General features: G+C 43.7%; 7 protein-coding genes across 10 annotated transcripts in view; 5 read left to right on the top strand and 2 right to left on the bottom strand.

Annotated features, from left to right (window-relative positions):
• Nucleotides 1-1583, bottom strand: part of ZNF557 (zinc finger protein 557) — an 18729-nt gene extending 17146 nt beyond the window's left edge. Inside the window, exons 1-2 of one of the 4 annotated variants that reach the window (XM_063719887.1) lie at nucleotides 1238-1583; nucleotides 378-469 (exon numbers count right to left, since the gene is read on the bottom strand). The gene's annotated coding sequence lies outside the window, so the exon portion shown is untranslated. Of the gene's footprint in view, nucleotides 1-377; nucleotides 470-1225 lie in introns of all 4 variants that reach the window. The other 3 variants (XM_009252681.4, XM_024238338.3, XM_002828540.5) reach the window with 3 other exon arrangements.
• A 9176-nt stretch (nucleotides 1584-10759) lies between these two features.
• LOC100449712 (putative methyl-CpG-binding domain protein 3-like 3) lies at nucleotides 10760-13186 on the bottom strand. The gene is made up of 2 exons (XM_002828538.3): nucleotides 13071-13186; nucleotides 10760-11458 (listed from the first exon to the last, which is right to left on the bottom strand). The coding sequence occupies exons 1-2, from the start codon at nucleotides 13113-13115 to the stop codon at nucleotides 10877-10879; spliced, it is 627 nt and encodes a 208-aa protein (XP_002828584.2). The 5' UTR covers nucleotides 13116-13186; the 3' UTR covers nucleotides 10760-10876.
• An 8928-nt stretch (nucleotides 13187-22114) lies between these two features.
• LOC100438035 (putative methyl-CpG-binding domain protein 3-like 5) lies at nucleotides 22115-24617 on the top strand. The gene is made up of 2 exons (XM_002834400.5): nucleotides 22115-22159; nucleotides 23771-24617. Exons 1-2 carry the CDS (start codon nucleotides 22115-22117, stop codon nucleotides 24350-24352), a joined length of 627 nt encoding a protein of 208 aa, XP_002834446.4. The 3' UTR covers nucleotides 24353-24617.
• Nucleotides 24618-29763: 5146 nt separating this feature from the next.
• On the top strand, nucleotides 29764-32048 carry LOC129051857 (putative methyl-CpG-binding domain protein 3-like 5). Its single transcript, XM_054539478.2, has 2 exons — nucleotides 29764-29855; nucleotides 31467-32048. The coding sequence occupies exons 1-2, from the start codon at nucleotides 29811-29813 to the stop codon at nucleotides 32046-32048; spliced, it is 627 nt and encodes a 208-aa protein (XP_054395453.2). The 5' UTR covers nucleotides 29764-29810.
• Nucleotides 32049-36793: 4745 nt separating this feature from the next.
• LOC129051859 (putative methyl-CpG-binding domain protein 3-like 5) lies at nucleotides 36794-39031 on the top strand. Its single transcript, XM_054539480.2, has 2 exons — nucleotides 36794-36838; nucleotides 38450-39031. Exons 1-2 carry the CDS (start codon nucleotides 36794-36796, stop codon nucleotides 39029-39031), a joined length of 627 nt encoding a protein of 208 aa, XP_054395455.2.
• A 5454-nt stretch (nucleotides 39032-44485) lies between these two features.
• On the top strand, nucleotides 44486-47098 carry LOC134760743 (putative methyl-CpG-binding domain protein 3-like 5). Its single transcript, XM_063720383.1, has 2 exons — nucleotides 44486-44564; nucleotides 46175-47098. Exons 1-2 carry the CDS (start codon nucleotides 44520-44522, stop codon nucleotides 46754-46756), a joined length of 627 nt encoding a protein of 208 aa, XP_063576453.1. The 5' UTR covers nucleotides 44486-44519; the 3' UTR covers nucleotides 46757-47098.
• Nucleotides 47099-52248: 5150 nt separating this feature from the next.
• On the top strand, nucleotides 52249-54491 carry LOC134760624 (putative methyl-CpG-binding domain protein 3-like 5). Its single transcript, XM_063719284.1, has 2 exons — nucleotides 52249-52293; nucleotides 53910-54491. The coding sequence occupies exons 1-2, from the start codon at nucleotides 52249-52251 to the stop codon at nucleotides 54489-54491; spliced, it is 627 nt and encodes a 208-aa protein (XP_063575354.1).
• Nucleotides 54492-70326: the final 15835 nt, after the last annotated feature.

Here is a 70326-nt window from a genome sequence, read left to right as displayed (position 1 = left end):
TTAGGAGGCCGAGGTGGGCGGATCACCTGAAGTCAGGAGTTTGAGACCAGCCTGGCCAACATGGCAACACCCCGTCTTTACTAAAAATACAAAAATTAGCTGGGCGTGGTGGTGCACCCTTGTAATTCCAGCTACTTCGGAGGCTGAGGCAGGAGAATTGCTTGAACCTGGGAGGCAGATGTTGCAATGAGCTGATATCGCACCACTGCACTCCAGCCTGGGCAACAGAGTGAGACTCTTGCTCAAAAAAAAAAAAAAAAAAAAAACCCTCACTCTTAGTAAGTCCTTGTGTTTACAACCTGAACACAGGAAAAATCCATTCGCAGGTTTTCTACACAGTGAAGTCTTGCAACTTGCAAGTTCTACACGGTACCTACCTGATCATACAGAAGTCCACGGATCAGTGAGGATAGGTGAACCTTGAGGCTGGTTTCAACACAAATCTGAGCTTGAATTATACTTTTTTTGTCTAAATAAAAAGAGCACAAAAATCGCTTATGAGGCCTTTTGTAGGGAGTAATATGTACGTACAGTAAAATGTATTTATTGAGACTAATACAGTTGTTGCATAGAAAGACCACCCCATTCACTTAAAAAAAAATTGATTTAAAGAATAATAAGAACCCAGGCTACTGGCTGTGCCTGAATTCACCAAATTCCTATCTAGCCATCTGGTCCCTAAAATGGGACAAAAAGCTTAAAGCTGTTTTCATCTGACTTGCTTAACTCATTTGGCTGGAGATTTTATGGTGACTCCAGATGCTTTAAATTCGTCACTTTAGGTCTTATACGTGGACTCGGCTGAATTCAGGACTGCAGAGATTTTAATGCCCTCCAGCAGGGTTTCCCAACCTGGGTACTAATGACATTTGGGGCTGGATGAGTTTTTGCTGGCGGCGGCTGCTTTACGCGCTGCAGGATGCTGAGCTGCTAGCATCCCTGGCTTCCACCCTCTAGATTTCAGTAGTAGCACAGTCCCTCCTACCCTCCATTTTGTGACATCCCAAACCGTCTCCAACTATAGCCAAAAGTCCCCTGGGGCGCAGAATCGCCCCGGGTGAGGGCGACAGGGTGAGAACGACAGGGGCGCGGGGCCCCGACACCGGAGGGAACAGCAGCTTCGGGCTGAACTGAGCGCACAGCCCGGGGCCTCAGGGGCGGAAACCCCGCTCCCGGGAGGGACGCAGGGCCCGCGGCTGGGGCCCCTCTCTGGACTCGGACTCACGGAATAAAGCACCTCTCGCGGAGACCGAAAGACTCTCCCAGTCGCTGCAAGCGCGGCTCTTCTCACAAGACACAAGCGCGCTTCCGCTTCCGGTCTCCGGCTAGCCACACTGCACTTCCGCTTCCGGCTCCAGCTGGTCCCAGCCTAAAATGCGGCGTGTCAGGACCCCCGGGTTCAGGCTGCAGGTGCACCTGCCGCGCACCCAAGCCTCCGGCCGAGGTGTTCTAGTTTGCTTAGTTATTAACAGAACGAAGTTGGGCCCTGGCCAGGGACAGCCGCCGAGGCAGGGTCGTCCTGGCGCGGGTTTGTGGCAGGGTTGGAGGCGGAACTAGCTCTTAAGCGGGGCTGTGGGCGGTACCAGGCCTGGAAGGGGGCCTGAGTGTGGGCGGGGACCAGTTCCGGGGGCGGGGACCAACTCTGGAGCGGGGCTGTGGGCGGTACCAGGCCTGGAGGCCGGGCTGAGTGTGGGTGGAGATCAGCTCCGGGGGTGGGGAGTAGTTCTGGGGCGGGACCGTGGGCGGTACCAGGCATGGGGGCGGGGCTGTCAGCACAGAGACTAAGTTCCAGGGCGGGGTTGTGGGCGGGCATTAGGTTTGATGGGCGGGTCTTGCTGCAGGTTAATACCAGGTTTGGTGGGCGAGTATGTGGAGAAGATAAGGCAGTGGTGGTGCATGGAATGGGGTTGAGCTAGTAGGCTGAGAGGACAAGACTTGGTGGAAGTCAGTTTTTGGGTGTAGGGCTTTTTGTGGATTTTAAAACTGTTCAGGTAGCAGGATGCAAAATGAACTCTAAAGTTTTCTTCAGTCCTTTCTCCACATTCACCGCCTGTTAAAATGATATAGCCACACATACAGGGTTTGTGTGTGTGTGTGTGTGGCTTTTCGTTTGTTTGTTTTGAGTCAGGGTCTCACTCTGTGGCCCAGGCTGGAGTGCAGTGGTGCAATCATAGCTCACTGCAGCCTCGACCTCCTGAGCTCAAGCCATCCTTCCGCCCGGGCCTCCCACACTACCAAGCCTGGCTATTTTTGTATTTTTTTGTAGAGAGGAGGTCTGTGTTGCCCAGGATGGTCTAGAACTCATGGCCTCAAGTCATACCCCACCTCGGCCTCCCAAAGTGCTGAGATTACAGGTGGGAGCCAAACCACACCCAGCCTTTTTGTGTGATTTTGAGCTTCCTAATTTATTTCAAAAATGGGATCATGTATGCATATTTCTCCCATCCAGAGGGGGGCAAGGGGAGGGAGGACTAGGGAGGGATGTCTCCAAGTGAAAGCCAAAGTTGATTAATTGTCTCGTGCACATCTGGATCTACTGAAAAGAGAACTACATTTCTGGTGGAGAAAATAAGTGTTGGATTCATAGGAAGAAATAAAAAAGGAAATTTTAAAATTTAAGAGATCAAAAGAAAAAATGAGAAAAAAATTATTAATGACATACTACTTGTTACATCTCTGGCTAAGGTTTAGATGCTACAAATGGTAAACATTAATGTCATAAAATGATAAACATTGAATTTTGATTTATCCAGATTCCTTAAATGATTATGTTTGGTGAGGAAAATTAGTTTTACAGTATGTAAGAGTTATGTGCTAATTGTTTCGGAGAAGAAAGTAATTCAATATAGTTTAAAGCTGGTAAATGAAAAAGCAGTATAAATTCCTAACTTACAAATATGTAATTACTATCAGAAAAAAAAAAAGTTGCTTCTAGGAGCCAGGCTACAGGGTGAGGAAGGGAGATTTTTGTTGTGAAAATTAAGGTATTTGAGATCTATGTGTGAACACATACAGCCTGAATTTGTATGCAAAAGGAATCACTAAACTCTAGGGAAAAAAATGTGAATATGATTCACTTTACAACAATGGAATATATTTGAAGACTCTGGAATTCAAGAATTAAAAGGAAAAAACCCCACAAACCCTATGGCCATCCTAGTGGACAAATGAATGGGACATTACTTTCCAACCTGCATGGCAATAAACAGTTTTACATACATTATCCCTAAATATTTTCACAGAGACCTATAAGGAAGGTGTTACTATCACTATTTATAGATGAGGAAATGTATGGTAATCTGTGTGCTAAATTTTTCATATTTCGTTGTGGGTGACAAGCCACCCAGGTGCCGAGACAAGAGACTGAGGGCACGAGCTGTTCCAGTATAATAAAATATATAAAATAAGAATAGTTATACTAGACATACATCATAGATATGATTATATATGAATATCATTAATCATTAGTTTGTAGCAATTACTCTTTATTCCAATATTATAATAATCCTCACTCTACAATCATAACCTAGGAAAAACCAGGCCATACAGAGATAGGAGCTGAGGGGACATAGTAAGAAGTGACCAGAAGACAAGAGTGCGAGCCTTCTGTTATGCCCGGACAGAGCCACTAGAGGGCTCCTTGGTCTAGCGGTAACGCCAGCGTCTGGGAAGATGCCTGTTACCAAGCGGACCGTGGTCTAGCAGTAGTGTCAGTGTCAAGGAAAAACACCCGCTACTTAGCAGACCAGGAAAGGGAATCTCCCTTTCCCCGGGGGAGTCTCCCTTTCCCCGGGGGAGTTTAGAGAAGACGCGACTCCTCCACCTCTTGTGGAGGGCCTGACATCAGTCAGGCCAGCCCGCAGTTATCTGGAGGCCTAACCACCGTCTCCCTGTGATGCCGTGCTTCAGTGGTCACACTCCTGGTCCGCTTTCATGTTCCATCCTGTACAGCTGGCTCTGCCTTCTAGATAGCAGTAGCAAAATTAGTGAAAGTACTAAAAGTCTCTGATATGCAGAAATAATGGCATAAACTGTCTCTCTCTCTGTCTCCCTCTCTCTCTCTCTGCCTTGGCTGCCAGGCAGGGAAGGGCCCCCTGTCCACTGGACACGTGACCCACATGACCTTACCTATCGTTGGAGATGGCTCACACTCCTTACCCTGCTCCTTGTCTTGTATCCAATAAATATCAGCGCAGCCTGGCATTCGGGGCCTCTACCGGTCTCCACATCTTGGTGGTAGTGGTCCCCCAGGCCCAGCTGTCTTTTCTTTTATCTCTCTGTCTTTATTTCTACAATCTCTTGTCTCCCCACACAGGGAGGAAAAACCCACCGACCCTGTGCGGCTGGCCCCTACATTTCATAGTTCTTAATGTTGTTTGATTTAAAAGTTTTTAATTGGATTTTTTAAATTAATAAAATAATATGTGCTCATTCTCACAAATATGGAGTATGTAAAACACAATTCAAAACTCCCTTTCCCGGCCGGGTGCGGTGGCTCATGCCTGTAATCCCAGCACTTTGGGAGGCAGAGGTGGGTGGATCACTTGAGGTCAGGAGCTCAAAACCAGCCTGGCCAACATGGTGAAACCCCATCTCTACTAAAATTACAAAACAAATTAGCCGGGTGTGGTACCTGTAATCCCAGCTACTTGGGAGGCTCAGGCAGGAGAATTGCTTGAACCTGGGAGGCAGAGGTTGCAGTGAGCCGAGATCACGCCATTGCACTCCAGACTGGGCAATAAGAGTGAAACTCCATCTCAAAAAAAAAAAAAAAATTAAAGTAAAAAATAAAATAAAATAAAACTCCCTTTCCCTCCTCTAATTTGACTTTGAGGTGACCATTACTATAGTCCTTGCTCTATGAAAAATTAAACTTAAGACATGTAATAATATAATTTACTACATAAATACTAGAAAAAACATTTTATCACAATATATATTCCTATATTGAGAGTTTTAAAATAGTTTTAAAAAATACTATAATACTATATACTAATTATTCTGGAGATTACCTTAAAAAATTAACAGACCATGGACTTTTTTCCAGGTAGATATAAGTGTTTAGCCAAGTCTTAAATAAGTGGTATGATATTCCAATTAATTGCTGTACCAAAATGTATTTAATCACTTATCTACTAACACATAGCCATATTATGTAGTCTTTTTCTTTTTTTTTATTTTTTTAAAAAGAGGCAGGGTTTTACCATGTTGCTCAGGTTGGTCTTGAACTTCTGACCTCAGGTGATCCTCCTGCCTCGGCCTCCCAAAGTGCTGGGATTACAGGCGTGAGCCAGTGGACCCAGCCAAATAAATCAGATTTAATATCTAGACAGAGATGGATGCGTACCTATAAAAATTAATGTTAGAAAGTTTAATTTACCATCTAATTTCTAATTTTACTAACAGTAATAATATATATGTTTTTGAGACAGGATCTCTCACTCTGTTGCTCAGGCTGGGGTGCAGTGGCTCCATCATGGCTCACTGTAGCCTCGAATTTCTGGGCTCAAGTGATCCTCCTGCCTCAGCCTCCTGAAGAGCTAGGACTACAGGTGCACACCACCACACCTGGCTAATTTAAAACATTTTTGTAGACATGGGGTCTTGCTGTGTTGCCCAGCTGATCTGGAACTCCTAGCCTCAAGTGAACTGCTCGCCTCGACCTCCTGAGTAGGTGAGATGACAGGTGTATGCCACCATGCCTAGCTAATTTTTCATTTTTTTCTTTTTCTTTTCTTTTTTATAGAGACAGGCTCTTGCTATTTTGCCTAGGCTGATTTTGAACTCCTGGCCTCAAGCAATCTTCCCGCCTTGGCCTCCCAAAGTGCTGGGATTACAGGCTTGAGCCACCACTGCTCCTGACCTGGTCCTTGTACTTTGAAAAGGGCATGACATGAATGAATATATTTAATACCTCGATTGTGGCGACACCACAGGTGTGTGCATGTGTCCAAACCCATCAAAATGTATACATTTATTATTTATGTTTCTTTTTGAGACCAAGTCTCCTCTGTCACCCAGACTGGAGTGCAGTGGCAGAATTTGATGGGCAGGCTCCTCAATTCTTACACCTTGGGATCCAGCAAGTAGGAAAAAAAAAAAAAAAAAAAAGGTCAATCCAGAATTTACTAAAGTAAAAGTCTTCTGTGTATCGGAAAGGGTTCACTGTCTTGAGGAAGTGTTAGAAACCAGAGATTTCTCTCTTTTGGTGTGAAAGGCAGAAGTAAATTCTTTAGTAAATTTTCTCTTTGTAGCTCTAGCATCTGACAGTCATTGGTCTCTGGTTTTTTTGTTTTGGTTTGGTTTTTTGTTTGTTTGTAATGGCGCCGTCTCAGCTCACCACAACCTCCACCTTCCGGGTTCAAGCAATTCTCCTGCTTCAGCCTCCCAAGTAGCTGGGATTACAGGCCTGCACCACCACGCCCGCTAATTTTGTATTTTTAGTAGAGACGGGGTTTCTCTATGTTGGTTGGGCTGGTCTCAAACTCCCGACCTCAGGTGATCCACCCGCCTTGGCCTCCCAAAGTGCTGGGATTATAGGTGTGAGCCTGGTCTCTGGATGCCCCTGAGAAGTCATATTCTAGGATGGGGTACTTCTCTGTGTTGTGGAATTCCTGGCCTCCTGTAATCCTGACATTTCCTGTAAGGCACACAGCTGTGCACTGTCAGCAGTCAGTATTCTCAGCAGCTGGGGGATGGACGCATTGGCCATGGACAGGACTCTGGGTTGAGACTCACAGCATCCACTGCACCTTCTGTTTTATTCCCATCCTTGCTATTGTTAATAATGTTGACTGGGCACACACATGTAATCTCAGCAGTTTGGCAGGCCAAGGCGGGAGGATCACTTGGGGCCAAGAGTTCGAGGCCAGGCTGGGCAACATAGTGAGACCCCCGTCTCTATCAAAAAAACCCAAAATACAAAAATTAGCCAGGTGTGGTGGCATGCGCCTGTAGTCACAGTTCCTTGGGAGGCTGAGGCAGGAAGATCACCTAAGCTCAGGAGGTTAACACTACAGTGAGCCATGATCATACCACATGCCACTGCACTCCAACCTGGGCAACATTGTGAGACCCCTTCTCAACAACAATAAAATTAGCCAGGTGTGGTGGCATGCATCTGCAGTCCCAGTTCCTTGTGAGGCTGAGGCGGGAGGATCACCTGAGCCAGGAGGTCGAGACAGCAGTGAGCCATGATTGTACCACTGTACTCCAACCTGGTTGACAGAGTGAGACCTTCTTTCCAAAATAATAATAATAAGAAGAAGAATCATCATCATCATCATCGTCATCACCATCATGATCATTTCGTGATACAGGGAATTCCCTAGGATCTGTTTGTAACTCTGTTGTAACTCTAATGGATATGTAAGCTCAGTGTCCACCTTTCCATTTGATGAGATGTAAGAGAGTGGCACTAGGGGAGACCCAAATATTTCTCTCTAGAATTCACAAACTCCTTACCTGTGGGCTTCTGTAGCACCCCAGGAGAGCTCCAATCTTGGTTGAAGATACTGACGTGGTACCTGGCATGACGGCAACAGTTTTGTTCTGTGTCTGGCGATTGTAGTCAGGGATAGTCTGTCTCCCTGCAGAGAGCCACAAAAGGGAGCTCTCCAAGATCCTTAGGACACTGGGAAAGGCATCCCACAGATGGAAACCCAGAGACAGGTTGGGGAGCACATGGGGATTCTTGTTTATCTCTCTATGTAATAATATATATATAATACATAGTGTAATTATATAATATAAATTATGTACACATTATATATTATATAAATTACATATATTTAATATATAATTACATTATATAGAATTGTATATTATATATAAACTATATATACTTGTATAATATATAATTTATATGTATTACAATATATAAATATAATATATAATTTATATATATTATAATGTGTAAATATAATATGTAATATATATTATAATGTGTAAATATAATATGTAATTTATATATTATGATGTGTAAATATAATATGTAATTTATATATTATGATGTGTAAATATAATATATAATTTATATATTATGATGTGTAAATATAATATATAATTATAGTATAATCATAAAATATGTGATTATATTATAGTATAATCATAAAATATGTGATTATATTATAGTATAATCATGTAGAATATGATCATATTATAGTATAATATAATCGTGTAGAATATGATCATATTATAGTATAATATAATCGTGTAGAATATGATCATATTATAGTATAATATAATCGTGTAGAATATGATCATATTATAGTATAATATAATCATGTAGAATATGATCGTATTATAGTATAATATAATCATGTAGAATATGATTATGTTATAGTATAATCATATTCTACATGATTATACTATAATATAATCATATTACACATGATTATACTGTAATATCATCATGTATAATATGATTATACTATATCATGTATAATATGATTATACTATAATATCATGTATAATATGATTATACTATAATATAATCATGTATAATATGATTATACTATAATATGTATAATATGTATAATATGATTATATTATAGTATAATCATGTATAATATGATTATATTATAGTATAATCATGTATAATATGATTACACTATAATATAATCATGTATAATATGATTATACTATAATATAATCATGTATAATATGTATAATATAATCATGTATAATATGATTATATTATATTATATATTTATATATTATATAATTATATTATATAGTATAATATAATTTATATATGTTATATAATTATATTATATAGTATAATATAATTTATATATATTATATAATTATATATAATTGTAATTTATAGATTATATTATATATAAATATAATATGTAATATACTATAAATTATATATTTATATAAAATTTATATATAATTATATAGAGAGAGACATAGATATGGTTTTTTTTTGAGATGGAGTCTCACGCTGTGGCCCAGGCTGGAATGCAGTGGCACGATCTCGGCTCACTGCAGTCCTCACCTGCTGGGTCAAGCGATTCTTCTGTCTCAGTCTCCCGAGTAGCTGGGACTACAGACCGGTGACACCACGCCTGGCTAATTTTGGTATTATTAGTAGAGACGTGGTCTCACCATTTTGGCCAGGCTGGTCTCGAACTCCTGATCTCATGATCCACCCACCTTGGTCTCCCAAACGGCTGGGATTATAGGCGTGAGTCACCACGCCCATCTCTATTTATAATTATATTATAGCTATTTTATAATATATAATTATGTATAATATATAATTGTATAATATATAATGTATTTAGAATTATATATAAATTATATATATATTTTTAGAGACAGAGTCTTGCTGTGTCGCCCAGGCTGGTGTGCAGTAGCATCTGCTGACAGGCACTTCCTGCCACCCTAACTCTGCTAGAGTGAAAACAACCAGTAGTTTCCACCTAATCCTAGATGCATAAAATAATTACCATGAAGTATTCCATTCCATGTTTTGATCAATGATAAAGAGAAAGAGGTAAGGAAACTCAAAATGAAACAGCGGGCAGGGACATAGTATGTGTATATATTTATGTGGTACATGAGATATTTTGATACAGGCACAAAATGTCTGATAACCACATCAGAGTAAATGGGGTAAAAATGTTTAATTAAAAAAAAAATCTCTTGGGATATGTACCAACTTCGCCTTGAGAATGTATATTATAGGGAGAAAATGTAACGTCTAAACACTGAATAATCCTTCAGGCTAGGTTAATTGAATTTACCCCTGGGTTGAAAACTTAGCTACTGGGTACGATGTTCAGTATTTGGGTAACCCATAAACTACAGACCCAACCCCCACCATTAAGCGATATATCCATGTAACAAACATGTACATTTACCCCTAAATCGAACATTTCAAAAAATGAAAACTCAATTTAAAAATGAAAATGTAATAAATGTTTAACAAATTGTAATGTATTCATTTCATTTAAAATTACATAATTTAATTTCATTTTTTAAAGATTTCATTTGAAATTAAATTAGAATTTTTTTTTTGAGACAAAGTTTCACCAAGGCTGGAGTACAGTGGCACCATTTTGGCTCACTGCAACCTCTGCCTCCTTGGTTCAAGTGATTCTCTTGCCTCAGCCTCTCCAGTAGCTGGGATTACAGGCACCCGCCACCACGCCTGGCTAGTTATTTTTAGTAGAGATGGGGTTTCGCCATATTGGCCAGGCTGGTCCTGAACTCCTGACCTCAGATGAGGAGGGAAGGCCCTCCTCCGCCTTCTAAAGCACTGGGACTACAGGCATAAGCCACAGCGCCAGGCCGAAGATTAAATTAGAATTTAATATAAAAACTAATTAACAGCCGGGCAAGGTGGCTCACGCCTGTAATTCCAGTACTTTGGAAGGCCGAGGTGGGCAGATTGCTGAGGTCAGCAGTTCAAGACCAGCCTGGCCAGCTTGGTGAAACCCCATCTCTACTAAAAATACAAAAAATATCCGGGCATGGTGGTGGGCGCCTGTAATCCCAGCTACTCGGGAAGCTGAGGCAGGAGAATCACTTGAACACAGGAGGTGGAGGTTGCAGTTAGCTGAGATCGCGCCATTGCACTTCAGCCTGGGCAACAGAGCAAGACTCCGTCTCAAAACAAACAAACAAACAAAATAACTAATTAAAATCATGGTAAACAGAAACTGAGATGTACAATGACATGTAAAGGTCTCCTTCCTCATCCCATAAAACCCAATTTCTCACCACAAAACCATCCACTCCTTACACTTGTTGCCTTTCAAATACTTTTATTAAAGAACTGGTGGGGAAGGAAAAAGTGTGACAATTCAGAGTAGGAATGAGGATGGGCATTAAAAGAAAGGGACCGAAAGCCCAGGACTGCGCTTCATCTACCTGTCAGCATTTCTGCCTGCCTGGCCAGCCTGTCTGCCTGCAAGGCCTTGGCCAGTCTCTCCCTGGCTTTCTTCACCCTCCTGGCCTGTCTCCGGATATCTGCAGGAGTCACCAATTGGCCAGAGAGGGGCGGTGAGAGCTGACAACCCACTCCTGGGGTTGGCCCCCCTGCCACAGCTGGAAACTGCCCAGCAGTGGGCTCAAGCGGGCTGCGCACACGCTCAGCACCAGCTCTGTCCAGAGATGCACCGGCCATCCCCAGTGCAAGGATACTTAAGACGCTCTCCAAATGCAGTGGACTTGAACCTTCTCCTTGGCTGCTGCAGGGCTGCAGGGCCTGCAGTCTCCGGTAGGCGCAGAGTTGCTGCGGCTTCTCCAGGTGCTCCTCCCCTTTTCTGCGTCTGACCTGGTTGTCAGGATGAGACCTGATCTTTGTCACCGGCCTCTGGAAGATGCAGCTGGTGAGTCTCATGGGGAGAGCAGACCTCGCAGCTCGTCTCCGATGGGCCTTGGCCATGTGGATTTCTCGTTTCTTCTGTAAAGCCCAGGGCATCATGCTTCTTTTGAGCTTCCCCTTTCAAAAGAAAAGAAAATGTGAGATTTCAACCAAATGGAGGCAGGAGAAGATCAGCTCTGGGGGGCTTCTCTCAGCTCAGTGGAATCTTCCCACCAGCCTCTCTTTCTGGGGAAATGTGTCTCAAATGGCAGTGTACATCATCAGGGTTTGTTAAACTCAGATCTCTGGACCTGAACCCAAGTCAGTCTGGGGTGGACTCTGGACTCTGCATTTCTCCGTGTGATGCTGATGCTGCTGGCAGAGACTCCAGGCATTGACACTGGGTCCTGGGACCTCATCAGGCCGATGCGAGTCAAGGACTAAATGCTCAAAGTCATGAGCCAGGGCCAGTTCCAGACCTTGTCCCTCCTCATCCTCCTCAGAGGACACCCCTCTCTTCTCTTCCCTGCCACTGTCAGCTACACACATGCTGGTGCCTCCTAACCCATCCCCAACAAGACACCGGGATCCCAGACTTCCCTGTTAACCAAGACCTCACATTTCTCTGTATTTCTTTCTGCTGTGCTTCAGGACACAACATCATTTTCATAGCTCCTTGACTCTGGTCTCCAAAGAAATGGTGCACTCACCAACCCTCACATACTCACTGCCACACCCAGATCCCACCTTCACCTGAACGCCTCCTGCTCATGGAGAAAAACCTCAGAAACGCCGTGTCGCTTTCTGTTTCTAATAAGCTCAATTAACTAGAGTTATACCATGAGAGAATCTTTGGATGACATACTGAGAAAGATGATAAAGTGCTCCCTAAGATTTGACATCCTTTCTTGCTCTAACTCAATTGGAAGACTCTAGTCTCATAAAGCTGTTTCAGATACAAACTTTATCAGGGCACTTTCTATTTTAAAACCTTCATTTCTGTCCTTCTCATTTCATTTCTGTTGTCCTGCATTAAGATTAAAACTACCCCTTACACTACCCAAGGTGTTCCCCTTTGGAGGGAAAAGTATTTAGTCTCCTTAGTTACAGGGCACTTATGATGTGCCAAGCTGTGCAGTAGAACCCCTGATCCAGAAGTAAACTTCAGAAATCACCGCTCTGTTGATTTTCATCTTGGTGAGAAGGAAGACATAATAAACACACTAAAAACAAATTTCTGGTGGAATATCAGATATAAGTAAGTTCCATGATAGAGAAGAAGGGAGAGACAGAGAGGGATGGAAGGAGGAGAAACAGAGAAACAGAAAAGAAATTCACTACAGTGAATCGTGACGGTGAGTTTAGGGAATAAGTAACTAATCATGAAATTTAACCAGAGAACCAATTTTTTTTGTTTTTTGTTTTTTTATAAAAACGGACCAAGCAATTTCTGGTTCAGGAGCTTTCCAGAGAGGGAGACAATTTGAAGACTGCAAGGCCAAATAATACTTCTTCCCTTTCCTAGTGATGTTGGATTTTTTTAAAAAAATCAAAACTATTATCCCCATATAGTTTCATGGGCAAAAATGAGAATACTTTGAACATTATTCAACAAATATTAACACCTAAGGTGTAACTTTCCACAACATCCAGTTTTAAGAACAACCCACTGCTAACTGTAAAGATGTTTTACAGAAAGAAAAAGGACACATATGGACATTCTTGTGATCAATAAAACTCCCGTACTCACCAGAACAGGTGGGCTTGGAAAAGAGGTGAACGCAGGCTCTCCCATAGCTGTAGAGTTTCTCTTGCGGACCCCACTCTTGAGATGCGGACAGCCCTTGGCTTGCTGGAAAATGCAGTGACTTCTGCATCTGGTTCCCCTTTTTATAGAGAAAGGGAGTGATAATGCAATCAGTGGATAATCCACCAGGAACACCCTGTCTCCGCCCATTGGATTTGAGGCATTTCTAAATCTTTATACAGAAACCAATGTGGTGTTACCCACACAGAGTGTTAGTAGATACAGAATTTAATACATGTGTGTGTGTGGCGGGGTGGTATTTACAGTTAATGTCAGCATTTTAGATATGTTTCCTTTTTCTCCCAGTCTTCCAAACATCTTTGAATACTTTGTATAGAAATAGAAATGGAATTGTCTACGTACATAAATGTTCACATAATATTTGATTTAATAACAAAAACTAAAGACCATTTAAATGCTCTTCAAGAAAAGAAAGCCCAAAACTTTTATTCACAATCCTATGGAATATATCACACAGTTGTTGCAGAGAAATTAGTACTTTGGCTGGGAGAGGTGGCTCACGCCTATAATCCCAGCACTTTGGAAGACCGAGGCAGGTAGATCACCTGAGGTCAAGAGTTTGAGACCAGCATGGACAACATGGTGAAACCCCATTTCTACTAAAAATAGAAAACTTACCCTGGTGTGGTGGCATGCGCCTGTAATCCCAGCTACTCGGGAGGCTGAGGCAGGAGAATCGCTTGAACCTGGGAGGGAGAGGTTGCAGTGAGCCGAGATCGCACCACTGCAGCTCAGCATAGGCGACAGAGTGAGACTCCATCTCAAAAAAAAAAAAAAAACAGTTCTATTTTGTGCATTTACATTTAATATAATTACCAGTAAATTTGAAATTGTTTCAATCATCTCATTTTTCCTAGGTTTTGACTTAACCGATTCACGTTCCTTTTGCCTTTACTTGACTGACTTTGAATTAAATATGTTTATTATTTTATTGCTCTCTCCATGAACTTGCTAGTTACAGCCATACAAATCTGTGTAGTTATTGCTAATAATTAAATCATATACTCTGATACAATTAATTACTTTAACCCCTCCCACAAAATGCTAATACTTTAGAACACTTTTAATTCTCTTTTTAGCTTTTTCTGACTTTTGTATTACCATTCTCATGCATATTAATTCTCTATATTTTACTCTCCAGGAGACATTTCTAGTATTGCTTCATAAAGCAGTATGCACTAATATTTACCTACAGATTATCTTGTCCATTCATCTTTGTTCCTTTCTGCATTTCTAGCATTCAATCTGGGATTATTTCCCTGTGGACTTGAGAATTCATTCTAGTATTTTTTTCTAATTCAATGCTGCTAACAACTAATTGTTTTCCTTTACACTTTTATTTAGGCATCTTTATTTGGGGGCAATGTTGCTGTCAGGTATGGGTGTCTGGTTTGACAAATTTCTTTCAGCATATTAGAAATGGTGCCCCACTGATGTCTATCTCATTTTACGTGTGTTGAGATGTCAGCTGTCAGGCTTTTCTTTGCTTCTTTGGTTTCCACATTCTCTAAACTCTTTCTCATTGTGTTTGGTTTGTAGGCCACAGTGTAGCTCATTATTGCTTCCTGTGTATTTCCTTTGCCTAGAGGGTGTGGAGTCAATTGCATCTGTGGGTTGATGTCTTTCATCGGTTTGGAAGGTGCATATGTATCCTTCACTTCTGATATCCATTCTTCTCCAAGTTCTCTCTACTCTTCTTTTAATCACATCCCACTTGTCTCTGAATTTTCCAATGTTGTTCATGCTTGGGTGGGAATATTTGCTCTTGAACCTTGTTCCACTTTGCTAATCTACCTTTTTTCTAGGTTCAATCTAATTTTAATTTTCCTTCCTTCCTTCCTTCCTTCCTTTCTTTCTTTCCTTCTTTCTTTCTTTCTTTCGAGATGGGGTCTCACTCTGTTACCCAGGCTGGAGAGCAGTGGCATGATCTCGGCTCACTGCAACCTCTGCCTCCCGGATTCAATGATTCTCCTGCTTCAGCCTCCCAAGTAGCTGGGACTATAGGCACATGCCACCACACCCAGCTTATTTTTGTATTTTTTGTTGAGACGGGGTTTCACCATGTTGGCCAGGGTGGTCTCGAACTACTGACCTCAAGTTATTCACCTGCCTTGGCCTCTCAAAGTGCTAGGATTACAGGTGTGAGCCACCGTGCCTGGCCTAATTTCTTATACTCTTAGGTTCAGTTCTAAGTATAAAACACAGTAAATAGCTTTAATTAAAAACTAGGTAGAAGAACAGCTTCGCAGTCAATGAGGAGACAATCTTTCTTCTTGATACAATGAAAGTCTAAATAGAAAGGAGAAAATTCAAATTTGAACCATATTAAGATACATCAAGAGCAACTATTCATTCGAATACATCAGTAAGAGAGAAAGCATGGAAAACCTGAGTGGGGGAAGAGGTTTTGATTCTGTACCCCCAGGAAAGTACGTCAAGCCAGAGTATATAAAAAAAATAAATTTTAATATTTAAGAAAAAAAGAATAATGTCAAACAGAGAAAAATAATGAAAACACACTTGAAACTGGTGAAAAACTTGAATGGATCCTACACAAAAGAATATAAACAAGTGACCGTAAAAAATTATTATTATTATTATTATTATTATTATTATTATTATTATTATTTTGAGGTGGAGTCTCGTTCTGTCACCCAGGCTGGAGTGCAGCGGCATGATCTTGGCTCACCGCAACCTCTGCCTTCCGGGTTCAAGCGATTCTCCTGCCTCAGCCTCCTGAGTAGGTGGGATTACAGGCTCCCACCACCATGTCCAGCTAATTTTTGTATTTTGAGTAGAAACAGGGTTTTACCTTGCCCAGGCTGGTCTTGAACTCCTGACCTCAAATGATCCACCCGCCTTGGCCTCCCAAATTGCTGAGAGCACAGGCATGAGCTACTGCACCCGGCCTAAATGACCAGCAAAATTTGAGCAAATGTTTAACCCTTTTAGCTTCAGGGAAATGCTAAAAAAATAAAAATTACAATGAGATACTATTATACAGACATCAGCTTAGCTAAAGGGAAAAACACAGAAACACCAAGTGCTGACTAGACTATGGAGGGACCAGTCTTTCCTGTAAGGATAGTGGGAGTTTGAATTGGAATAACCGCTTTGGAAAACTATATGCAAACATCTATTAAAGCTGTATAGGGCCAGGCATGGTGGCTTACGCCTGTAATCCCAGCATTTTGGGAAGCAGAGGTGGGAGGATCGCTTGAGCTCAGTAGTCTAGAATCAACTTGGATAACATAGGAAGACCTTATCTCTACAAAAAATAAAAAATAAGCATTGTCAGGCATGGTGATGCGTGCCTGTAGTCCCATCTACTTAGGAGGCTGAAGTGGGAGGATCACTTGAGCCCAGGAGATCAAGGCTGTAGTGAGTTGTGATTGAGCCACTGCACTCCAGCCTGGGTGACAGAACAAGACCCTGTCTCAAAAACAAACGCTGTAGGCTGGGCACAGTGGCTCATGCCTGTAATCCCAGCACTTTAGGAGGCTGAAGTGTGTGGATTACTTGAGGTCAGGAGCTTGAGACCAGCCTGGCCAACATGGTGAAACCTCCTCTCTATTGAAAATACAAAAATATTAGCCGGGCATGGTGGCATACGCCTGTAGTCTCAGCTACTCGGGAGGCTGATGCAGGAGAATTGCTTGAACCCAGGAGGTGGAGGTTGCGGTGAGACAAGATTGAGCCACTGAACTCCAGCCTGGGTGACAGAAAGAGACTGTCTCAAAAGAACAAACAGGTGGTGGCTCATGCTTGTAATCCCAGCAATTTGGGAGGCCGAGGCAGGCAGATCACCTGAGATCAGGAATTCAAGAGCAGCCAGGCAAACATGGTGAAACACCATCTCCACAAAAATACAAAAATTAGCTAGGCCTGATGGTGGGTGCCTGTAATCCCAGCTAGTTGGGAGGCTGAGGCAGGAGAATCGCTTGAACCTGGGAGGCAAGTGTTGCAGTGAGCCGAGATCGTTCCACTACACTCCAGCCTGGACAACAGAACAATATTCCATCTCAAACAAACCCCAAAAGCTGTATATACGTCTACCCTCTTCCCTTGCACACAGCATTTATCTCAACATTGTGCATGCGTGCCCACCAATTTCATGTTCTGAGGGGCACAGAACCTGCAGTCATAATAGCTCTTGTCAGAAACCAGCCAATGAACAGCAGGAGAATGAATAAATACTGGGGCATCTGCACCCATCGGATCTTCTCACAGCAATCAGAACTCACAAATGACAACTGGCACAACCTTAAGCCTTGATCTCTGAAAGCTGAGGTTAATCCAAACCCAAGACAGTGCATACCATGTGGTTCCCTAGACGTGAAACAAAAACCAGCCAAACTAATCCTAGGTGCTGTTACAACAGAGGGTGCCTTTGTGGGAGGCAGGACGGGGTGGCAGGAAAAGGCACCTGGGGATGAATCCGCTATTCTACTCAATGATTTCAGTGCTGGGCACGAGTGCGCTCAGTTTGTGAAAGTTCATGAAGATGTACGTGTCTGATTTTTTGCACTTTGCTCTATGTAAGTTCTATGCCATTAACAATTGAGGAAAAGAGACTGAGATATTAACTCCCGCTTATGGCCAATCTATAGCAAACTTCCACCCCATAAAAGCAACCTCAGGAATACCACCTTGTATACTGGGAATTTGCCAAAAGAGTAGATTTCAGCTACTCTTTCTACACACACATACACAAAGGTAATTACATCAGGAGACAGATATGTTCCTTTGCTTCATTGTAGTAATCATTTTGCTACATATATGTGCATCAAAACATCATGTGTGCCTTAAATATATACAATTAAAAACAACACAGGCCAGGTGTGGTGGCTCACGCCTGTAATCCCAGCACTTTGGGAGGCCAAGGTGGGTGGATCACGAGGTCAGGAGATCGAGACCATCCTGGCTAACACGGTGAAACCCTGTCTCTACTAAAAATACAAAAAATAGCCAGATGTGGTGGTGGGCACCTGTAGTCCCAGCTACTTAGGAGGCTGAGGCAGGAGAATGGCGTGAACTTGGGAGGTGGAGCTTGCAGTGAGCCGAGATAGCGCCACTGCACTCCAACCTGAGCAACAGAGCGAGACTCCATCTCAAAAAAAAAAAACCAAAAAAACCCACACACCTGGGTGCAGTGGCTTGCGCCTCTAATCGCAGCACTTTGAGAGGCCGAGGCAGGTGAATCAGTTGAGGCCAGGAGTTCAAGACCAACCTGGCCAACATGATGAAACCCTGTCTCTACTAAAAATACAAAAATTAGCCAGGCATGGTGAGGGCACCTGTAATCCCAGCTACTTGGGAGGCTGAGGTACATGACTCCCTTGAATCCGGGAGGTGGAGGTTGCAGTGATCTGAGATTACGCCACTGCACTCCACCCAGGGTGAGAGTGAGAATTTGTCTCAAAACAAACAAACAAACACCCAACACCTAATAGATAAACAGATTTAAAAAATACAATTTCAGCAGCCTTGGTCTCTGCAGTGACTACTCAGTTTTTTCTTATGATTTTTCACAATCTTTTCCTTGTGTAAATCCTCCTGGTTTGATCTTTGGGGATGCAGAGAGATACTGGCTATTTTGCCAATATTGGACCTGGGACTAGGAAGTTGAAGACACAATTAGGGCCAGGTGCGGTGGCTCATGCCTGTAATCCCAGCACTTTGGGAGGCCAAAGCAGGAGGATCACGAGGTCGGGAGATGAGACCATCCTGGCTAACACTGTGAAACCCCGTCTCTACTAAAAAATACAAAAAAAATTAGCTGGGCGTGGTGGTGGGGGTCTGTAGTTCCAGCTACTCGGGAGGCTGAGGGAGGAGAATGGCGTGAACCCAGGAGACAGAGCTTGCAGTAAGCTGAGATCGCGCCACTGCACTCCAGCCTGGGCGACAGAGTGAGACTCCGTTTCAAATTAAAAAAAAAAAAAAAAAGACACAATTAGCTTACATATTTAATCATGTAGGGCAATTTCAAGGTACTGATGCCTCCCTCAGCACCTCAGCATGCTCCATTATACAGACACAAATGATCCTGCCTGGGATCCAGACACCAGTCCTTTTAAATTTTACTGTGAAATTCAAATGAGCTGCAAAACCTGAGACCCCCTGAAATGACAAAAATGTCCTCTTCTTGACTTAGAATTGAAGGACTTAGAGTTCTTTTTTTTTTTTTTTTTTTTTTTTTTGAGATAGAATCTCGCTCTGTCACCCAGGCTGGAGTGCAGTGCCGTGATCTCAGCTCACTGCAAATTCCGCCTCCCTGATTCAAGCAATTCTCCTGCCTCAGCCTCTCGAGTCACTGTTATTACATGTGCCCACCACCAAGCCTAGCTAACTTTTTTTTTTTTTTCTCGAAACAGTCTTGCTCTGTCGTGCAGGCTGGAGTGCACTGGTGCGATCTTGGCTCACTGCAACCTCTGCCTCCCGGATTCAAGCAATTATCCTGCCTCAGCCTCCTGAGTAGCTGGGATTACAGGTGCCCGCCACCATGCCCAGCTAATTTTTGTATTTTTAGTAGAGATGAGGTTTCACCATTTTGGCCAGGCTGGTCTTAAACTCCTTACCTCAAGTGATCCAATCACCTCGGCCTCCCAAAGTGCTAGGATTACAGGCGTGAGCCACCACACCCAGCCTAATTTTTGTATTTTTAGTAGAGATGGGGTTTCGCCAAGTTGGCCAGGCTGGTCACAAACTCCTGACCTCAAATGATCTGTCTGCCTCGGCCTCCCAAAGTGCTGGGATAACAGGTGTAAACCACCCTGCCCTGGCAAGATTTGGAGTTCTTAAAAATAATAATAACAATAAATTCTGTTTGGGAGGCTGAGGTGGGCAGATCACTTGAGGTCAGGACAAGACCAGCCTGGCCAACATGATGAAACACTGACTCTACCAAGAATACAAAAATTAGTTGGACGTGGCTGGGCGCGGTGGCTCATGCCTGTAATCCCAGCACTTTGGGAGGCTGAGGTGAGTGGATCACCTGAGGTCGGGAGTGTGAGACCAGCCTGGCCAACATGGTGATACCTCGTCTCTACTAAAAAAAATACAAAAAATAGGTGGCGGGCACCTGTAATCCCAGCTACTTGGAACTTGGGAGGCTGAGGCAGGAGAATTGCTTGAATCTGGGAGGCGGAGCTTGCAGTGACCTGAGAGCATGTCACTGCACTCCAGCCTAGGCAACAGAGGGAGACGCTCTCTAAATAAATTAATAAATAAATGATTTCTGATTTCCTGGCCCCTCCCACAGGCATCCTGAGACACTGGTCTGGAAGGCGCCCAGGTGTGAAAACACTCCCAGGTGTGTTTTCTGAAAACCAAGGTTCAAAACCACAGACTCCAAACCAACCAGGGAAGTGGTGTGTCATCCTTGGCTGTCCTTTGGCCTTTGGGGGATTGTAAAATTCCTATAGCCCAGGCTGCATCCAACATCAGTGGAATAAAAATGTATAGGGGTGGGTGCTACCATTAGTTTTTCAAACTCTCCAGGAGATTCCAATGTACGTTCAGGTTGGGATACAAATAAAGTACATTTCTTCCCATTTAAACTCTCACTGGCTACACGTGAATGGTACGATTGCTCCATAGCCTTGTCTGCATTTGGCATTGCTATTTTTTCATTTTAGCCAAACAGAAGTGTATACGAGTATCTCATAGTGATTTTTCACCGGCATTTATCTGAAGCTAAACAGAATTTGGACAGGTGTTCAGGATTGTATTGTCCATTTATTTATTCTCTCTTCAGCAGTGCCTACTGAAGTTTTTCACCCATTTTGCACGTAAATTTTTCGTATTTTTTTTCATTCGATGGACATCTTTCTATTCTGTATTCTGGCTTGATGTACTTTACTGGATGCACATCATGCAAATATCTTTTCCAATATGATTTTCTAACACCCATTTCTCGCTGCATTTTCATTAATAGGAGATCTTTCTTTTTTTTTTTTTTTAGATGGAGTCTCACTCTGTCGCCCAGGCTAGAGTGCAGTATAGTGTATCTGTATGTTGGAGTTTGCAGGGGAGGCATCGGTACATTGAAATTGCCACAATGTGATTAAATACGTAAGCTAATTGTGTCTCAAACTTCCTAGCCCCAGGTCCAAATTGGCAAAATAGCCAGCATCTGTCTGCCTCTTCAAAGATCAAACCAGGAAGATTTATACAATGAAAAGATCGTGAAAAATAATAAGAAAAAACTCAGTAGTCACTGCATAGACCCAGGCTGCTGAGATTGTATTTCTTTTTTATTAGGTCTGTTTATTTATTAGGTGTTTTTCTTTTTGCTTCTTCTCTTTTTTTTTTCTTTTTTTTTTTTGAGACGGAGTCTCACTCTGTCACCCAGGCTGGAGTGTAGTGGTTCAATCTCAGCTCACTGCAACCTTTGCCTCCCGGGTTCACACCATTCTCCTGCCTCAGCCTCCCGAGTAGCTGGGATTACAGGCGTGCACCATCATGCCCAGATAATTTTGTATTTTTAGTAGAGACGGGGTTTCTCCATGTTGAGGCTGCTCTCGAACTCCTGACCTCAGGTGATCCGCCCGCCTCGGCCTCTCAAAGGGCTGGGATTACAGGAGTGAGCCACCGCACCCGGCCGACAATTCCATTCTTCTTTCCGTAGAATGCTTTCAAAGATGTTTGAAAGAATGGGAGGAAAAGGAAACATATCTAAAATGCTGATATTAACTGTAAATACCACCCCGCCACACACATGGATTAAATTCTTTTTCTACTAACACTCAGTGTTGGTAACACCATGTTGGTTTCTGTATAAAGATTTAGAAATGCTTCAAATCCAATGGGCGGAGACAGGGTGTCCCTGTGGATTATCCACTGATTGCATTATCACTCCCTTCCTCTATAAAAGAGGAGCCAGATGCAGAAGCCACTGCATTTTCCGGCAAGCCAAGAGCTGTCTGCATCTCAGGAGTGGGGTCAGCAGGAGGAACTCTACAGCTATGGGAGAGCCTGCGTTCACCTCTTTTCCAAGCCCGCTTATTCTGGTGAGTATGGGATCCTTATTGACTATTGACCGAAATAATGTCCATTTGTATTCCTTTTTCTTTCTGTAAAACATCTTTACAGTTATTAGCAAGTCGTTCTCAAAACTAGATGCTATCTTGTGGAAACTTATACCCTAGGTGTTAATATTTGTTGAGTAATATTCCAGGTATTCTAATTTTTTGGCCATGGAGCTATCTGGGGATAATAGCCCCAATTTTTTAAAAGTCCAACAACATCACTAAGAAGGAAAAGAGGTGTTATTTGGCCCTGCAGTCTTCAAATTGTCTCCCTCTCTGGAAAGTTCTTGAACCAGAAATTGCTTGGTCCCTTTAAAAAAAATTTAGTTCTCTGGTTCAATATAATGATCGGTTAGTCCCTCCCTAAACTCACTGTCACGATTCATTGTAGTGAATTTCTTTCTTTTCTGTTTCTCTGTTTCTCTCCTTCCATCCCTCTCTGTCTCTCCCTTCTTCTTCATCATGGAACTTAATTCTATCTGATACCCTATCGGAAATTTGTTTTTAGTGTGTTTATTATGTCTTCCTTCTCACCAAGATGAAAATCAACAGAGCGGTGATTTCTGAAGTTTACTTCTGGATCAGGGGTTCTACTGCACAGCTTGGCACATCATAAGTGCCCTGTAACTAAGGAGACTAAATACTTTTCCCTCCAAAGGGGAACACCTTGGGTAGTGTAAGGGGTAGTTTTAATCTTAATGCAGGACAACAGAAATGAAATGAGAAGGACAGAAATGAAGGCTTTAAAATAGAGAGTGCCCTGATAAAGTCTGTATTTGAAACTGCTTTATGAGACTAGAGTCTTCCAATAGAGTTAGAGCAAGAAAGGATGTCAAATCTTAGGAGGCACTTAATCATCTTTCTCAGTATGTCATCCAAAGATTCTCTCATGGTATAACTCTAGTTAATTGAGCTTATTAGAAACAGAAAGCGACATGATGTTCCTGAGGTTTTTCTTCATGAGCAGGAGGCGTTCAGGTGAAGGTGGGATCTGGGTGTGGCAGTGAGTATGTGAGGGTTGGCGAGTGCACCATTTCTTTGGAGACCAGAGTCAAGGAGCTATGAAAATGATGTTGTGTCCTGAAGCACAGCAGAAAGAAATACAGAGAAATGTGAAGTCTTGGTTAACAGGGAAGTCTGGGATCCCGGTGTCTTGTTGGGGATGGGTTAGGAGGCACCAGCATGTGTGTAGCTGACAGTGGCAGGGAAGAGAAGAGAGGGGTGTCCTCTGAGGAGGTTGAGGAGGGACAAGGTCTGGAACTGGCCCTGGGTCATGACCTTGAGCATTTAGTCCTTGACTCGCATCGGCCCGATGAGGTCCCAGGACCCAGTGTCAATGCCTGGAGTCTCTGCCAGCAGCAGCAGCATCACACGGAGAAATGCAGAGTCCAGAGTCCACCCCAGACTGACTTGGGTTCAGGTCCAGAGATCTGAGTTTAACAAACCCTGATGATGTACACTGCCATTTGAGACACATTTCCCCAGAAAGAGAGGCTGGTGGGAAGATTCCACTGAGCTGAGAGAAGCCCCCCAGAGCTGATCTTCTCCTGTCTCCATTTGGGTGAAATCTCACATTTTCTTTTCTTTTGAAAGGGGAAGCTCAAAAGAAACGTGATGCCCTGGGCTTTACAGAAGAAACGAGAAATCCACATGGCCAAGGCCCATCGGAGACGAGCTGCGAGGTCTGCTCTCCCCATGAGACTCACCAGCTGCATCTTCCAGAGGCCGGTGACAAAGATCAGCTCTCATGCTGACAACCAGGTCAGACACAGAAAAGGGGAGGAGCACCTGGAGAAGCCGCAGCAACTCTGCGCCTACCGGAGACTGCAGGCCCTGCAGCCCTGCAGCAGCCAAGGAGAAGGTTCAAGTCCACTGCATTTGGAGAGCGTCTTAAATATCCTTGCACTGGGGATGGCCGGTGCATCTCTGGACAGAGCTGGTGCTGAGCGTGTGCACAGCCGGCCCGAGCCCACCCCTGGGCAGTTTCCAGCTGTGGCAGGGGGGCCAACCCCAGGAGTGGGTTGTCAGCTCTCACCGCCCCTCTCTGGCCAGTTGGTGACTCCTACAGATATCCGGAGACAGGCCAGGAGGGTGAAGAAAGCCAGGGAGAGACTGGCCAAGGCCTTGCAGGCAGACAGGCTGGCCAGGCAGGCAAAAATGCTGACAGGTGGATGAAGTGCAGGAGGAGGGGGTGCTGAGAAGCTGTGGGGTGTGGCCCCGGAGTTGGGGGGTGAGTCAGCGGGGACAGTCCTGGGTTTTGAATCCCTATCTTTTAATGCCCGTCCTCTTTTCTGCTATGAATTGTCACACTTTGTACTTCCCCACCTGTTCTTTATTAAACGCATTTGAAAGGCAACAAGTGTAAGGAGTGGATGGTTTTGTGGTGAGAAATTGGGTTTCGTAAGGCAAAGAAGGAGACCTTTATATGTCATTGTACACCTCAATGTCTGTTTACCATTATTTTTATTAGTTTTTCTTTTCTTTTTTTTTTTGAGATGGAGTTTCCCTCTTGTTGCCCAGGCTGGAGTGCAATGGCGTGATCTCAGCTCACCACAACCCCTGCCTCCCGTGTTCAAGCGATTCTCCTGCCTCAGCCTCCGGAGTAGCTGGGATTACAGGCATGCACCACCGCGCCTGGCTAATTTTGTATTTTTGGTAGAGATGGGGGTTTCACCATGTTGGTCAGGCTGGTCTCAAACTCCTGACCTCAGGTGATCCGCCTGCTTTGGCCTCCCAAAGTGCTGGGATTACAGGTGTGAGCCACTGTGCCTGGCCTGATTTTAATTAGTTTTTCTACTAAATTCTAATTTAATTTTAAATGAAATTCTAAAAAATAAAATTAAATTATATACTTTTTAAGTGATATGATTACATTACATAATTTAATAAAGTACACTGATTTTAACATTAGGGTTTAATTTGAAATTACATTTTCATTTTTATTTTTTAGATTCAAGGGTACATGTATTTGTTGATTTTATTAATATATTTTGCTTAATGGTATGGAGTTGGTTTCTAGGGTACTCATTACTCAAACGGTGAACACTGTATACAAAAGGTAATTTTTTTTTGTTTTTACAAAAGATAATGTTTCAACCAAGAAGTAATTAAATTATTCTATGCTGAAGGATCATTTAGTGTTTGTAGTAACATTTTTCCATTTTTTTTACTTTCTTTTATTATTTATTTATTTATTTATTGAGAGAGAGAGTCTTGCTCTGTCACCAGGCTGGAGTGCAATGGCACGATCTTAACTCACTTCACCCTCTGCCTCCTGGGTTCAAGCGATTCTCCTGCCTCAGCCTCCCAAGTAGCTGGGACTACAAGCGCCCACCACCATGCCTAGCCAATTTTTGTATTTTTAATAGAGACAGTGTTTTGCCATGTTGGCCAGTCTGGTCTCGAACTCCTGACCTCAGCTGACCTGCCCACCTCGGCCTCCCAAAGTGCTGGGATTACAGGCGTGAGCCACCGCGCCCGGCCTATATGTGGATTTTCAACTGCTGGTGGTGTGGGGTCAATGTCCAGACCCCCAAGATGTTCAAGGTTCAACTGTATATGCTGATAAAAGTGTCAATTCAGTAAGAAGAAACAAAACTATGACAATGTACTCATGAAACCACGGAGCCCAGAAATATAAGAAGATGAACAAAATTTAAGGCAGAAAATAGATGGTTTTACAAGAGCTGGAGACATCAATATTGCTCTTGCAATAATGCATAGACCCAATAGACAGCGGATTAATCATGAAATGGGGGATTTGAATAAACCATAGACCAACTTGGATGCAAAGCCTACGTAGAGCACTTCATTTGACAACAGCGGAGTGGTCACCCCTCTCAAGTGCAATGGAACATTCTCCAGGATAGACTATATGTTAGGCCACGGCACAGGTCACAGCAAATTAAAAAAAAAAAAACGGAAACTATACAAAGTATCTTCTAAGATTGCTCTAGAAAGAAGCTAGAAATTCACAATACAAAGAATGCTGGAAAATTCAGATATGTGGAAATTAAATAGCAGGCTCATAAACAACCAATGGTTTAAAGAAGAATGCACGGCTGGGCGCGGTGGCTCACGCCTGTAATCCCAGCACCTTGGGAGGCCGAGGCGGTTGGACCACCTGAGGTCAGGAGTTCAAGACCAGCCTGGCCAACATGGTGAAACCCGATCTCTACTAAAAGTACAAAAATTAGCCGGGCGTGGTGGCCTGTGCCTATAATCCCAGCTACTTGGGGCGGGGGTGGGCTGAGGCAGGAGAATGGCGTGAACCCAGGAGGTAGAGGTTGCAGTGAGCCGAGATTGTGCCACTGCACTCCACAGCCTGGGCAACAGAGTGAGACTCCATCTGAAAAAAACAAAACAAAACAAAAAAGAAGGCACAAGTGAAATTAGAAAATACCTTGAGAGAAATGAAATTGGAAACACAACATATCAACGTCTGTGAGATTCTGTAGAAACATTGCTCGCAAATTTAAACCTTTAACAGGTTTCTTCAAAAAAGAAAGAAGTTATCAAATTAATAATCTAACTTTTAATCTCAAGGAACTACAAAAAGAATAGCAAAGTAAATTAAAAGCAGGCAGAGAGAAAGAAATAAAGATTAGAATGAATATACATGAAATACAGAATATAAAAACCACAGAGAAAATCAGCGAAACCACAAGTTGGTTCTTCAAGATTGGCAAACTGACAAACCTTTAAGTAGGCTGTCCTCGATGACAGAGGGCAAATGCAAATAAATAAATTAGAGATGAACATGGAGACACTATTACTGACCTTTCAGAAATAAAAAAGGAGAATATAATGAAGTATACATGAATAAATTCTGTAATGTAGATGAGCAAATTCCTTAAAATGCACAAATTATTGAAACAGATCCAAGAAGGCCGGGTGTGATGGCTCATGACTGTAATCCCAGCACTTTGGTAGGCTGAGGTGGGCAGATCACATGAGGCCAGTAGTTCGAGAGCAGCCTGGCAACATGGTGAAACCCCATCTCTACTAAAAATACAAAAAATAGACAGGCGTGGTGGTGCACACCTCTAACCCTAGCTACACGGTGGCTGAGGCACGAGAATCGCTTGAACGGAGGAGGCAGAGGTTGCAGTGAGCCAAGATCGCACGATTGCACTCCAGCCTGGGCCACAGAGTGAGACCTTGTCTCAAAACAAAAACAAAAATAAAAAACAAAGCAAATTCAAGAAAAAATACAAAGTTTGAATAGATCTATAATATGAAAAAAGGTTGAATTAGCAAAAAAAAACAGTCCTACAAAGAAAAGCTCACAATTAGATGGCTTCACTAGTGAATCTGATCAAACCTTTAAAATCCCCCCAAAAATAGAAAAGGAGGGAACACATTGTAACTTATTCTATGAGGCCAGCATTTCACTGGTAACACACCAGACAAAGACATAACAAGAAAACTATAGACCAATACCTTTAAGATAACAGATTAAAAATCTCCAATAAAATATTAGCAAATCAAATCTAATAGCATATTTGAAAAATTATATACCATGTCCAAATAGAAAATACCCCAGGAAAGCAAAGGACATTCAACTTAGTTAAATCAATCAATGTAATCTACCACACTAATAAAAGGAAGAAGGCTGGGTGTGGTGGCTGAGGCCTGTAATCCCAGCACTTTGGGAGGCCAAGGCAGGCATATCATGAGGTCAAGAGATCGAGACCATTCTGGCCAACAGGGTGAAACCCCGTCTCTACTAAAAGTACAAAAATTAGCTGGGCGTGGTGGCACTTGCCTGTAATCCCAGCTACTCGGGAGGCTGAGGCAGGAGAATCGCTTAAACCCGGGAGGCAGAGCTTGCAGTGACCTGAGAGCATGCCACTGCACTCCAGCCTGGGAAACAGAGGGAGACGATCTCTAAATAAATAAATAAATAAATGATTTCTGATTTCCTGGCCCCTCCCATCGGCATCCTGAGACACTGGTCTGGAAGGCGCCCAGGTGTGAAAACACTCCCAGGTGTGTTTTCTGCAAACCAAGGTTCAAAACCACAGACTCCAAACCAACCAGGGAAGTGGTGTGTCATCCTTGGCTGTCCTTTTGGCCTCTGGGGGATTGTAAAATTCCTATAGCCCAGGCTGCATCCAACATCAGTGGAATAAAAATGTATAGGGGTGGGTGCTACCATTAGTTTTTCAAACTCTCCAGGAGATTCCAATGTACGTTCAGGTTGGGATACAAATAAAGTACATTTCTTCCCATTTAAACTCTCACTGGCTATACGTGAATGGTACGATTGCTCCATAGCCTTGTCTGCACTTGGCATTGCTATTTTTTCATTTTAGCCAAACAGAAGTGTATACGAGTATCTCATAGTGATTTTTCACTGGCGTTTACCTGAAGCTAAACAGAATTTGGACATGTGTTCAGGATTGTATTGTCCATTTATTTATTCTCTCTTCAGCAGTGCCTACTGAAGTTTTTCACCCATTTTGCACGTAAATTTTTCGTATTTTTTTCATTCGATGGACATCTTTCTATTCTGTATTCTGGCTTGATGTACTTTACTGGATGCACATCATGCAAATATCTTTTCCAATATGATTTTCTAACACCCATTTCTCGCTGCATTTTCATTAATAGGAGATCTTTCTTTTTTTTTTTTTTTAGATGGAGTCTCACACTGTCGCCTAGGCTAGAGTGCAGTATAGTGTATCTGTATATTGGAGTTTGCAGGGGAGGCATCGGTACATTGAAATTGCCACAATATGATTAAATACGTAAGCTAATTGTGTCTCAAACTTCCTAGCCCCAGGTCCAAATTGGCAAAATAGCCAGCATCTGTCTGCCTCTTCAAAGATCAAACCAGGAAGATTTATACAATGAAAAGATCGTGAAAAATAATAAGAAAAAACTCAGTAGTCACTTCATAGACCAAGGCTACTGAGATTGTATTTCTTTTTTATTAGGTATGTTTATTTATTAGGTATTTTTCTTTTTGTTTGTTCTCTCTTTTTTTTTGAGACGGAGTCTCACTCTGTCGCCCAGGCTGGAGTGTAGTGGTTCAATCTCAGCTCACTGCAACCTTTGCCTCCCGGGTTCACACCATTCTCCTGCCTCAGCCTCCCGAGTAGCTGGGATTACAGGCATTCACCATCATGCCCAGATAATTTTGTATTTTTAGTAGAGACGGGGTTTCTCCATGTTGAGGCTGCTCTCGAACTCCTGACCTCAGGTGATCCGCCCACCTCGGCCTCTCAAAGGGCTGGGATTACAGGAGTGAGCCACCGCACCCGGCCGACAATTCCATTCTTCTTTCCGTAGAATGCTTTCAAAGATGTTTGAAAGAATGGGAGGAAAAGGAAACATATCTAAAATGCTGATATTAACTGTAAATACCACCCCGCCACACACATGGATTAAATTCTTTTTCTACTAACACTCAGTGTTGGTAACACCATGTTGGTTTCTGTATAAAGATTTAGAAATGCTTCAAATCCAATGGGCGGAGACAGGATGTCCCTGTGGATTATCCACTGATTGCATTATCACTCCCTTCCTCTATAAAAGAGGAGCCAGATGCAGAAGCCACTGCATTTTCCGGCAAGCCAAGGGCTGTCTGCATCTCAGGAGTGGGGTCAGCAGGAGGAACTCTACAGCTATGGGAGAGCCTGCGTTCACCTCTTTTCCAAGCCCGCTTATTCTGGTGAGTATGGGATCCTTATTGACTATTGACCGAAATAACGTCCATTTGTATTCCTTTTTCTTTCTGTAAAACATCTTTACAGTTATTAGCAAGTCGTTCTCAAAACTAGATGCTATCTCGTGGAAACTTATACCCTAGGTGTTAATATTTGTTGAGTAATATTCCAGGTATTCTAATTTTTTGGCCATGGAGCTATCTGGGGATAATAGCCCCGATTTTTTAAAAGTCCAACAACATCACTAAGAAGGAAAAGAGGTATTATTTGGCCCTGCAGTCTTCAAATTGTCTCCCTCTCTGGAAAGTTCTTGAACCAGAAATTGCTTGGTCCCTTTGAAAAAAATTTAGTTCTCTGGTTCAATATAATGATCGGTTAGTCCCTCCCTAAACTCACTGTCACGATTCATTGTAGTGGATTTCTTTCTTTTCTGTTTCTCTGTTTCTCTCCCTCCATCCCTCTCTGTCTCTCCCTTCTTCTTCATCATGGAACTTAATTCTATCTGATACCCTATCAGAAATTTGTTTTTAGTGTGTTTATTATGTCTTCCTTCTCACCAAGATGAAAATCAACAGAGCGGTGATTTCTGAAGTTTACTTCTGGATCAGGGGTTCTACTGCACAGCTTGGCACATCATAAGTGCCCTGTAACTAAGGAGACTAAATACTTTTCCCTCCAAAGGGGAACACCTTGGGTAGTGTAAGGGGTAGTTTTAATCTTAATGCAGGACAACAGAAATGAAATGAGAAGGACAGAAATGAAGGCTTTAAAATAGAAAGTGCACTGATAAAGTCTGTATTTGAAACCGCTTTATGAGACTAGAGTCTTCCAATTGAGTTAGAGCAAGAAAGGATGTCAAATCTTAGGAGGCACTTAATCATCTTTCTCAGTATGTCATCCAAAGATTCTCTCATGGTATAACTCTAGTTAATTGAGCTTATTAGAAACAGAAAGCGACATGGCATTTCTGAGGTTTTTCTCCATGAGCAGGAGGCGTTCAGGTGAAGGTGGGATCTGGGTGTGGCAGTGAGTATGTGAGGGTTGGCGAGTGCACCATTTCTTTGGAGACCAGAGTCAAGGAGCTATGAAAATGATGTTGTGTCCTGAAGCACAGCAGAAAGAAATACAGAGAAATGTGAGGTCTTGGTTACCAGGGAAGTCTGGGATCCCGTTGTCTTGTTGGGGATGGGTTAGGAGGCACCAGCATGTGTGTAGCTGACAGTGGCAGGGAAGAGAAGAGAGGGGTGTCCTCTGAGGAGGATGAGGAGGGACAAGGTCTGGAACCGGCCGTGGGTCATGACCTTGAGCATTTAGTCCTTGACTGGCATCAGCCCGATGAGGTCCCAGGACCCAGTGTCAATGCCTGGAGTCTCTGCCAGCAGCATCAGCATCACACGGAGAAATGCAGACTCCAGAGTCCACCCCAAACTGACTTCGGTTCAGGTCCAGAGATCTGAGTTTAACAAACCCTGATGATGTACACTGCCATTTGAGACACATTTCCCCAGAAAGAGAGGCTGGTGGGAAGATTCCACTGAGCTGAGAGAAGCCCCCCAGAGCTGATCTTCTCCTTTCTCCATTTGGGTGAAATCTCACATTTTCTTTTCTTTTGAAAGGGGAAGCTCAAAAGAAACATGATGCCCTGGGCTTTACAGAAGAAACGAGAAATCCACATGGCCAAGGCCCATCGGAGACGAGCTGCGAGGTCTGCTCTCCCCATGAGACTCACCAGCTGCATCTTCCAGAGGCCGGTGACAAAGATCAGCTCTCATGCTGACAACCAGGTCAGACACAGAAAAGGGGAGGAGCACCTGGAGAAGCCGCAGCAACTCTGTGCCTACCGGAGACTGCAGGCCCTGCAGCCCTGCAGCAGCCAAGGAGAAGGTTCAAGTCCACTGCATTTGGAGAGCGTCTTAAATATCCTCGCACTGAGGATGGCCGGTGCATCTCTGGACAGAGCTGGTGCTGAGCGTGTGCACAGCCGGCCCGAGCCCACCCCTGGGCAGTTTCCAGCTGTGGCAGGGGGGCCAACCCCAGGAGTGGGTTGTCAGCTCTCACCGCCCCACTCTGGCCAGTTGGTGACTCCTACAGATATCCGGAGACAGGCCAGGAGGGTGAAGAAAGCCAGGGAGAGACTGGCCAAGGCCTTGCAGGCAGACAGGCTGGCCAGGCAGGCGAAAATGCTGACAGGTGGATGAAGTGCAGGAGGAGGGGGTGCTGAGAAGCTGTGGGGTGTGGCCCCGGAGTTGGGGGGTGAGTCAGCGGGGACAGTCCTGGGTTTTGAATCCCTATCTTTTAATGCCCGTCCTCTTTTCTGCTATGAATTGTCACACTTTGTACTTCCCCACCTGTTCTTTATTAAACGCGTTTGAAAGGCAACAAGTGTAAGGAGTGAATGGTTTTGTGGTGAGAAATTGGGTTTCGTAAGGCAAAGAAGGAGACCTTTATATGTCATTGTACACCTCAATGTCTGTTTACCATTATTTTTATTAGTTTTTCTTTTCTTTTTTTTTTGAGACGGAGTTTCCCTCTTGTTGCCCAGGCTGGAGTGCAATGGCGTGATCTCAGCTCACCACAACCCCTGCCTCCCGGGTTCAAGCGATTCTCCTGCCTCAGCCTCCAGAGTAGCTGGGATTACAGGCATGCACCACCACACCTGGCTAATTTTGTATTTTTGGTAGAGATGGGGGTTTCACCATGTTGGTCAGGCTGGTCTCGAACTCCTGACCTCAGGTGATCTGCCCACCTCGGCCTCCCAAAGTGCTGGGATTACAGGCGTGAGCCACCGCGCCCGGCCTATATGTGGATTTTCAACTGCTGGTGGTGTGGGGTCAATGTCCGGACCCCCAAGATGTTCAAGGTTCAACTGTATATGCTGATAAAAGTGTCAATTCAGTAAGAAGAAACAAAACTATGGCAATGTACTCATGAAACCACGGAGCCCAGAAATATAAGAAGATGAACAAAATTTAAGGCAGAAAATAGATGGTTTTACAAGAGCTGGAGACATCAATATTGCTCTTGCAATAATGCATAGACCCAATAGACAGCAGATTAATCATGAAATGGGGGATTTGAATAAACTATAGACCAACTTGGATGCAAAGCCTACGTAGAGCACAGCATTTAACAACAGCGGAGTGGTCACCCCTCTCAAGTGCAATGGAACATTCTCCAGGATAGACTATATGTTAGGCCACGGCACAGGTCACAGCAAATTAAAAAAAAAAAAAACGGAAACTATACAAAGTATTTTCTAAGATTGCTCTAGAAAGAAGCTAGAAATTCACAATACAAAGAATGCTGGAAAATTCAGATATGTGGAAATTAAATAGCAGGCTCATAAACAACCAATGGTTTAAAGAAGAATGCACGGCTGGGCGCGGTGGCTCACGCCTGTAATCCCAGCACCTTGGGAGGCCGAGGAGGGTGGACCACCTGAGGTCAGGAGTTCAACACCAGCCTGGCCAACATGGTGAAACCCGATCTCTACTAAAAGTACAAAAATTAGCCGGGCGTGGTGGCCTGTGCCTATAATCCCAGCTACTTGGGGCGGAGGTGGGCTGAGGCAGGAGAATGGCATGAACCCAGGAGGTAGAGGTTGCAGTGAGCCGAGATCGCGCCACTGCACTCCACAGCCTGGGCAACAGAGTGAGACTCCATCTGAAAAAAACAAAACAAAACAAAAAAGAAGGCACAAGTGAAATTAGAGAGAAATGAAATTGGAAACACAACATATCAACGTCTGTGAGATTCTGTAGAAACATTGCTCGCAAATTTAAACCTTTAACAGGTTTCTTCAAAAAAGAAAGAAGTTATCAAACTAATAATTTAACTTTTAATCTCAAGGAACTACAAAAAGAATAGCAAAGTAAATTAAAAGCAGGCAGAGAGAAAGAAATAAAGATTAGAATGAATATACATGAAATACAGAATATAAAAACCACAGAGAAAATCAGCGAAACCACAAGTTGGTTCTTCAAGATTGGCAAACTGACAAACCTTTAAGTAGGCTGTCCTCGATGACAGAGGGCAAATGCAAATAAATAAATTAGAGATGAACATGGAGACACTATTACTGACCTTGCAGAAATAAAAAAGGAGAATATAATGAAGTATACATGAATAAATTCTGTAATGTAGATGAGCAAATTCCTTAAAATGCACAAATTATTAAAACAGATCCAAGAAGGCCGAGTGTGATGGCTCATAACTGTAATCCCAGCACTTTGGTAGGCTGAGGTGGGCAGATCACATGAGGCCAGTAGTTCGAGACCAGCCTGGCAACATGGTGAAACCCCATCTCTACTAAAAATACAAAAAATAGACAGGCGTGGTGGTGCACACCTGTAACCCCAGCTACTCGGTGGCTGAGGCACGAGAATCGCTTGAACGGAGGAGGCAGAGGTTGCAGTGAGCCAAGATCGCAGTATTGCACTCCAGCCTGGGCCACAGTGTGAGACCTTGTCTCAAAACAAAAACAAAAATAAAAAGCAAAGCAAATTGAAGAAAAAATACAAAGTTTGAATAGATCTATAATATGAAAAAAGGTTGAATTAGCAAAAAAAACAGTCCTACAAAGAAAAGCTCACAATTAGATGGCTTCACTAGTGAATCTGATCAAACCTTTAAAATCCCCCCAAAAATAGAAAAGGAGGGAACACACTGTAACTTATTCTATGAGGCCAGCATTTCACTGGTAACACACCAGGCAAAGACATAACAAGAAAACTATAGACCAATACCTTTAAGATAACAGATTAAAAATCTCCAATAAAATACTAGCAAATCAAATCTAATAGCATATTTGAAAAATTATCTACCATGTCCAAATAGAAAATACCCCAGGAAAGCAAAGGACATTCAACTTAGTTAAATCAATCAATGTAACCTACCACATTAATAAAAGGAAGAAGGCCGGGTGTGGTGGCTGAGGCCTGTAATCCCAGCACTTTGGGAGGCCAAGGCAGGCATATCATGAGGTCAAGAGATCGAGACCATTCTGGCCAATAGGGTGAAACCCCGTCTCTACTAAAAGTACAAAAATTAGCTGGGCGTGGTGGCACTTGCCTGTAGTCCCAGCTACTCGGGAGGCTGAGGCAGGAGAATCGCTTAAACCCGGGAGGCAGAGCTTGCAGTGACCTGAGAGCATGCCACTGCACTCCAGCCTGGGAAACAGAGGGAGACGCTCTCTAAATTAATTAATTAATTAATTAATTAATGATTTCTGATTTCCTGGCCCCTCCCATAGGCATCCTGAGACACTGGTCTGGAAGGCGCCCAGGTGTGAAAACACTCCCAGGTGTGTTTTCTGCAAACCAAGGTTGAAAACCACAGACTCCAAACCAACCAGGGAAGTGGTGTGTCATCCTTGGCTGTCCTTTTGGCCTTTGGGGGATTGTAAAATTCCTATAGCCCAGGCTGCATCCAATGTCAGTGGAATGAAAATGTATAGGGGTGGGTGCTACCATTAGTTTTTCAAACTCTCCAGGAGATTCCAATGTACGTTCAGGTTGGGATACAAATAAAGTACATTTCTTCCCATTTAAACTCTCACTGGCTACACGTGAATGGTACGATTGCTCCATAGCCTTGTCTGCACTTGGCATTGCTATTTTTTCATTTTAGCCAAACAGAAGTGTATACGAGTATCTCATAGTGATTTTTCACCGGCGTTTATCTGAAGCTAAACAGAATTTGGACATGTGTTCAGGATTGTATTGACCATTTATTTATTCTCTCTTCAGTAGTGCCTACTGAAGTTTTTCACCCATTTTGCACGTAAATTTTTCGTATTTTTTTTCATTCGATGGACATCTTTCTATTCTGTATTCTGGCTTGATGTACTTTACTGGATGCACATCATGCAAATATCTTTTCCAATGTGATTTTCTAACACCCATTTCTCGCTGCATTTTCATTAATAGAATATCTTTCTTTTTTTTTTTTTGGATGGAGTCTCACTCTGTCGCCCAGGCTAGAGTGCAGTATAGTGTATCTGTATATTGGAGTTTGCAGGGGAGGCATCGGTACATTGAAATTGCCACAATGTGATTAAATACGTAAGCTAATTGTGTCTCAAACTTCCTAGCCCCAGGTCCAAATTGGCAAAATAGCCAGCATCTGTCTGCCTCTTCAAAGATCAAACCAGGAAGATTTATACAATGAAAAGATCGTGAAAAATAATAAGAAAAAACTCAGTAGTCACTTCATAGACCCAGGCTGCTGAGATTGTATTTCTTTTTTATTAGGTATGTTTATTTATTAGGTGTTTTTCTTTTTGTTTGTTCTCTCTTTTTTTTTGAGATGGAGTCTCACTCTGTCGCCCAGGCTGGAGTGTAGTGGTTCAATCTCAGCTCACTGCAGCCTTTGCCTCCCGGGTTCACACCATTCTCCTGCCTCAGCCTCCCGAGCAGCTGGGATTACAGGCATGCACCATCATGCCCAGATAATTTTGTATTTTTAGTAGAGACGGGGTTTCTCCATGTTGAGGCTGCTCTCGAACTCCTGACCTCAGGTGATCCGCCCGCCTCGGCCTCTCAAAGGGCTGGGATTACAGGAGTGAGCCACCGCACCCGGCCGACAATTCCATTCTTCTTTCCGTAGAATGCTTTCAAAGATGTTTGAAAGAATGGGAGGAAAAGGAAACATATCTAAAATGCTGATATTAACTGTAAATACCACCCCGCCACACACACGGATTAAATTCTTTTTCTACTAACACTCAGTGTTGGTAACACCATGTTGGTTTCTGTGTAAAGATTTAGAAATGCTTCAAATCCAATGGGCGGAGACACGGTGTCCCTGTGGATTATCCACTGATTGCATTATCACTCCCTTCCTCTATAAAAGAGGAGCCAGATGCAGAAGCCACTGCATTTTCCGGCAAGCCAAGGACTGTCTGCATCTCAGGAGTGGGGTCAGCAGGAGGAACTCTACAGCTATGGGAGAGCCTGCGTTCACCTCTTTTCCAAGCCCGCTTATTCTGGTGAGTATGGGATCCTTATTGACTATTGACCGAAATAATGTCCATTTGTATTCCTTTTTCTTTCTGTAAAACATCTTTACAGTTATTAGCAAGTCATTCTCAAAACTAGATGCTATCTCATGGAAACTTATACTCTAGGTGTTAATATTTGTTGAGTAATATTCCAGGTATTCTAATTTTTTGGCCATGGAGCTATCTGGGGATAATAGCCCCGATTTTTTAAAAGTCCAACAACATCACTAAGAAGGAAAAGAGGTATTATTTGGCCCTGCAGTCTTCAAATTGTCTCCCTCTCTGGAAAGTTCTTGAACCAGAAATTGCTTGGTCCCTTTAAAAAAAATTTAGTTCTCTGGTTCAATATAATGATCGGTTAGTCCCTCCCTAAACTCACTGTCACGATTCATTGTAGTGAATTTCTTTCTTTTCTGTTTCTCTGTTTCTCTCCCTCCATCCCTCTCTGTCTCTCCCTTCTTCTCCATCATGGAACTTAATTCTATCTGATACCCTATCGGAAATTTGTTTTTAGTGTGTTTATTATGTCTTCCTTCTCACCAAGATGAAAATCAACAGAGCGGTGATTTCTGAAGTTTACTTCTGGATCAGGGGTTCTACTGCACAGCTTGGCACATCATAAGTGCCCTGTAACTAAGGAGACTAAATACTTTTCCCTCCAAAGGGGAACACCTTGGGTAGTGCAAGGGGTAGTTTTAATCTTAATGCAGGACAACAGAAATGAAATGAGAAGGACAGAAATGAAGGCTTTAAAATAGAAAGTGCCCTGATAAAGTCTGTATTTGAAACCGCTTTATGAGACTAGAGTCTTCCAATTGACTTAGAGCAAGAAAGGATGTCAAATCTTAGGAGGCACTTAATCATCTTTCTCAGTATGTCATCCAAAGATTCTCTCATGACATAACTCTAGTTAATTGAGCTTATTAGAAACAGAAAGCGACATGGCGTTTCTGAGGTTTTTCTCCATGAGCAGGAGGCGTTCAGTTGAAGGTGGGATCTGGGTGTGGCAGTGAGTATGTGAGGGTTGGCGAGTGCACCATTTCTTTGGAGACCAGAGTCAAGGAGCTATGAAAATGATGTTGTGTCCTGAAGCACAGCAGAAAGAAATACAGAGAAATGTGAAGTCTTGGTTAACAGGGAAGTCTGGGATCCCGGTGTCTTGTGGGGGATGGGTTAGGAGGCACCAGCATGTGTGTAGCTGACAGTGGCAGGGAAGAGAAAAGAGGGGTGTCCTCTGAGGAGGATGAGGAGGGACAAGGTCTGGAACTGGCCCTGGGTCATGACCTTGAGCATTTAGTCCTTGACTCGCATGAGCCCGATGAGGTCCCAGGACCCAGTGTCAATGCCTGGAGTCTCTGCCAGCAGCATCAGCATCACACGGAGAAATGCAGAGTCCAGAGTCCACCCCAGACTGACTTGGGTTCAGGTCCAGAGGTCTGAGTTTAACAAACCCTGATGATGTACACTGCCATTTGAGACACATTTCCCCAGAAAGAGAGGCTGGTGGGAAGATTCCACTGAGCTGAGAGAAGCCCCCCAGAGCTGATCTTCTCCGGTCTCCATTTGGGTGAAATCTCACATTTTCTTTTCTTTTGAAAGGGGAAGCTCAAAAGAAACATGATGCCCTGGGCTTTACAGAAGAAACGAGAAATCCACATGGCCAAGGCCCATCGGAGACGAGCTGCGAGGTGTGCTCTCCCCATGAGACTCACCAGCTGCATCTTCCAGAGGCCGGTGACAAAGATCAGCTCTCATGCTGACAACCAGGTCAGACACAGAAAAGGGGAGGAGCACCTGGAGAAGCCGCAGCAACTCTGCGCCTACCGGAGACTGCAGGCCCTGCAGCCCTGCAGCAGCCAAGGAGAAGGTTCAAGTCCACTGCATTTGGAGAGCGTCTTAAATATCCTTGCACTGGGGATGGCCGGTGCATCTCTGGACAGAGCTGGTGCTGAGCGTGTGCACAGCCGGCCCGAGCCCACCCCTGGGCAGTTTCCAGCTGTGGCAGGGGGGCCAACCCCAGGAGTGGGTTGTCAGCTCTCACCGCCCCTCTCTGGCCAATTGGTGACTCCTACAGACATCCGGAGACAGGCCAGGAGGGTGAAGAAAGCCAGGGAGAGACTGGCCAAGGCCTTGCAGGCAGACAGGCTGGCCAGGCAGGCAAAAATGCTGACAGGTGGATGAAGTGCAGGAGGAGGGGGTGCTGAGAAGCTGTGGGGTGTGGCCCCGGAGTTGGGGGGTGAGTCAGCGGGGACAGTCCTCGGTTTTGAATCCCTATCTTTTAATGCCCGTCCTCTTTTCTGCTATGAATTGTCACACTTTGTACTTCCCCACCTGTTCTTTATTAAACGCATTTGAAAGGCAACAAGTGTAAGGAGTGGATGGTTTTGTGGTGAGAAATTGGGTTTCGTAAGGCAAAGAAGGAGACCTTTATATGTCATTGTACACCTCAATGTCTGTTTACCATTATTTTTATGAGTTTTTCTTTTCTTTTCTGTTTTTTTTTTTTTTTTTGAGACGGAGATTCCCTCTTGTTGCCCAGGCTGGAGTGCAATGGCGTGATCTCAGCTCACCGTAACCCCTGCCTCCCGTGTTCAAGCGATTCTCCTGCCTCAGCCTCCCGAGTAGCTGGGATTACAGGCATGCACCACCACGCCTGGCTAATTTTGTATTTTTGGTAGAGATGGGGGTTTCACCATGTTGGTCAGGCTGGTCTCAAACTCCTGACCTCAGGTGATCCGCCTGCTTTGGCCTCCCAAAGTGCTGGGATTACAGGTGTGAGCCACTGTGCCTGGCCTGATTTTAATTAGTTTTTCTACTAAATTCTAATTTAATTTTAAATGAAATTCTAAAAAATAAAATTAAATTATATACTTTTTAAGTGATATGATTACATTACATAATTTAATAAAGTACACTGATTTTAACATTAGGGTTTAATTTGAAATTACATTTTCATTTTTATTTTTTAGATTCAAGGGTACATGTATTTGTTGATTTTATTAATATATTTTGCTTAATGGTATGGAGTGGGTTTCTAGGGTACTCATTACTCAAACGGTGAACACTGTATACAAAAGGTAATTTTTTTTTGTTTTTACAAAAGATAATGTTTCAACCAAGAAGTAATTAAATTATTCTATGCTGAAGGATCATTTAGTGTTTGTAGTAACATTTTTCCATTTTTTTTACTTTCTTTTATTATTTATTTATTTATTTATTTATTTTTTGAGAGAGAGAGTCTTGCTCTGTCACCAGGCTGGAGTGCAATGGCACGATCTCAGCTCACTTCAACCTCCGCCTCCTGGGTTCAAGTGATTCTCCTGCCTCAGCCTCCCAAGGAGCTGGGACTACAAGTGCCCACCACCATGCCTAGCCAATGTTTGTATTTTTAATAGAGACAGTGTTTTGCCATGTTGACCAGTCTGGTCTCGAACTCCTGACCTCAGGTGACCTGCCCACCTCGGCCTCCCAAAGTGCTGGGATTACAGGCGTGAGCCACCGCGCCTGGCCTATATGTGGATTTTCAACTGCTGGTGGTGTGGGGTCAGTGCCCGGACCCCCAAGATGTTCAAGGTTCAACTGTATATGCTGATAAAAGTGTCAATTCAGTAAGAAGAAACAAAACTATGACAATGTACTCATGAAACCACGGAGCCCAGAAATATAAGAAGATGAACAAAATTTAAGGCAGAAAATAGATGGTTTTACAAGAGCTGGAGACATCAATATTGCTCTTGCAGTAATGCATAGACCCAATAGACAGCGGATTAATCATGAAATGGGGGATTTGAATAAACTATAGACCAACTTGGATGCAAAGCCTACGTAGAGCACTGCATTTAACAACAGCGGAGTGGTCACCCCTCTCAAGTGCAATGGAACATTCTCCAGGATAGACCATATGTCAGGCCACGGGACAGGTCACAGCAAATTAAAAAAAAACGGAAACTATACAAAGTATCTTCTAAGATTGCTCTAGAAAGAAGCTAGAAATTCACAATACAAAGAATGTTGGAAAATTCAGATATGTGGAAATTAAATAGCAGGCTCATAAACAACCAATGGTTTAAAGAAGAATGCACGGCTGGGCGCGGTGGCTCACGCCTGTAATCCCAGCACCTTGGGAGGCCGAGGCGGGTGGACCACCTGAGGTCAGGAGTTCAACACCAGCCTGGCCAACATGGTGAAACCCGATCTCTACAAAAAGTACAAAAATTAGCCGGGTGTGGTGGCCTGTGCCTATAATCCCAGCTACTTGGGGCGGGGGTGGGCTGAGGCAGGAGAATGGCGTGAACCCAGGAGGTAGAGGTTGCAGTGAGCCGAGATTGTGCCACTGCACTCCACAGCCTGGGCAACAGAGTGAGACTCCATCTGAAAAAAACAAAACAAAACAAAAAAGAAGGCACAGGTGAAATTAGAACATACCTTGAGAGAAATGAAATTGGAAACACAACATATCAACGTCTGTGAGATTCTGTAGAAACATTGCTCGCAAATTTAAACCTTTAACAGGTTTCTTCAAAAAAGAAAGAAGTTATCAAATTAATAATCTAACTTTTAATCTCAAGGAACTACAAAAAGAATAGCAAAGTAAATTAAAAGCAGGCAAAGAGAAAGAAATAAAGATTAGAATGAATATACATGAAATACAGAATATAAAAACCACAGAGAAAATCAGCGAAACCACAAGTTGGTTCTTCAAGATTGGCAAACTGACAAACCTTTAAGTAGGCTGTCCTCAATGACAGAGGGCAAATGCAAATAAATAAATTAGAGATGAACATGGAGACACTATTACTGACCTTGCAGAAATAAAAAAGGAGAATATAATGAAGTATACATGAATAAATTCTGTAATGTAGATGAGCAAATTCCTTAAAATGCACAAATTATTAAAATAGATCCAAGAAGGCCGGGTGTGATGGCTCATGACTGTAATCCCAGCACTTTGGTAGGCTGAGGTGGGCAGATCACATGAGGCCAGTAGTTCGAGACCAGCCTGGCAACATGGTGAAACCCCATCTCTACTAAAAATACAAAAAATAGACAGGCGTGGTGGTGCACACCTGTAACCCCAGCTACTCGGTGGCTGAGGCACGAGAATCGCTTGAACGGAGGAGGCAGAGGTTGCAGTGAGCCAAGATCGCACTATTGCACTCCAGCCTGGGCCACAGAGTGGGAGCTTGTCTCAAAACAAAAACAAAAATAAAAAGCAAAGCAAATTGAAGAAAAAATACAAAGTTTGAATAGATCTATAATATGAAAAAAGGTTGAATTAGCAAAAAAAACAGTCCTACAAAGAAAAGGTCACAATTAGATGGCTTCACTAGTGAATCTGATCAAACCTTTAAAATCCCCCCAAAAATAGAAAAGGAGGGAACACATTGTAACTTATTCTATGAGGCCAGCATTTCACTGGTAACACACCAGACAAAGACATAACAAGAAAACTATAGACCAATACCTTTAAGATAACAGATTAAAAATCTCCAATAAAATACTAGCAAATCAAATCTAATAGCATATTTGAAAAATTATATACCATGTCCAAATAGAAAATACCCCAGGAAATCAAAGGACATTCAACTTAGTTAAATCAATCAATGTAATCTACCACACTAATAAAAGGAAGAAGGCCGGGTGTGGTGGCTGAGGCCTGTAATCCCAGCACTTTGGGAGGCCAAGGCAGGCATATCATGAGGTCAAGAGATCGAGACCATTCTGGCCAATAGGGTGAAACCCCGTCTCTACTAAAAGTACAAAAATTAGCTGGGCGTGGTGGCACTTGTCTGTAGTCCCAGCTACTCGGGAGGCTGAGGCAGCAGAATTGCTTAAACCCGGGAGGCAGAGCTTGCAGTGACCTGAGAGCATGCCACTGCACTCCAGCCTGGGAAACAGAGGGAGACTCTCTCTAAATAAATAAATAAATAAATAAATAAATAAATGATTTCTGATTTCGTGGCCCCTCCCATAGGCATCCTGAGACACTGGTCTGGAAGGCGCCCAGGTGTGAAAACACTCCCAGGTGTGTTTTCTGCAAACCAAGGTTCAAAACCACAGACTCCAAACCAACCAGGGAAGTGGTGTGTCATCCTTGGCTGTCCTTTTGGCCTTTGGGGGATTGTAAAATTCCTATAGCCCAGGCTGCATCCAACATCAGTGGAATAAAAATGTATAGGGGTGGGTGCTACCATTAGTTTTTCAAACTCTCCAGGAGATTCCAATGTACATTCAGGTTGGAATACAAATAAAGTACATTTCTTCCCATTTAAACTCTCACTGGCTACACGTGAATGGTATGATTGCTCCATAGCCTTGTCTGCACTTGGCATTGCTATTTTTTCATTTTAGCCAAACAGAAGTGTATACGAGTATCTCATAGTGATTTTTCACCGGCGTTTATCTGAAGCTAAACAGAATTTGGACATGTGTTCAGGATTGTATTGTCCATTTATTTATTCTCTCTTCAGTAGTGCCTACTGAAGTTTTTCACCCATTTTGCACGTAAATTTTTCGTATTTTTTTTCATTCGATGGACATCTTTCTATTCTGTATTCTGGCTTGATGTACTTTACTGGATGCACATCATGCAAATATCTTTTCCAATATGATTTTCTAACACCCATTTCTCGCTGCATTTTCATTAATAGGAGATCTTTCTTTTTTTTTTTTTTTAGATGGAGTCTCACTCTGTCGCCCAGGCTAGAGTGCAGTATAGTGTATCTTTATAGTGGAGTTTGCAGGGGAGGCATCGGTACATTGAAATTGCCACAATGTGATTAAATATGTAAGCTAATTGTGTCTTAAACTTCCTAGCCCCAGGTCCAAATTGGCAAAATAGCCAGCATCTGTCTGCCTCTTCAAAGATCAAACCAGGAAGATTTATACAATGAAAAGATCGTGAAAAGTAATAAGAAAAAACTGAGTAGTCACTGCATAGACCCAGGCTGCTGAGACTGTATTTCTTTTTTATTAGGTCTGTTTATTTATTAGGTATTTTTCTTTTTGTTTGTTCTCTCTTTTTTTTTGAGACGGAGTCTCACTCTGTCGCCCAGGCTGGAGTGTAGTGGTTCAATCTCAGCTCACTGCAACCTTTGCCTCCCGGGTTCACACCATTCTCCTGCCTCAGCCTCCCGAGTAGCTGGGATTACAGGCATGCACCATCATGCCCAGATAATTTTGTATTTTTAGTAGAGACGGGGTTTCTCCATGTTGAGGCTGCTCTCGAACTCCTGACCTCAGGTGATCCGCCCGCCTCGGCCTCTCAAAGGGCTGGGATTACAGGAGTGAGCCACCGCACCCGGCCGACAATTCCATTCTTCTTTCCGTAGAATGCTTTCAAAGATGTTTGAAAGAATGGGAGGAAAAGGAAACATATCTAAAATGCTGATATTAACTGTAAATACCACCCCGCCACACACACGGATTAAATTCTTTTTCTACTAGCACTCAGTGTTGGTAACACCATGTTGGTTTCTGTATAAAGATTTAGAAATGCTTCAAATCCAATGGGCAGAGACAGGGTGTTTCCTATGGATTATCCACTGATTGCATTATCACTCCCTTCCTCTATAAAAGAGGAGCCAGATGCAGAAGCCACTGCATTTTCCGCCAAGCCAAGGGCTGTCTGCATCTCAGGAGCGGGGTCAGCAGGAGGAACTCTACAGCTATGGGAGAGCCTGCGTTCACCTCTTTTCCAAGCCCGCTTATTCTGGTGAGTATGGGATCCTTATTGACTATTGACCGAAATAATGTCCATTTGTATTCCTTTTTCTTTCTGTAAAACATCTTTACAGTTATTAGCAAGTCATTCTCAAAACTAGATGCTATCTCGTGGAAACTTATACCCTAGGTGTTAATATTTGTTGAGTAATATTCCAGGTATTCTAATTTTCTGGCCATGGAGCTATCTGGGGATAATAGCCCCGATTTTTTAAAAGTCCAACAACATCACTAAGAAGGAAAACAGGTATTATTTGGCCTTGCAGTCTTCAAATTGTCTCCCTCTCTGGAAAGTTCTTGAACTAGAAATTGCTTGGTCCCTTTTAAAAAAATTTAGTTCTCTGGTTCAATATAATGATCGGTTAGTCCCTCCCTAAACTCACTGTCACGATTCATTGTAGTGAATTTCTTTCTTTTCTGTTTCTCTGTTTCTCTCCCTCCATCCCTCTCTGTCTCTCCCTTCTTCTTCATCATGGAACTTAATTCTATCTGATACCCTATCGGAAATTTGTTTTTAGTGTGTTTATTATGTCTTCCTTCTCACCAAGATGAAAATCAACAGAGCGGTGATTTCTGAAGTTTACTTCTGGATCAGGGGTTCTACTGCACAGCTTGGCACATCATAAGTGCCCTGTAACTAAGGAGACTAAATACTTTTCCCTCCAAATGGGAACACCTTGGGTAGTGTAAGGGTTCTTTTAATCTTAATGCAGGACAACAGAAATGAAATGAGAAGGACAGAAATGAAGGCTTTAAAATAGAAAGTGCCCTGATAAAGTCTGTATTTGAAACCGCTTTATGAGACTAGAGTCTTCCAATTGACTTAGAGCAAGAAAGGATGTCAAATCTTCGGAGGCACTTAATCGTCTTTCTCAGTATGTCATCCAAAGATTCTCTCATGGTATAACTCTAGTTAATTGAGCTTATTAGAAACAGAAAGCGACATGGCGTTTCTGAGGTTTTTCTCCATGAGCAGGAGGCGTTCAGGTGAAGGTGGGATCTGGGTGTGGCAGTGAGTATGTGAGGGTTGGCGAGTGCACCATTTCTTTGGAGACCAGAGTCAAGGAGCTATGAAAATGATGTTGTGTCCTGAAGCACAGCAGAAAGAAATACAGAGAAATGTGAGGTCTTGGTTAACAGGGAAGTCTGGGATCCCGGTGTCTTGTTGGGGATGGGTTAGGAGGCACCAGCATGTGTGTAGCTGACAGTGGCAGGGAAGAGAAGAGAGGGGTGTCCTCTGAGGAGGTTGAGGAGGGACAAGGTCTGGAACTGGCCCTGGGTCATGACCTTGAGCATTTAGTCCTTGACTCGCATGAGCCCGATGAGGTCCCAGGACCCAGTGTCAATGCCTGGAGTCTCTGCCAGCAGCAGCAGCATCACACGGAGAAATGCAGAGTCCAGAGTCCACCCCAGACTGACTTGGGTTCAGGTCCAGAGATCTGAGTTTAACAAACCCTGATGATGTACACTGCCATTTGAGACACATTTCCCCAGAAAGAGAGGCTGGTGGGAAGATTCCACCGAGCTGAGAGAAGCCCCCCAGAGCTGATCTTCTCCTGTCTCCATTTGGGTGAAATCTCACATTTTCTTTTCTTTTGAAAGGGGAAGCTCAAAAGAAACATGATGCCCTGGGCTTTACAGAAGAAACGAGAAATCCACATGGCCAAGGCCCATCGGAGACGAGCTGCGAGGTCTGCTCTCCCCATGAGACTCACCAGCTGCATCTTCCAGAGGCCGGTGACAAAGATCAGCTCTCATGCTGACAACCAGGTCAGACACAGAAAAGGGGAGGAGCACCTGGAGAAGCCGCAGCAACTCTGCGCCTACCGGAGACTGCAGGCCCTGCAGCCCTGCAGCAGCCAAGGAGAAGGTTCAAGTCCACTGCATTTGGAGAGCGTCTTAAATATCCTTGCACTGGGGATGGCCGGTGCATCTCTGGACAGAGCTGGTGCTGAGCGTGTGCACAGCCGGCCCGAGCCCACCCCTGGGCAGTTTCCAGCTGTGGCAGGGGGGCCAACCCCAGGAGTGGGTTGTCAGCTCTCACCGCCCCTCTCTGGCCAGTTGGTGACTCCTACAGATATCCGGAGACAGGCCAGGAGGGTGAAGAAAGCCAGGGAGAGACTGGCCAAGGCCTTGCAGGCAGACAGGCTGGCCAGGCAGGCAAAAATGCTGACAGGTGGATGAAGTGCAGGAGGAGGGGGTGCTGAGAAGCTGTGGGGTGTGGCCCCGGAGTTGGGGGGTGAGTCAGCGGGGACAGTCCTGGGTTTTGAATCCCTATCTTTTAATGCCCGTCCTCTTTTCTGCTATGAATTGTCACACTTTGTACTTCCCCACCTGTTCTTTATTAAACGCATTTGAAAGGCAACAAGTGTAAGGAGTGGATGGTTTTGTGGTGAGAAATTGGGTTTCGTAAGGCAAAGAAGGAGACCTTTATATGTCATTGTACACCTCAATGTCTGTTTACCATTATTTTTATTAGTTTTTCTTTTCTTTTCTGTTTTTTTTTTTTTTTTTGAGATGGAGATTCCCTCTTGTTGCCCAGGCTGGAGTGCAATGGCGTGATCTCAGCTCACCGTAACCCCTGCCTCCCGTGTTCAAGCGATTCTCCTGCCTCAGCCTCCCGAGTAGCTGGGATTACAGGCATGCACCACCACGCCTGGCTAATTTTGTATTTTTGGTAGAGATGGGGGTTTCACCATGTTGGTCAGGCTGGTCTCAAACTCCTGACCTCAGGTGATCCGCCTGCTTTGGCCTCCCAAAGTGCTGGGATTACAGGTGTGAGCCACTGTGCCTGGCCTGATTTTAATTAGTTTTTCTACTAAATTCTAATTTAATTTTAAATGAAATTCTAAAAAATAAAATTAAATTATATACTTTTTAAGTGATATGATTACATTACATAATTTAATAAAGTACACTGATTTTAACATTAGAGTTTTATTTTGAAATTACATTTTCATTTATATTTTTTAGATTCAGGGGTACATGTATTTGTTGATTTTATTAATATATTTTGCTTAGTGGTATGGAGTGGGTTTCTAGGGTACTCATTACTCAAACGGTGAACACTGTATACAAAAGGTAATTTTTTGTTGTTTTTACAAAAGATAATGTTTCAACCAAGAAGTAATTAAATTATTCTATGCTGAAGGATCATTTAGTGTTTGTAGTAACATTTTTCCATTTTTTTTACTTTCTTTTATTATTTATTTATTTATTTATTTATTTTTTGAGAGAGAGAGTCTTGCTCTGTCACCAGGCTGGAGTGCAATGACACGATCTCAGCTCACTTCAACCTCCGCCTCCTGGGTTCAAGTGATTCTCCTGCCTCAGCCTCCCAAGTAGCTGGGACTACAAGCGCCCACCACCATGCCTAGCCAATTTTTGTATTTTTAATAGAGACAGTGTTTTGCCATGTTGGCCAGTCTGGTCTCGAACTCCTGACCTCAGGTGACCTGCCCACCTCGGCCTCCCAAAGTGCTGGGATTACAGGCGTGAGCCACCGCGCCCGGCCTATATGTGGATTTTCAACTGCTGGTGGTGTGGGGTCAATGTCCGGACCCCCAAGATGTTCAAGGTTCAACTGTATATGCTGATAAAAGTGTCAATTCAGTAAGAAGAAACAAAACTATGACAATGTACTCATGAAACCACGGAGCCCAGAAATATAAGAAGATGAACAAAATTTAAGGCGGAAAATAGATGGTTTTACAAGAGCTGGAGACATCAATATTGCTCTTGCAATAATGCATAGACCCAATAGACAGCGGATTAATCATGAAATGGGGGATTTGAATAAACCATAGACCAACTTGGATGCAAAGCCTACGTAGAGCACTTCATTTGACAACAGCGGAGTGGTCACCCCTCTCAAGTGCAATGGAACATTCTCCAGGATAGACTATATGTTAGGCCACGGGACAGGTCACAGCAAATTAAAAAAAAACGGAAAGTATACAAAGCATCTTCTAAGATTGCTCTAGAAAGAAGCTAGAAATTCACAATACAAAGAATGCTGGAAAATTCAGATATGTGGAAATTAAATAGCAGGCTCATAAACAACCAATGGTTTAAAGAAGAATGCACGGCTGGGCGCGGTGGCTCACGCCTGTAATCCCAGCACTTGGGCGGCCGAGGCGGGTGGACCACCTGAGGTCAGGAGTTCAACACCAGCCTGGCCAACATGGTGAAACCCGATCTCTACTAAAAGTACAAAAATTAGCCGGGCGTGGTGGCCTGTGCCTATAATCCCAGCTACTTGGGGCGGGGGTGGGCTGAGGCAGGAGAATGGCGTGAACCCAGGAGGTAGAGGTTGCAGTGAGCCGAGATCGCGCCACTGCACTCCACAGCCTGGGCAACAGAGTGAGACTCCATCTGAAAAAAACAAAACAAAACAAAAAAGAAGGCACAAGTGAAATTAGAAAATACCTTGAGAGAAATGAAATTGGAAACACAACATATCAACGTCTGTGAGATTCTGTAGAAACATTGCTCGCAAATTTAAACCTTTAACAGGTTTCTTCAAAAAAGAAAGAAGTTATCAAATTAATAATCTAACTTTTAATCTCAAGGAACCACAAAAAGAATAGCAAAGTAAATTAAAAGCAGGCAGAGAGAAAGAAATAAAGATTAGAATGAATATACATGAAATACAGAATATAAAAACCACAGAGAAAATCAGCGAAACCACAAGTTGGTTCTTCAAGATTGGCAAACTGACAAACCTTTAAGTAGGCTGTCCTCGATGACAGAGGGCAAATGCAAATAAATAAATTAGAGATGAACATGGGGACACTATTACTGACCTTGCAGAAATAAAAAAGGAGAATATAATGAAGTATACATGAATAAATTCTGTAATGTAGATGAGCAAATTCCTTAAAATGCACAAATTATTAAAACAGATCCAAGAAGGCTGAGTGTGATGGCTCATGACTGTAATCCCAGCACTTTGGTCGGCTGAGGTGGGCAGATCACATGAGGCCAGTAGTTCGAGACCAGCCTGGCAACATGGTGAAACCCCATCTCTACTAAAAATACAAAAAATAGACAGGCGTGGTGGTGCACACCGGTAACCCCAGCTACTCGGTGGCTGAGGCACGAGAATCGCTTGAACGGAGGAGGCAGAGGTTGCAGTGAGCCAAGATCGCACTATTGCACTCCAGCCTGGGCCACAGAGTGAGACCTTGTCTCAAAACAAAAACAAAAGTAAAAAACAAAGCAAATTCAAGAAAAAATACAAAGTTTGAACAGATCTATAATATGAAAAAAGGTTGAATTAGCAAAAAAAAACAGTCCTACAAAGAAAAGCTCACAATTAGATGGCTTCACTAGTGAATCTGATCAAACCTTTAAAATCCCCCCAAAAATAGAAAAGGAGGGAACACACTGTAACTTATTCTATGAGGCCAGCATTTCACTGGTAACACACCAGACAAAGACATAACAAGAAAACTATAGACCAATACCTTTAAGATAACAGATTAAAAATCTCCAATAAAATACTAGCAAATCAAATCTAATAGCATATTTGAAAAATTATCTACCATGTCCAAATAGAAAATACCCCAGGAAAGCAAAGGACATTCAACTTAGTTAAATCAATCAATGTAATCTACCACACTAATAAAAGGAAGAAGGCCGGGTGTGGTGGCTGAGGCCTGTAATCCCAGCACTTTGGGAGGCCAAGGCAGGCATATCATGAGGTCAAGAGATCGAGACCATTCTGGCCAACAGGGTGAAACCCCGTCTCTACTAAAAGTACAAAAATTAGCTGGGCGTGGTGGCACTTGCCTGTAGTCCCAGCTACTCGGGAGGCTGAGGCAGGAGAATCGCTTAAACCCGGGAGGCAGAGCTTGCAGTGACCTGAGAGCATGCCACTGCACTCCAGCCTGGGAAACAGAGGGAGACGCTCTCTAAATAAATAAATAAATAAATAAATAAATAAATAAATAAATGATTTCTGATTTCCTGGCCCCTCCCATAGGCATCCTGAGACACTGGTCTGGAAGGCGCCCAGGTGTGAAAACACTCCCAGGTGTGTTTTCTGCAAACCAAGGTTCAAAACCACAGACTCCAAACCAACCAGGGAAGTGGTGTGTCATCCTTGGCTGTCGTTTTGGCCTTTGGAGGATTGTAAAATTCCTATAGCCCAGGCTGCATCCAACATCAGTGGAATAAAAATGTATAGGGGTGGGTGCTACCATTAGTTTTTCAAACTCTCCAGGAGATTCCAATGTACGTTCGGGTTGGGATACAAATAAAGTACATTTCTTCCCATTTAAACTCTCACTGGCTACACGTGAATGGTATGATTGCTCCATAGCCTTGTCTGCACTTGGCATTGCTATTTTTTCATTTTAGCCAAACAGAAGTGTATACGAGTATCTCATAGTGATTTTTCACCGGCGTTTATCTGAAGCTAAACAGAATTTGGACATGTGTTCAGGATTGTATTGACCACTTATTTATTCTCTCTTCAGAAGTGCCTACTGAAGTTTTTCACCCATTTTGCACGTAAATTTTTCGTATTTTTTTCATTCGATGGACATCTTTCTATTCTGTATTCTGGCTTGATGTACTTTACTGGATGCACATCATGCAAATATCTTTTCCAATATGATTTTCTAACACCCATTTCTCGCTGCATTTTCATTAATAGGAGATCTTTCTTTTTTTTTTTTAGATGGAGTCTCACTCTGTCGCCCAGGCTAGAGTACAGTATCTTGTATCTGTATGTTGGAGTTTGCAGGGGAGGCATCGGCACATTGAAATTTCCACAATGTGATTAAATACGTAAGCTAATTGTGTCTCAAACTTCCTAGCCCCAGGTCCAAATTGGCAAAATAGCCAGCATCTGTCTGCCTCTTCAAAGATCAAACCAGGAAGATTTATACAATGAAAAGATCGTGAAAAATAATAAGAAAAAACTCAGTAGTCACTTCATAGACCCAGGCTGCTGAGATTGTATTTCTTTTTTATTAGGTATGTTTATTTATTAGGTGTTTTTCTTTTTGTTTGTTCTCTCTTTTTTTTTGAGATGGAGTCTCACTCTGTCGCCCAGGCTGGAGTGTAGTGGTTCAATCTCAGCTCACTGCAACCTTTGCCTCCCGGGTTCACACCATTCTCCTGCCTCAGCCTCCCGAGTAGCTGGGATTACAGGCGTGCACCATCATGCCCAGATAATTTTGTATTTTTAGTAGAGACGGGGTTTCTCCATGTTGAGGCTGCTCTCGAACTCCTGACCTCAGGTGATCCGCCCGCCTCGGCCTCTCAAAGGGCTGGGATTACAGGAGTGAGCCACCGCACCCGGCCGACAATTCCATTCTTCTTTCCGTAGAATGCTTTCAAAGATGTTTGAAAGAATGGGAGGAAAAGGAAACATATCTAAAATGCTGATATTAACTGTAAATACCACCCCGCCACACACATGGATTAAATTCTTTTTCTACTAACACTCAGTGTTGGTAACACCATGTTGGTTTCTGTATAAAGATTTAGAAATGCTTCAAATCCAATGGGCGGAGACAGGGTGTCCCTGTGGATTATCCACTGATTGCATTATCACTCCCTTCCTCTATAAAAGAGGAGCCAGATGCAGAAGCCACTGCATTTTCCGGCAAGCCAAGGGCTGTCTGCATGTCAGGAGTGGGGTCAGCAGGAGGAACTCTACAGCTATGGGAGAGCCTGCGTTCACCTCTTTTCCAAGCCCGCTTATTCTGGTGAGTATGGGATCCTTATTGACTATTGACCGAAATAATGTCCATTTGTATTCCTTTTTCTTTCTGTAAAACATCTTTACAGTTATTAGCAAGTCATTCTCAAAACTAGATGCTATCTCGTGGAAACTTATACCCTAGGTGTTAATATTTGTTGAGTAATATTCCAGGTATTCTAATTTTTTGGCCATGGAGCTATCTGGGGATAATAGCCCCAATTTTTTAAAAGTCCAACAACATCACTAAGAAGGAAAAGAGGTATTATTTGGCCCTGCAGTCTTCAAATTGCCTCCCTCTCTGGAAAGTTCTTGAACCAGAAATTGCTTGGTCCCTTTAAAAAAAATTTAGTTCTCTGGTTCAATATAATGATCGGTTACTCCCTCCCTAAACTCACTGTCACGATTCATTGTAGTGAATTTCTTTCTTTTCTGTTTCTCTGTTTCTCTCCCTCCATCCCTCTCTGTCTCTCCCTTCTTCTTCATCATGGAACTTAATTATATCTGATACCCTATCGGAAATTTGTTTTTAGTGTGTTTATTGTGTCTTCCTTCTCACCAAGATGAAAATCAACAGAGCGGTGATTTCTGAAGTTTACTTCTGGATCAGGGGTTCTACTGCACAGCTTGGCACATCATAAGTGCCCTGTAACTAAGGAGACTAAATACTTTTCCCTCCAAAGGGGAACACCTTGGGTAGTGTAAGGGGTAGTATTAATCTTAACGCAGGACAACAGAAATGAAATGAGAAGGACAGAAATGAAGGCTTTAAAATAGAAAGTGCACTGATAAAGTCTGTATTTGAAACCGCTTTATGAGACTAGAGTCTTCCAATTGAGTTAGAGCAAGAAAGGATGTCAAATCTTAGGAGGCACTTAATCATCTTTCTCAGTATGTCATCTCATCCAAAGATTCTCTCATGGTATAACTCTAGTTAATTGAGCTTATTAGAAACAGAAAGCGACATGGCGTTTCTGAGGTTTTTCTCCATGAGCAGGAGGCGTTCAGGTGAAGGTGGGATCTGGGTGTGGCAGTGAGTATGTGAGGGTTGGCGAGTGCACCATTTCTTTGGAGACCAGAGTCAAGGAGCTATGAAAATGATGTTGTGTCCTGAAGCACAGCAGAAAGAAATACAGAGAAATGTGAGGTCTTGGTTAACAGGGAAGTCTGGGATCCCGGTGTCCTGTTGGGGATGGGTTAGGAGGCACCAGCATGTGTGTAGCTGACAGTGGCAGGGAAGAGAAGAGAGGGGTGTCCTCTGAGGAGGATGAGGAGGGACAAGGTCTGGAACTGGCCCTGGGTCATGACCTTGAGCATTTAGTCCTTGACTCGCATGAGCCCGATGAGGTCCCAGGACCCAGTGTCAATGCCTGGAGTCTCTGCCAGCAGCATCAGCATCACACGGAGAAATGCAGAGCCCAGAGTCCACCCCAGACTGACTTGGGTTCAGGTCCAGAGATCTGAGTTTAACAAACCCTGATGATGTACGCTGCCATTTGAGACACATTTCCCCAGAAAGAGAGACTGGTGGGAAGATTCCACTGAGCTGAGAGAAGCCCCCCAGAGCTGATCTTCTCCTGTCTCCATTTGGGTGAAATCTCACATTTTCTTTTCTTTTGAAAGGGGAAGCTCAAAAGAAACATGATGCCCTGGGCTTTACAGAAGAAACGAGAAATCCACATGGCCAAGGCCCATCGGAGACGAGCTGCGAGGTCCGCTCTCCCCATGAGACTCACCAGCTGCATCTTCCAGAGGCCGGTGACAAAGATCAGCTCTCATCCTGACAACCAGGTCAGACACAGAAAAGGGGAAGAGCACCTGGAGAAGCCACAGCAACTCTGCGCCTACCGGAGAGTGCAGGCCCTGCAGCCCTGCAGCAGCCAAGGAGAAGGTTCAAGTCCACTGCATTTGGAGAGCGTCTTAAATATCCTTGCACTGGGGATGGCCGGTGCATCTCTGGACAGAGCTGGTGCAGAGCGTGTGCACAGCCGGCCCGAGCCCACCCCTGGGCAGTTTCCAGCTGTGGCAGGGGGGCCAACCCCAGGAGTGGGTTGTCAGCTCTCACCGCCCCTCTCTGGCCAATTGGTGACTCCTACAGACATCCGGAGACAGGCCAGGAGGGTGAAGAAAGCCAGGGAGAGACTGGCCAAGGCCTTGCAGGCAGACAGGCTGGCCAGGCAGGCAAAAATGCTGACAGGTGGATGAAGTGCAGGAGGAGGGGGTGCTGAGAAGCTGTGGGGTGTGGCCCCGGAGTTGGGGGGTGAGTCAGCGGGGACAGTCCTGGGTTTTGAATCCCTATCTTTTAATGCCCGTCCTCTTTTCTGCTATGAATTGTCACACTTTGTACTTCCCCACCTGTTCTTTATTAAACGCATTTGAAAGGCAACAAGTGTAAGGAGTGGATGGTTTTGTGGTGAGAAATTGGGTTTCGTAAGGCAAAGAAGGAGACCTTTATATGTCATTGTACACCTCAATGTCTGTTTAACATTATTTTTATTAGTTTTTCTTTTCTTTTTTTTTGAGACGGAGTTTCCCTCTTGTTGCCCAGGCTAGAGTGCAATGGCGTGATCTCAGCTCACCACAACCCCTGCCTCCCGGGTTCAAGCGATTCTCCTGCCTCAGCCTCCGGAGTAGCTGGGATTACAGGCATGCACCACCACGCCTGGCTAATTTTGTATTTTTGGTAGAGATGGGGGTTTCACCATGTTGATCAGGCTGGTCTCAAACTCCTGACCTCAGGTGATCCGCCTGCTTTGGCCTCCCAAAGTGCTGGGATTACAGGTGTGAGCTACTGTGCCTGGCCTGATTTTAATTAGTTTTTCTACTAAATTCTAATTTAATTTTAAACGAAATTCTAAAAAAAAAATTAAATTATATACTTTTTAAGTGATATGATTACATTACATAATTTAATAAAGTACACTGATTTTAACATTAGAGTTTTATTTTGAAATTACATTTTCATTTTTAGTTTTTAGATTCAGGGGTACATGTATTTGTTGATTTTATTAATATATTTTGCTTAATGGTATGGAGTGGGTTTCTAGGGTACTCATTACTCAAACGTTGAACATTGTATACAAAAGGTAATTTTTTGTTGTTTTTACAAAAGATAATGTTTCAACCAAGAAGTAATTAAATTATTCTATGCTGAAGGATCATTTAGTGTTTGTAGTAACATTTTTCCATTTTTTTTACTTTCTTTTATTATTTATTTATTTATTTTTTGAGAGAGAGAGTCTTGCTCTGTCACCAGGCTGGAGTGCAATGGCACAATCTTAACTCACTTCAACCTCCGCCTCCTGGGTTCAAGCGATTCTCCTGCCTCAGCCTCCCAAGTAGCTGGGACTACAAGCGCCCACCACCACGCCTAGCCAATTTTTGTATTTTTAATAGAGACAGTGTTTTGCCATGTTGGCCAGTCTGGTCTCGAACTCCTGACCTCAGGTGACCTGCCCACCTCGGCCTCCCAAAGTGCTGGGATTACAGGCGTGAGCCACCGCGCCCGGCCTATATGTGGATTTTCAACTGCTGGTGGTGTGGGGTCAGTGCCCGGACCCCCAAGATGTTCAAGGTTCAACTGTATATGCTGATAAAAGTGTCAATTCAGTAAGAAGAAACAAAACTATGACAATGTACTCATGAAACCACCGAGCCCAGAAATATAAGAAGATGAACAAAATTTAAGGCAGAAAATAGATGGTTTTACAAGAGCTGGAGACATCAATATTGCTCTTGCAATAATGCATAGACCCAATAGACAGCGGATTAATCATGAAATGGGGGATTTGAATAAACCATAGACCAACTTGGATGCAAAGCCTACGTAGAGCACTGCATTTAACAACAGCGGAGTGGTCACCCCTCTCAAGTGCAATGGAACATTCTCCAGGATAGACTATATGTTAGGCCACGGGACAGGTCACAGCAAATTAAAAAAAAACGGAAACTATACAAAGTATCTTCTAAGATTGCTCTAGAAAGAAGCTAGAAATTCACAATACAAAGAATGCTGGAGAATTCAGATATGTGGAAATTAAATAGCAGGCTCATAAACAACCAATGGTTTAAAGAAGAATGCACGGCTGGGCGCGGTGGCTCACGCCTGTAATCCCAGCACCTTGGGAGGCCGAGGCGGGTGGACCACCTGAGGTCAGGAGTTCAACACCAGCCTGGCCAACATGGTGAAACCCGATCTCTACTAAAAGTACAAAAATTAGCCGGGCTTGGTGGCCTGTGCCTATAATCCCAGCTACTTGGGGCGGGGGTGGGCTGAGGCAGGAGAATGGCGTGAACCCAGGAGGTAGAGGTTGCAGTGAGCCGAGATCGCGTCACTGCACTCCACAGCCTGGGCAACAGAGTGAGACTCCATCTGAAAAAAACAAAACAAAACAAAAAAGAAGGCACAAGTGAAATTAGAAAATACCTTGAGAGAAATGAAATTGGAAACACAACATATCAACGTCTGTGAGATTCTGTAGAAACATTGCTCGCAAATTTAAACCTTTAACAGGTTTCTTCAAAAAAGAAAGAAGTTATCAAATTAATAATCTAACTGTTAATCTCAAGGAACTACAAAAAGAATAGCAAAGTAAATTAAAAGCAGGCAGAGAGAAAGAAATAAAGATTAGAATGAATATACATGAAATACAGAATATAAAAACCACAGAGAAAATCAGCGAAACCACAAGTTGGTTCTTCAAGACTGGCAAACTGACAAACCTTTAAGTAGGCTGTCCTCGATGACAGAGGGCAAATGCAAATAAATAAATTAGAGATGAACATGGGGACACTATTACTGACCTTGCAGAAATAAAAAAGGAGAATATAATGAAGTATACATGAATAAATTCTGTAATGTAGATGAGCAAATTCCTTAAAATGCACAAATTATTAAAACAGATCCAAGAAGGCCGGGTGTGATGGCTCATGACTGTAATCCCAGCACTTTGGTAGGCTGAGGTGGGCAGATCACATGAGGCCAGTAGTTCGAGACCAGCCTGGCAACATGGTGAAACCCCATCTCTACTAAAAATACAAAAAATAGACAGGTGTGGTGGTGCACACCTGTAACCCCAGCTACTCGGTGGCTGAGGCACGAGCATCGCTTGAACGGAGGAGGCAGAGGTTGCAGTGAGCCAAGATCGCAGTATTGCACTCCAGCCTGGGCCACAGAGTGAGACCTTGTCTCAAAACAAAAACAAAAATAAAAAACAAAGCAAATTCAAGAAAAAATACAAAGTTTGAATAGATCTATAATATGAAAAAAGGTTGAATTAGCAAAAAAAACAGTCCTACAAAGAAAAGGTCACAATTAGAGGGCTTCACTAGTGAATCTGATCAAACCTTTAAAATCCCCCAAAAAATAGAAAAGGAGGGAACACACTGTAACTTATTCTATGAGGCCAGCATTTCACTGGTAATACACCAGACAAAGACATAACAAGAAAACTATAGACCAATACCTTTAAGATAACAGATTAAAAATCTCCAATAAAATACTAGCAAATCAAATCTAATAGCATATTTGAAAAATTATATACCATGTCCAAATAGAAAATACCCCAGGAAAGCAAACGACATTCAACTTAGTTAAATCAATCAATGTAATCTACCACATTAATAAAAGGAAGAAGGCGGTGGCTCATGCCTGTAATCCCAGCACTTTGGGAGGCCGAGGCGGGCAGATCATTAGGTCAAGAGATCGAGACCATTCTGGCCAACATGGTGAAACCCCGTCTCTACTGAAAGTACAAAAATTAGCTAGGCATGGTGGTGCTCGCCTATAGTCCCAGCTACTCGGGAGGCTGAGGCAGGAGAATTGCTTCAATCTGGGAGGCGGAGGTTGCAGTGAGCCGAGATCGTGCCACTGCATTGCACTCCAGCCTGGTGAGAGAGCGAGACTCCATCTCGAAGATAAATAAATAAATAAATAAATAAATAAATAAATAAAATAAAAATAAAAGGAAGAAAAAATCATGATTTAAAAAAATGCAGCAGTTTATTTGATGAAATCCAATACTTTTTCATAAAAACACATTCAGAAATAATAAGAGGGAACTTCCTTAACATGATAGAGGACATAAATGAGAAACCACAGCTAACATCATAATTGATAGCAAAAGACTGGCTGCTTCACCTCTAAGTCCAGTACAAAGACAAGGAGCCCATTTTCACTTCGTTATTAAACATTGTTCTGAAAGTTTTAGCTCGAAAAATTAGGCAAGAAAAGCAAATAAAAGGCATTCAAATTGGAAAGGAAGAAGTAAAATTATCCTGATTCCCAGATGACAAGATCCAATACACAGGCAATCTCAGAGAATCCACAAAAAATGATTAGAGCAAATTTTTAAGGCTCCAGGGTACAAGATCAATATGCAAAACTCAGTTGTGTTTCTATATACTTCAAACGAATTCTCCAAAGAGAAAATTAAGGAAATAATTTTATTTATAGTAACATCCAAAAGAGTAGAACACCTAGGTATGAATTTAACTTAAAAGGTGAGAGATTTGTACTAAAAACTAGAAAACATTGCTGAAAGTAATGAAGAAAGCTTAAATATATGAAAAGACATCCCATATCCATGGATCAGAGGACTTAGAATAATTAAGATTACAACACAATCCAAAGCAATGTATAGATTCAATGAAATCCTTATCAAAATCCCAGTGGCCCTTTTTGCAGAAATGGAGAAACTATCCTATAATTTATTAATATGTAGAATTTCAAGGTTTGAAACAACCTTGTCAAAGAAAAACAAAGTTGGAAAGCCCATATTTTCCAATTACGAAACTTAATACAGAAATTCTGTAATCATAGGTGTGATATTGAAATAAGGATAAGGTCATAGAACAATGGGGTAGAATTGAGAGTCCAGAAATAAACCCATATCTATAGCTAACTGGTTTTTGACAAGGGCACGAAGACCATTCAATGGGGAAAAGATGGAGTCTCACTCTGTCACCCAGGCTGGAGAGCAGTGGCACAATCTCAGCTCACTGCAACCTCCGCCTCTTGGGTTCAAGTGATTCATGTGCCTTAGCATCCCGAGTAGCTGGGATTACAGGGGCATGCCACCATGCTGGCTAATTTTTGTATTTTTAGTACAGAAGGGGTTTCACCATGTTGACCAGGCTGGTCTTGAACTCCTGACCTCAAGTGATCCACCAGCCTCAGCCGCCCAAAGTGAAAAAACAATATTTTTAACAAATGGTGCTCTTACAACTGGATATCCAAATGAAAAAGAATGAAGTTAGACCCCTACCTCATGTGGTATACGAAACTTAATGAAACAACAATTAACTGGATGTCAAAAAGTGCTGGCCTGCTGGAGTGTGAGAGGCCACGTGGGAGAGAAACAAGGCTTGGCAGTCTACAATTCACCACTCTGGTTGCCAACTTCCAACCACAGGATGAGTGAGTAACACTATCTTAGATCATCCATTCTTTGACCAACATGTGGAACTGAAGCACAAAACACAAACATCATTTCCTCCTTTGTCAGTCGTGTAAAAGGAATTGTTTCTCAGAAAACTTCCCATGCCCTGAAAGAGTGGTATTCAGTATGTGGATTGGCTGGCATCCCAGCTACTCCGGAGGCTGAGGTGGGAGGATCGCTTGAGCCCAGGAGGTCGAGGCTGCAGTGAGCTATAATCGTACCACTACACTCCAGTCTGGGTGACAGAGCAAGATCTTGACTCCAAAAATACTAAAAAATAAAAAAGTTTTTACAAACATTTGAGAACAGGAAATTAAAATTTTTAATAGTTTGGGGATAAATATTTAAATAATGTTTTATGTTCTAATATGCTTACTTTTCCATTTTTCAATATTTTTTGAACTGCCTTAATGTTCTGGGGAAACGGCATGTTGTACGTGGTCAATAAATATTTCTTGAGTGAATGAATCTGTATTTTTTGGATGTCATAAATCATTCAGATTATAAGAGGGCAAAGTTATTTTGCAGTATATTTATGGGAATAGAGAACCATGCAGGTTTTTTTTTTTTCTTCTTTCTGAGATGGAGTGTTGCCCAAGGCTGGAGTGTAATGGTGTGATTTCAGATCACTGTAACCTCTGCCTCCCGGGTTCAAGTGATTCTCCTGCCTGTCTCCCGAGTAGCTGGGATCACAGGTGCACACCACCACATCTGGCTAATTTTTGTATTATTATTAGTAGTAGTAGCAGTAGTTGTAGAGACAGGGTTTCACCATGTTGGCCAGGCTGGTCTGGTCTCGAACTCCTGTCGTCATGTGATCCACCCGCCTCGGCCTCCCAAAGTGCTGGGTTTACAGGCGTGAGGCACCATGCCCGGCCGAGAACCATGCAGTTTTTATTGAATCTCCTTTCTCCCTCTGGTGGAGACAAATCAGACCACAGCGGTAAAAGACTGTGGCAAGTGTAGCTTGATGTTTATAGTAAGAAAAATCCATGTTGTGGGCCGGGCGCAGTGGCTCACGGCTGTAATCCCAGTACTTTGGGAGGCCGAGGCAGGTGGATCACATGACGACAGGAGTTCGAGACCAGCCTGACCAACATGGAGAAACCCCGTCTCTACTAAAAATTTTTGTTCCTACATTTTTGTTCCTACAAGGATGGGACGTGGTTGGCCTCATCTCCCGGGGACACCACGAGCGCTTTCCAGACTCCGGGTGATCGGGGAGCAGCTCCCAGTATGGCCTTAGCTAGTGTCTCCTCCTGTCCCATGTTAACGCATGGGCGCCCCATGATGAGGGCTAGTGACGGCCTCTACCTGGAGGCAACCGCCAGAATTGTGTTTATGAGGCGTTCTAGTTCTATGGAAATGAGAAACGGAATCTCCTGTCATCGTTCACAGAGTATTAGTGTCGTCCTCAGCCCCACAAAAGTCTGCCCAACAGATGGCAGTCCTCGGCCACCATGGTGTAGACAGGTGACTCCCAGGCTCCACACGCCCACCGGAGTCCATCGTACTTTTGTCCCGGGGAACAGTTCCGAGGCTGCGTAAGAGGAGCTCCCACTGAAGGGGCTCAGCTTTCAGCCTGCGGTGAATCTGGTATCAAAGCCAGAGTCTGTTGTTTCCATGTCGTGCTGAGCCTCCTCAGGGAAGTTCTCTGGCTTCAGATCCCTGTGGATAATTTCCTTCTGGAAGCCTCACTGCATGGAATATCCTATTTGCTGGAACTTGCCTCAGGCCTCTTCCCCCTTCAAGTAGGAGAATTCGAGGGTGAAGTCGGATAGCTCTCTCGAGCTGGCTTAATCCATGACTAGGAACAGCCTGTTCTCGGTGCCAGCCACGTGAGTCTGATGATCTTCGGGTGATTAAGGGCTTTCATCATATGGACCCTGCAGTACAGATGCTGGAGGCTGCAGAGGCCCTGCTGCCCTGTTGGGGTGACCTCCACAGCCATCTTGGTCCCAGTGAGAATGTGCTGGGCCAGCTGCCTTGACCTCTGCAAAGCTGCCCTGGCTGATGACCTTGAGGAGCCTATGATCATCAGTAAGGGTCTCCTCGGAGGCAGAAGTGGTCCCAAAGCCCTGCAGGGTGGTGACCTCCCAGCTACACATCTCAGCTAGGAATGCCAACTGAGAATACTATCCCTACAAACTTTGCTAATGAGGAACACGAATAACATGGCTGGAGGTGTCTGCTGACATGTGAGGGCGGCCTCTGGTCACCTCCATGCCAGGGACAATGTTCGAGGCCAACTCCACCATGGCTGCACCCAGGAGCCAGATGATGTCACCAGGAATCACCTCTCCCGGCCTCTTGGCTCTGCTGACTTCCCTCTGAGTTGATGTCATTCTCAGGTGGGCTCTTCCTTCAAGGTGACAAGATGGCACCCGCAGCCCCAGAAGCCTAATGGAAATAGATCTTCTCCTCCCAGATGTTTCCAAGACAACGACCTGACCTTTGGCACTGAGTGTGTCACATGAGCAGGCCTTAGCCAATCACTGTGGACAAAGAGGATGGGCTCTGCTGATTGGCCAGGTTGAGGTCATGTGGCCACTGTCTCCATGGAAACTTGGGAGCTGCTCAGCTGTTCTCAGTTGGGAGACGCTATGATGGCTGAGAGAGCAGGTTCAGGCTCGAAAGGTCACTACAACTGGATATCCAACTGCAGAATGACTTTGGACTCCTACCTCACAGGATATAGAAAAATGAATGAAACAACAGTTAACAAGGAGCCAGAAAGTTCTAGTCTAATGCAGTGTATGATACACAAAAATCAACTCAAAATTGATCAGTGTCGTAAAGATAAACCTTGAAACTAGAAAGCTTTTAGAAGCAAAGGGTAATTTTTTGTGATCCATATCTAAGGTCATAAAAACCCATAGTGATTTTAGAGATGACACCAAAAGTACAAGAAAAAAAGCAGATACATTTCAGTTCACTCTTTATTTTGTACACTCTATGAGTTTTAACAAATGTATAATAACCTGTACCCATCATTACTGTATCATACAGAATGGTTTCACTGCCCTGAAAATCCCCTGTACTCCACGGCTTTAGATAGAGGCCTGGCGGTGTGAGCCTCGTCATTGATGTTTTAGGTGGTGGGGAATGTAGGTGTTTTTCAGTTACTATCCTCTGCTTTAGGTCAGAAAAGAGAGGAATTCCCCACCTAGCCCCATGTTTTCATAAAACCATAAGTAATGAAGAAACCCAATACTGCAGGTGAAGAAATGAATCGTCAGGATATATTGATCCGTGGGATTACCATAGTAAAAATAACTAAGAAATAAGGAAGGAGATCACATTTTAGAACCCAACAATTCAGCTTGAATTCTGCGTGGATCTTGAGCTACTCATTTGGATTTTGTGAATTCAGTGTGAATGTTGTTTCCCAGGCAATGGAGGACGCATGCACTTACCGGTGCTCGTGCACACGGGATTGGCATGCAGATGTGTGCGGGCCGCACAGGGGATGTTCTGCAGCTGCCCTGGGCCCTGGGTGTGTGAGGCTGCCCCCCTGCCATGTTCAGCTTTAAAGGGTGTGATGCCGGAATGTTGTTGGCTGAGTCCTGAGTGGCATGAGCCCTTCTGATCCTGTTACCTCACACCTTGCCTGGCATCATCCCAAATGGCGTTTGTGCAAGTGGCTTATTGACACGGGCTTGGGACCAAATCCACCCAAGAGGAGGGGGTCCCTGGCGCCTTGCTATCTGTGGACTTGGATTAAATCATAGTGCCTGGGGGTGGAGAGGATGACCCTCAAATATGTTTTCCATCTCGTGTTTTTCTTCTAGATGCAGGACCCTAGATGCAGAGCCCCAGGGCATAGAGGATTCCAGATTCTTACAGGGGACTAGGGGAGGCTCGGCTGAAAGGAGTCAGGGCTGCGAGGGTGGGGGAGAGATTTGAGTAGTTTCTCCATTTCACAGCAATAATTACGGCCCCCCGCCACACACACATACACATACTCACACATGATATATGCATACACCTGTCTGGTGCTGCAAGTTCCCCCTTTGCTCAGACTTAGGGTTTTGCAGACACTTCTAAGGAAACAAAGATGTTCCCTTTTATTTTTGTCTTCTTGCTCCTGAAGCTTCTCCTCCAAGTGTGCAATGTGACTCATCCCATCTTTCTTTTCTTTTCTTTTCTTTCTTCCTTTTCTTTCTTTATGTGTGATGGGGTTTCGCTCTTGTTGCCCAGGCTGGAGTGCAGTGGCGTGATCTCAGCTCACAGCAACCTCTGCGTCCCGGGTTCAAGTGATTCCCCTGCCTCAGCCTCCAGAGTAGCTGGGATTGCAGGTGCCCGCCACCACGCCTGGCTAATTTTTATATTTTTAGTAGAGGCGGGGTTTCACCATGTTGGCCAGGCTGGTCTTGAACTCCTGACCTCTTGATCCACCCGCCTCAGCCTCCCAAAGTGCTGGGATTACAGGCATGAGCCACTGCATCCAGCCTCTTACATTTCTTAAATGATCTGCATCATAAAATGTGGAGTTTTAATTATGTGCTATCTGGTTGTTCCTCATTTCCTGGACACGTATGAGTATTATCTCCCAGACTAGATTGCTTAGCTCTGTGGAGGCGTGCACCTCAAAGCAGGTTCTTGCAAAAACCCACTTCCCCCATTCCCTTCCTGTGGTTAGAACCCTGGGTGCAAACAAGTAATTACTCTGTGTTTGGCTATGAATTATAATATAGGGCATTAGATTCCCAGCATCAAAAGTTTTTTTTGTTTGTTTGTTTTTTTGTTTGTTTTTTTTTACATGGTCTTGCTCTGTGGAGCACAGTGGCACATCTTGGCTGTCTGCAACCTCTGCCTCCTGGGTTCAAGCAATTCTCCTGCCTCAGCCTCCCGAGTAGCTGAGATTACAGGCGCCCACCACCACGCCCAGCTAATTTTGTATTTTTAGTAGAGACAGGGTTTCACCATGTTGGCCAGACTGGTCTCGAACTCCTGACTTCAGTGATCTGCCTGTCTTGGGCCCAGCTGGATTCATCCTTAAAGAACAAGTTAACCAAAAAATAGGATCAAACATAATAAGCATACGTATTTTGTACATATGTAAAAATGAAAATGCACTAAACAATGCTAGGTAATGTTAATGGATATATGTGCTTTGTATATTAATACATGCTTAAATGTTATTAATATGTATTTGGATGTATATAATGTATGTGTATGAAATTCAGAATAGAAGTATATACGCCAAATAAATAATGATATTTGCCTGCTCTGGGAAACAGGGAGGAGAGAAATTGGATTGTCTGGGGAGCCGACGGGAGACTACTTGTTTGTAAAATGTTATTTTTAAAAGACTCAAAGTGAATATAACCAAATTCAGTAATTCTCCATTCTGGGTGATTGGAATATAGATGTTTGATATATTATAATTGCCTGATTTAAAATGTAAAAAATAGGCTGGACGCAGTGGCTCCTGCCTGTATTCCCAGCACTTTGGGAGGCCGAGGCAGGTCAATCACCTGAGGTCAGGAGTTCGGGACCAGCTTGGCCAACATGGTGAAACCCCGTCTCTACTAAAAATACAAAAATTAGCCTGGTGTGGTGGTGGGCACCTGTAATCCCAGCTACTCAGGAGGCTGAGGCAGAAGAATCGCTTGAACCCGGGAGGCAGAGGCGGCACTGAGCCGAGACCACACCACTGCACTCCAGCCTGGGCAACAAGAGTGAAATTCTGTCTCAAAAAAAAAAAAAAAAAGAGAGAGAGAAGAAAAGAAAACCGAAAGAAAGAAAGCAGTTGGCATCAGTCATATTGCACACATGGAGGGGAAGCTTCAGGAGCAAGTAGACAAAAATAAAAGGAAACATCTTTGTTTCCTTAGAAGTGTCTGCAAAACCCTAAGTCTGAGCAAAAGGGGAACTTGCAGCACCAGACAGGTGTATGCATATATCATGTGTGTGCGTGTGTGTGTGTGTGTGTGTGTGTGTGTGTGGTGGGGTGGGGGTGGGGGGGATTTATTGCTGTGAAGTGGAGAAACTACTCGAATCTCTCCCCCACCCTGGCAGCCCTGACTCCTTTCAGCCAAGCCTCCTCCAGTCCCCTGTAAGAATCTGGAATCCTCTATGCCCTGGGGCTCTTCATCTAGGGTCCTGCATCTAGAAGAAAAACACGAGATGGAAAACATATTTGAGGGTCATCCTCTCCACCCCCAGGCACTATGATTTAATCCAAGTCCACAGATAGCAAGGTCCCAGGGACCCCCTCCTCTTGGGTAGATTTGGTCCCAAGCCCGTGTCAATAAGCCACTTGCACAAACGCCATTTGGGATGATGCCAGGCAAGGTGTGAGGTAACAGGATCAGAAGGGCTCATGCCACTCAGGACTCAGCCAACAACGTTCCGGCATCACACCCTTTAAAGTTCAACATGGCAGAGGGGCAGCCTCACACATCCAGGGCCCAGGGCAGCTGCAGAACATCCCCTGTGCGGCCCGCACACATCTGCACGCCAATCCCGCGTGCACCAGCACCGGCAAGTGCATGCGTCCCCCATTGCCTGCGAAGTAACATTCACACTGAATTCAGAAAGTCCAAATGAGTAGCTCAAGATCCGTGCAGAATTCAAGCTGCATTGTTGGGTTCTAAAATGTGATCTCCTTCCTTACTTCTTAGTTATTTTTACTATGGTAATCGCGTGGATCAATATATCCTGAGGATTCATTTCTTCACCTGCAAACTTGGATTCCTTCATTATTTACGGTTTTATGAAAACATGGGGCTAGGTGGGGAATTCCTCTCTTTTCTGACCTAAAGCAGAGGATAATAACTCAAAATCACACATTCCCCACCACCCAAAACATCAATGACGAGGCTCACACCGCCAGACCTCTATCTAAAGCCGTGGAGTATAGGGGATTTTCAGGGCAGTGAAACCATTCTGTATGACACAGTAATGATGGGTACAGGTTATTACACATTTGTTAAAACTCACAGAGTGTACAAAATAGTGAACTGAAATGTATCTACCTTTTGTTTTTTTGCTTGTAATTTGGTGTCATCTCTAAAATCACTATGGATTTTCATGACCTTAGATGGGGTCATAAAAAATTACCCTTTGTTTGCTTCTAATAGCTTTCTAGTTTCAACTTTTCCATTTATGACACTGATCGATTTTGAGCTGATTTTTGTGTATCATACACTCCAGGAGACTAGCACTTTCTGGCCCCTTGTTAGCTGTTGTTTCATTCATTTTTTATATATCCTGTGAGGTAGGTGTCCAAAGTCATTCTTTTGCAGTTGCATATCCAGTTATAGTGACCTTTCCATCCTGAACCTGCTCTCTCAGCCACAACAGTGTCTCCCAACTGAAAACGGCTGAGCAGCCCCCAAGTTTCCATGGAGACAGTGGCCACATGACCTCAACCTGGCCAATGGGCTGATCCCATCTTCTTTGTCCACAGTGATTGGCTAAGGCCTGCTCATGTGACACACTCAGTGCCAAAGGTCAGGTCGTTGTCTTGGAAACATCTGGGAGGAGAAGATCTATTTCCATTAGGCTGCTGGGGCTGTGGGTGCCATCTTGACACCTTGGAGGAAGAGCTCACCTGAGAATGACATCAACTCAGAGGGAAGTCAGCAGAGCCAAGAGGCCGGGAGAGGTGATTCCTGATGACATCATCCAGTTCCTGGGTGCAGCCACAGTAGAGTTGGCCTCGAACGTTGTCCCTGGCATGGAGGTGACCAGAGGCCACCCTCACATGTCAGCAGACACCTCCAGCCGTGTTATTCGTGTTCCTCGTTAGCAAAGTTTGTAGGGGTAGTATTCTCAGTTGGCATTCCTAGCTGAGATGTGTAGCTGGGAGGTCACCACCCTGCAGGGCTTTGGGACCACTTCTGCCTCCGAGGAGACCCTTACTGATGATCATAGGCTCCTCAAGGTCATCAGCCAGGGCAGCTTTGCAGAGGTCAAGGCAGCTGGCCCAGCACATTCTCACTGGGACCAAGATGGCTGTGGAGGTCACCCCAACAGGGCAGCAGGGCTCCTGCAGCCCCCAGGATCTGTACTGCAGGGTCCATATGATGAAAGCCCTTAATCACCCGAAGATCATCAGACTCAGTGGCTGGCACCGAGAACAGGCTGTTCCTAGTCATGGATTAAGCCAGCTCGGGAGAGCTATCCGACTTCACCCTCGAATTCTCCTACTTGAAGGGGGAAAAGGCCTGAGGCAAGTTCCAGCGAATAGGATATTTCATGCAGTGAGGCTTCCAGAAGGAAATTATCCACAGGGATCTGAAGCCAGAGAACTTCCCTGAGGAGGCTCAGCACGACATGGAAACAACAGACTCTGGCTTTGATACCAGATTCACCGCAGGCTGAAAGCTGAGCCCCTTCAGTGGGAGCTCCTCTTACGCAGCCTCGGAACTGTTCCCTGGGACAAAAGTACGATGGACTCCGGTGGGCGTGTGGAGCCTGGGAGTCATTGTCTACACCATGGTGGCCGAGGACTGCCATCTGTTGGGTAGACTTTTGTGGGGCTGAGGACGACACTAATACTGTGTGAATGGCGACAGGCGATCCATTCCTTATTTCCATAGAACTAGAACGCCTCATAAACACAATTCTGGCGGTTGCCTCCAGGTAGAGGCCGTCACTAGCCCTCATCATGGGGCGCCCATGCGTTAACATGGGACAGGAGGAGACACTAGCTAAGGCCATACTGGGAGCTGCTCCCCGATCACCCGGAGTCTGGAAAGCGCTCGTGGTGTCCCCGGGAGATGAGGCAGACCATGTCCTATCCTTGTTGGAAAAATATATGATGATACCATGGCCTGCTATCAGATCCTGGGCTGCAGGAAACCCGAGATGTGGGGCTCCATCATCACAGTGAAGCTCCTGCCTTCAGCAGATCCTCCTATTTGCCGCCATTCTCCCCCATCACCAGAAAAAAACTCCTCTAATGAATATTAAACTTGTACTGGAAAAAGGTGAATAAATAAATAAAATATAGTCGCCTTAGCCAACTCTCTGTTTCCTTTTTTTTTTTTTTTTTTTTTTTTTTGACAGAGTCTGGTTCTGTCATCCAGGCTAGAGTGCAGTGGCACAATCTTGGCTCACTGCAGCCTTTGCCTCCCGGGTTCAAGCGATTCTCCTGCTTCAGCCACCCAGGTAGCTGGGATTACAGGCATGCGCCACCATGCCTGGCTAATTCTGTATTTTTAGTAGAGACGGGGATTCTCCATTTTGGTTAGGCTGGCCTCAAACTCTTGACCTCAGGTGATCCGCCCGCCTCGGTCTCCTAAAGTGTTGGGATTACAGGCGTGAGCCACCGTGACTGGCCAGAAAACTCTGTGTTTAAGGTAAGTAGTTAAAGCTGTGACCTCCACAACAGGGATTTTTCTTCCTACCATCAAACTCCACTTGCCGTTCTGTTATCCCTGTGGTATCATTTGTCTCCACTACGGGGAGAAAGGAGACGCAGTAAAAACTGCGTGGTTCTCTAATCCCATACATATAACATGAAATAAGTTTACCCTCTTATAATCCGAATAATTTGTGGTGTGCAAGAAAATACACATCCATTTACTCAAATATTTATTGACCACGTACAACACGCTTATCCTCCCAGAACATTAGTTGAAAAAATACTGAAAAATTGGAAAGTGTATCAGAATTTAAAACATTGTATAAATGTTTTATGTATCCCCAAACCAAAATTATTAAAATTTTAATTTCCTGTTTGTTTTTAAATTTTTGTAAGATTTTTTATTTTTTATTATTTTTGGAGTCACGTTTTTGCTCCGTCTCCCAGGCTAGAGTGCAGTGGTGCGATCTTGGCTCACTGCAGCCTTGACCTCCTGGGTTCAAACCGTTCTCCCACCTCAGCCTCCTGAGTAGCTGAGAATACAGGTGCACACCACCATGCCCAGCTCTTTCCTGGTTTTAATGGAAGCAAATTCATCAATAATATTTTTAAAATCAACTTCTGGGAAGAAAATGAACCATTAACTAAATATAATACATATTTATATTTAAATATATTTCTGTATTTCTCTCTCTATATATATATGTATATATATATATTTTTTTGAGATGGAATCTCACTCTGACACCCAGGCTGGAGTGCAGTGGCAAGATCTCGGCTCACTGCAATCTCCGCCTCCCAGGTACACGTGATTCTCCTGCCTCAGCCTCCCGAGTAGCTGGGATTACAGACTTGCGCCACCACGCCCAACTAATTTTTGTATTTTTAGTAAAGACAGGGTTTCACCATGTTGATCAGGCTGGTCTTGAACTCCTGACCTCAGGTGATCCGCCCACCTTGGTCTCCCAAAGTGCTGGGATTACAGGCGTGAGCCACCATGCCTGGTCCATTAACGATATTATTCAGCCTTAAAAACATTTTCAAGCTATAATTTTAACACTCTACTATTAGAGTGCTTTTAAAATCAGTAGGGTGTTATCAGTGGGAGGAAATTTATATGTCTCTTTTGTTGTCTGATTGAAGAAAAACATTTATGGACCAGGTGCGGTGGCTCACGCCTGTAATCCCAGCACTTTTGGGGGCCGAGGCAGGAGGATCACAAGGTCAAGAAATAGAGACCATCCTGGCCAACGTGGTGAAACCCTGTCTCTACCAAAAATAC

The sequence above is a fragment of the Pongo abelii genome, chromosome 20 (assembly GCF_028885655.2).
Source record: "Pongo abelii isolate AG06213 chromosome 20, NHGRI_mPonAbe1-v2.0_pri, whole genome shotgun sequence".
In the NCBI taxonomy this organism is placed as follows: Eukaryota; Metazoa; Chordata; class Mammalia; order Primates; family Hominidae; genus Pongo; species Pongo abelii.
This window is presented reverse-complemented; position numbering and strand designations above follow the sequence as displayed.

Coding starts and splice junctions, on each gene's coding strand:
- LOC100449712 (XM_002828538.3), bottom strand. CDS start 13,115: ATGGGAGAGCCTGCGTTCACCTCTTTTCCAAGCCCACCTGTTCTG. Junction 11,459..13,070: donor TTCCAAGCCCACCTGTTCTG/GTGAGTACGGGA, acceptor TTCTTTTGAAAG/GGGAAGCTCAAAAGAAGCAT.
- LOC100438035 (XM_002834400.5), top strand. CDS start 22,115: ATGGGAGAGCCTGCGTTCACCTCTTTTCCAAGCCCGCTTATTCTG. Junction 22,160..23,770: donor TTCCAAGCCCGCTTATTCTG/GTGAGTATGGGA, acceptor TTCTTTTGAAAG/GGGAAGCTCAAAAGAAACGT.
- LOC129051857 (XM_054539478.2), top strand. CDS start 29,811: ATGGGAGAGCCTGCGTTCACCTCTTTTCCAAGCCCGCTTATTCTG. Junction 29,856..31,466: donor TTCCAAGCCCGCTTATTCTG/GTGAGTATGGGA, acceptor TTCTTTTGAAAG/GGGAAGCTCAAAAGAAACAT.
- LOC129051859 (XM_054539480.2), top strand. CDS start 36,794: ATGGGAGAGCCTGCGTTCACCTCTTTTCCAAGCCCGCTTATTCTG. Junction 36,839..38,449: donor TTCCAAGCCCGCTTATTCTG/GTGAGTATGGGA, acceptor TTCTTTTGAAAG/GGGAAGCTCAAAAGAAACAT.
- LOC134760743 (XM_063720383.1), top strand. CDS start 44,520: ATGGGAGAGCCTGCGTTCACCTCTTTTCCAAGCCCGCTTATTCTG. Junction 44,565..46,174: donor TTCCAAGCCCGCTTATTCTG/GTGAGTATGGGA, acceptor TTCTTTTGAAAG/GGGAAGCTCAAAAGAAACAT.
- LOC134760624 (XM_063719284.1), top strand. CDS start 52,249: ATGGGAGAGCCTGCGTTCACCTCTTTTCCAAGCCCGCTTATTCTG. Junction 52,294..53,909: donor TTCCAAGCCCGCTTATTCTG/GTGAGTATGGGA, acceptor TTCTTTTGAAAG/GGGAAGCTCAAAAGAAACAT.